Raw genomic sequence first — 54,140 nt, 5'->3', positions numbered from 1 at the left:
TCCACATTAGAAAAAGCACAAGTAACCCGTTACCACCTCTAATATACTCAACAGACTGTCATTAAAACTTCAATGTGTTGCATTGTATCTGTTGAACTGACCTTTTAATATTAAATTGTGTGTAAATCATTTCGGTGATGTTTTGTGCAATTATCAAGTACAATGCGGAGACTCATATTTTGCCCCTTCGGTGAAAGGGCAAACACGATTCCATCATTTATTTATAGGTGTTTTTGGTCTTATTGGATTTCAGACATGTACAATTAAATGTGGAGACTTGGACAAATGGTTTGTCTTACAGGGGGACTGAAATGTCAAATACTGTAATTGGTTTGCTGAGGTGCAACTGTGGAAAAAGATTCATAGTTTCAAATGAAAAGCATTTCAAGATGTTTAAAGTGCAGATTTGAATTGACTACACTGATGTACATTTATGAAAAAGACTTTATTTTATATTTTCTGGTCCTCAGCAGTAATGCACTTTTCAGATGTAAAAAGAACCAGAAGTATGAAAGTAGCATGAGCATTGGAAATGAATTGTAGATGCTGTAGCCAAAGGAGCAATATCAACAAAACAACCCCACTCACAGGACACCACACTGTTGAGGAGTACAATCTCAACATTTGCATTTGACTGTATCATTGACTAATGATATTTCTACTGTTTGTCACACTGGAGCCACAAATATGAAAACATAAAGCATGAAAAGGTGCACAGGTTGAGTATTGTGCATACAGTAAGTTTGATTGGAGAGAATACATGTCAACAAAAATATGACTCACCACTGTTGAAAGTCACCCCAGATAGCAAAAGAATGAAAGTTTATGGCACAAAGACACTTTATGTACAGTGTCAGAGATGCCTGTTAAAAACCTCCTCAGCACATGCAGCATCTCCTCTGCCACAAATAATACAACAGTGGATGAACTGGCAAATGACACAAACCACCTTTTAGGCAAATTATTTCCATTATGCTCATTGTTTCCATTCAAATGACACTTCACAGTACTGCACTGAATACATACATGAACTCTTTTAAAAACCCTTCGAACATAAATTCAGCTATCAGAGAATAAACTCAAACTGAAATGTCTTTGGCTTATTCATCACAACAATACTCACTGAATGTGTCTCAGAGTCAGTGCAGTGTTTGCACTGAATTTATTGTTCTTCAATTCACCAAAACTGAAATAATACTGTGAAAATTCTGTCTGTTTAGGCAACAAAAAGGTACCAAATCATAAATACACAGCTTTCTTTGAAATAGTTTTACATGACACATTAGCGACAGAAGTTTCATGTTACCCTTAGATGTCCCCCATCTGCATAAGTACTGCTCATCCTCAGCATAGATGACACGGTGCCCAGAGCTGGTTCGCTGGTCCAGTGTGGAGCCACACACTGGCCTGAAATCAAATCCCAGCCTGAATCCCTCCCTGTGTTTACCCCCTTTGCTTTCCCAGTGTCTAGAAAGATAACATTGAAAAATGTGGGCGGTCCACTTGGAGAAATGTGAAGAAAAATTGGCTGAAAATATGACAGGGAAGGTGGAAATTAGGCTTTTTAAACTTTAAATGACACACAGGAGCAGTGGGAATAGCTGATGGAAAATAAGTTGTTTCAATTAAAGAGGCACATTGACTAAATTTTTTCTATTTTTTTGTTATGTTCAATAAAATTTTAACTTTGTACATAATGGAAACCTTGAATATTCTAAGTAAATCCTGTGTGTGAAAAGTTAGACAACATTTCAGCTATGGACGACATGACAGCTCTGTGGAAGTGAAGCCAAAATATTTTGATCGCCCCCTGGTGGCTGGTTGCAGTATAGTTAATACACCCCTCCCCCTCCAAGTTGGAACATGAGCCAAACCAAAAAAATCAAAGTACAACAAAATTACGTTTTTCTCAAATATGGTTTATGTCATATGAACATAAGTTTAGTGCTGCGTGAGCACACTGGAACGCCACTGTGACACACTAGTGAAGAAATAAAATCAGTTCACTTGGTTTATTTAAACTTTTTTAAGTGCTTGAAGATACAATTATCTCTAAAGCATGTTATGCAAGGGGGCCAATAAAAACAAACGGATTATTCAAAGTTGTCATATGGACATTTAAGGCATATTGATTTATTCAACTCAAAGCTTTGTTTTGATCCGCTACCGTTTGCCCTCTTTGCGTAACTGTATTGTGCTTAAATACAAACAAAACTTCCTTTATCCATTTCCAAATAAAAGTCCTGAAGGTTTTTAGTAGGCAGAAACCCTGCAATTCTGAACGGGGCTTTTACTGTGAAACAATTTCAGGAACATGTTGTGACTGAAATTGGACAATGACGCTTTGGATAAGTAGTGCAGAATAAATGTTAAAAATAGCAGGATTTTATCGTTAACTTTCTTAAATTATAGCGGCCCAATTAACTAGCAAGCATCATGAGGTGCGGGCACAACACACCCACACAACAAAACAAGATGACCTATCAATATTTTGGCTTCACTTGGTGACATGTCGTCCATCTTTATATACAGTTCGGATATGATCTCTGTCCTTATGCCATGTGACATGAACCTATGTAAAGTAGTATGAATAGGATCTTATAGAAAATTTGATAATAAACTTCTAACTTCCAAAGACCATCCAGAGCCATGCTCACAATAACTGTTGACCTTTACTTAGTCTCATTGAGTTTAATGATGTAACTTCCTTTTGCCTGTCACTGCTGTGTGTTTTAGACATTATTGCCTGATAATACAGAGTGAGGTAAGTTTAGTGACAGTCAGTTTGATATATGAACAGTCAGGGCTCATTTGGCAGAATACAGACTTGGATGCATCCTGATGACTCAGCTAGTGAAGGTGAACCAGCCTGAGCTCCCCGTCATCTGCCCGCCTTCTTTCAGTCAGTTGTTACATACAAGCAAAAAGGCCCCCAAACAATTAGCAATGAGACATATACAGCATTAATAAATATTGTATATAGTCTGTATATATCTGTAATGCAGAAGTTATTGTAAAGTATAGCACCACTCAGAAAACTTTATTGCATCACCCTTCATTTGTCAGCAGAAGGGAGTCAGAACACTGTAACATCTGGGTAGTACAGACTAATGAGTCAACAAGCACTGAAATACAAACATAAGTGTGCAATAAAAGTATAGTCTTGAATTCACATTGTGGCCAAGAAAAAGCCACGTGGCAGTTTAACTTGTGTGGTTATTATAAAGTGTATTTATGAATATAAATGCAAAAAAAAAAAGAAACAAAACAGTCAGAAGAGCTGCTGTCAGTACTTGGTGTTTGTTGAGGAGATGAGGAAATGAGCGGGCACATGAACATGTGGCTGCACTCGTTTTCATTCAGCCTCATATTTGTCTATAGGCAGCAGCAGGCGGCCCCTTCACACCAGTGATGGCAAAGTTGACTGTTTTCCTGTTGGAAACAATGATTGTTTGCTTTCGCATCAGCTGCATATTGCCTAATGTGGACTCAGCCTCAACCCTCGTTTACTCGTTAAATACTCCACAATTCAAATGTCATTGTCATATATACTGTACATCTTTATTTTTCCAACATCTGGTGTCTACACACACTCACCATACTATACCGTATGTGCAGCATCAAAATCTATTAACATACTGCAACAAACGTATGGTAGTTGTCAGACTTGCCTGAAAACAAATGACAGGGCACATATGTGAAATTATTTGGCACATACATAGCAAAAAGAAAACAACTGAGAAGAAGGATACAAAAAGTTCAACTTTCTGCCCGAGGCAAAGAAGTAGCCTTTGCTGAAGTTATTTTCAGAGGTAAATATGTATTTCTGGTGTTCATCTCCGCTCTGGGTGGGCTACACTAAGGCAATTCAACGGTTGCTAATGCCATCTCTAAACAAAAGGGAAATCAAATTATGATACAAACAGTCCATATTAAAACTATAATTCTATCTCCGGACGTATCAACACCTTGTCAGGTGAATGGTCAGTTGTCTATTGCATGCAAACAAAAGTCAACGGCCAAACAAAGATGAGTGATCCTAAAAAGTGGGATTATTATATTTGTGGCTACGGTAATGTACAAATGACACCCTTTACATTTAATTTGGGATTTTTAAGATCTGACAACTAGGTTTTTAGTGAGTAGAGCTCTGGCAAGAAATAGACGCTGTTCAATGCCAGTACACAGTGTGATATGTGCAACTTCTAGAAAACTAACACTTGAATTATAAAATGTGGCTGCTTTTGCTCCCTGGGTGTTTCATCTCCAAGGTTCCAATCTGTGTCAATGCAGCTGGTAGACATAACAAACGGCTCTGCTGTGTCTGCTGGCTGCAATTATATTTAAACCAGGATTTATAACCCTTTAAGCCTCCACAGCTTAATGCCGATTTTAAGAAAAATGCACGTTCATATGACTCATATCAATCAACAAACCACTCACTGCGAAGGTTTCTTTTAAATGAACAGTTGGACATTTTGTGAAATACACTTAGTTGCTTTCTTTCCCAGAGTTAAATGAAAAACACCGATACTACTCTGGTTTGTGTGCTAAATATTAAGCTAAAGCCAGCTGCCAGTTATCTTAGATTAGCATGAAGCGTGGAAACAGGGGCAAACGGCTAGTGAAAGTTCAGGTAATACATGTGATTTGTAACAAGTCCGAGTAGTTCATGTTCGAGCCAGCTTGGCGAGCTGTTAGCCACTGCTTCTGGTGTTTATGGTAAGCTAAGCTAACGAGCAAGTGGTTCTGACTTCATATTGAGCAAACAGACGTATGAGGTATCAGTCTTCTCATTTAACTCTCAGCAAAAAAGCTAATAAGTGTATTTCCCCAAATATCAGTCAACTATTCCTTTAAAAGTCAGCTCATCAAGGAACTTCACCATAATAACTTCATAGGTGTCCACTAAGAAGAAATAACCCAAAGAAAGATTTGTCCCTGTATGAACACACACATAAATAAAACAAAACAAAACAAAAAACGTAAAAATTACTGACAAAAAAATATGCAAATAACACACAAACTATCATCTCAGCTGTGGTTAATTTGAACCATCCTCTTCCCAGGGAACCAGTTCATTCATTACCCCACATGGGTACCAAGTGTTGCAAGACAGAGGGATGATTCCTGCCTCATGGCTGAAAGTCATGATAAAGCACAATAATGATTCTTCATGTAGTTGTTTCTACAAATGGCTGTTTTAAAAACTTTAGTAACTTAAAAATTTTGAACGGGAGCAGCCATTATCAGTCAAAGCCAGGCTCTACTAGGTGTTGTTTTTTTATTCCTTAATAAATCTTTATTCCCTGATTATTATAGCAGATAGTAACTACCCCTCCAGAGGAAGGCACTATGAATGTTTTGAATGTCCTTCGATTTTCATCAACTGGATTTGACTGATGGCTGGATAATAACATTCCTTACGCCACACGCCTTCCTCCTGACTGAGAAGTCTGGGGTAGCAGTGCAAGCACATTTCCTTTCTTTGTCTTCAAATCACCATGAGTGCATAGTCCATCCTGACTTGCACAGCAGTGTACAGCATATGAAGGGAATCGGTATTGTGTTGTATTCTCATACCTGAAGTCACCGAGGCAGTAATCTCTGCCAGGCACAGGCTTGCGAAACACATCGTCCTCCAGACCGTGTTTTCATCTCCAGGTAACTGCTTCAGGTACCACAGGAAAGAGTTTATTTGGTGTTCCTTTTATCAATAGTGAATTTGCTCTTTTCACCTGTGCTGTCTTCCTTTTGAAACCCAACAGGCACCCGCATTGTGCTAAAGGTAGAGATAGCCTACCCAGTAGACGACGTTGAACAGCAGGAAGGAGGTGGGAAAAAAGACACGCGAGTATGTGTCCAGTTCAAGTAGATCTAAGTGGACGCGTCCTTTTCTCCATTCACCTTCTTTACACTCCTCAAAGCAACAGAAGAAGCTCTGGCAGTCTTTTCCATCCAGACACTCATAGACACATGCGTCTTCGAAGTCCTGCCAGTACATGGAGTTGTTTAGAGCGATGACGGTGTGCGGAGGAGGCCTCACGTCCAGGACCGAGAAGTTCTGAAAATACAAACAGGCAGTCCCACACTGACACACAGAACCTTTGGAGCAGCTCTTCGTCATCCAGGAAGTTTGAAAGTAATGTATCTATCGTCCCATTTGCAACTATTTATGTTCATAGTACACCGATTTAGAAAATTACATCTTTACATCCAGTTCATTACTTTAGTAATCATCTGTTCTTTTGTGTCCTTAGGGAAGGTCAGTCTAGACACACTCTAAGCATCCTATAAGACATGTGGACAGTGGACATAGTGAGGGAGGTTTTACAATTAGATTACTTGGTCCCCAACATGGCGAGGGCTCAGAAAGCCTTAAATTAAAACACTGTTCTATCGTTTTTTTTTTATCTTTACATTATCAGCACGAATTGCTTGTGTTGACTGCGTTGTGTTTGTATCACTTTTGGTTTAAAGCTAGTTAGAAAATGTTAACACGCTAAACTCAGGTGGTAACATGGTCAGCATGATAACCTTGTTAATGTGAGAGTGATGATTAAAAAGTCCTGTTCAGACTAAAGGTTCACAGCAAGGCAAAACTGTTTTAAAGTGTTGCAGTGAACAGTTGCTGCAGCGTGAAGTGGCCCGTCTTAGCAAGAGAAATTGATAGAACGGGGGAGATCTCCTGTCTTAAGATCACGGCATAAAATTGCAAAAACTCTCTGGTGATTACATTGAAGCACCCATTGGTGCATCCAAATTCTCTACATTCTTGTTTTTTTTTTTTTCACCATTTCATCACTACTACAACTGTTGTACTACAACTGTTGTTGCTTTGGTGAAAACTAACAGTTTGGAACAAAATGTTGCAGATTGGCAAATTTCATTGGTAAGTTTCAAATCATCTTGTTGCAAATCTTTGGTCTGAATAGTCCTTTAGACTTAAGCTCAAAGCACCCAAAGCTGCTAACCAGTCTGTAGACTCTGTGTTATTCAAACAGGCCACACTATCTTGTATTATCTGTTTTGTAACTGATATACATACAGGAAATAACTACAAGTACAGATGCAGCAGTCACATTTAAATGGAGCGTTTCAAAAGTGACATGTTGATGTCTCCAACTGATAAATCCTGCAGTGGGTCCACTTACAGTGAACAGGAGCCCAACTCTGTGAAACACTTCAGACTGTAAATGTCTCAGAGTATTTTCATTTGAAATAAAACCATAAGATTTTTTTTCTGAACAGGACATGAGGTAACAGTCTGCACTCTGTTCTGTCAGTTGTTTCCCGTCTGTCTCGTTCAGACTGATGAAGTGTCCCTTGAAATAGTAACAGTCAAATCAAAAGAGCTTCTAAAGGGCAGTGTCACATCACGTCAGCCCTGAATGCTTTTCTCCCTTCAGTCCAGTGGTACCAAAACAAGCACTATCAGAGAGAAAAATACTTATGTATCATGTGATAGTAATGTTGCACACAAGGGCAACACCTCAATCTATATTTCTATATCTAGCTATATCTGTTTAAAAAAAATAAAAGGTTTACTTACCGGTCTTTTAGGATGCAGGCAGCTGGGCCTTTGAACGCTATTTGAGTAATAATTTAATGTTGCATACTCCATCAGAGCAGCGAAGACAAACAGGAAGCAGACGGTGACGAAAAGGTCCATGGCGGTGATGTAAGACACTCTGGGTAGAGATGTCCTGGCTACCGTGCTGAGAGTGGTCATCGTGAGAACTGTAGTTATACCTGTAGGACAGAACAAAGGACAAACTCAATAAGGAGGTTTTTCTGGATCTGTTTGCAGTTTAATGGGGACATTAAACTGCACTGTGGGTTGTAGTTGTATAGTTTCCTCTTGTTAATACAAACAGCTTAAATTGTAACACCTTAAAATGACATTATTTCACTTTCTGTTTAATGCACCATCTGTCTCATTGACTTTAAATTCTCACAAAAGACCTGAGCCAACAACATGGGATTATGACAAAAACTGTGAGCAAACAACACAACAAATATAATCTCGCCATTGTTTGAGCCGGTTCAACAGGATGGGGATTGGACAAACTAAGCCTGAAACAGATCTGTGTAGTGTTTGTCCCGGAGATCCTTAAGTGATCACTTTAAACTCAGGAACACGAGAGGAGCTCATGGTTTTCAAACAGAGAAAGACAACTACTGAAAACCCTGCTGACTACAGGAAGAAGTAACAGTTGAATTTTAGGAGAAGAGATTAGTAACACCGTCACCAGAAACACGATCACTATAAGAGACTTAAACAGCTCCTTTACTGCATATAATACTGTCATGTAATCCATTTGTTAAGGTCCAGTCAGCGTAATATTTTAAATGTTCTGTCCCATCATAATATGCTCTTTGGATTGAACATGTGTTGGATGTCCAGGTCACACATACTGCTTTTCCAACAGAAAAGTTACAACACAATTTTTTCTGTCAGTTGCAATGGGAACCAAACAAGATGGTAGACCTTATATTGTTTACCTGCAACCTTAAAGCAGCTTAGTGTAAATATTTACTCCAGTCCAGTGGAGATAGATGAGCCATGAATACTGGGCATAGCAATGGAGTATGTTAATGGTTCCTGTTCATGTCCTTCTGGTTTGTGGGGATGGAAACCAACTATTTGGGTTCTGAAGAACTTTTTTTTTTCACATGGAGTGATTCAAAGAACCAAACTGGTTCTGTTGTAGGGGACATTCCCCCACAGTGGTAGTCACTTAGTCTTTACTCATATTGAAGAATGAGTAAAAACGCCAGTTACAGGTATGGAGCACGTTCCCTCATAGCTCAAGCTGGCGTACCTAATTTAACCATCTTATGATGCATAAAGTTTCAAATCTACCTAATTTTCCCAGTGAAAGGATTCGAGGACCAAATCTGCAGGCATGCTCTTTGCAAAAATATTTCTAAGCGATAGGATTTTATATTAACTGACCACCTTTAGAGGATACCTACTTGAGGTGACTCATTTCCGTTCTGGCTGAAAGAAACTTGCAATGAGCGGGTTGGACTGAAATAATCTGCTGTGTATAGTCCTTCCATCTTAGGCAGCTAAAAGCTCCAATATCAGCCAACCTACTTTGTCTCTGTTCATTGGTGCGGGGTACTGTTCATAAAATTGGTTTAACATTGATTACTAACCTATTTTTCCACAATAAAAATTAAACTCAAACTCAAACGAACAAACGAGTTGAAAGAAAATCGCCCTTGTTCAATATATTTAGCTGTTTACCAGTTGTATTCAGTGACGTTGTCTGGCGTTAACAGTCAGTAGAAATAGATTCATGGACTGAACCTATCTACAAAATACAATCAGAGGTGGCAACAGAACAGCTGAGACAAATTGTAAACATGGAAGCAGCATGCCAGCATTTATAAAGAGGTACGCTAATATAACATTGCTAATGTAACATAAGTGATGCAAATGTAATATTAATGTTACTTTCTCATAATGCTATCGAGGGAATGAGTAAATTCCTGGATGAATGACGGCACTCCATCTGCCTTTTTGCAAACAAAATATCATCATGTTAATGTCATCTGACGATTTAGCATTGCCTCTCAAGCTAAACCCAGCCAGTAAACAGCATTTTAAGAATGAATATCTTCTGAATGAGTTGCTACTCTGCAGAGCAGAGGCACGTGGACACTGTGCATGTGTAAACAAGTAACCTATGCCTGTTTCCATCAACCTTGTGGTAGATGAGAATAATACCTGTAACCATGGCAACCTAACTTGGAGACAACTGTAGCCCCAAAATACATAAAGGATAAAAAATGAAAAATTAAAAGATGGTGGTGCTTGGTAGGAAGCATACACATAGAAGTGTTAGCAGTGATGGAAGCTGTGAGACTGAACCTAAACAATAAAAATGGCAGGCCATAGAACCAAAACAATGAGCTGAAAAATGCTAAAAGACTATAGAGTTGACTGGAACCGAAGAATTGAGTGATCGATTTTTGTGGATTTATCACTTTATGGGTGACTCCATTCACACATTAACGCATTGTTAATATAAAAAATATTGACGAGGGCAGTTTTCCTGGAATCATTCCCAGAATTACAACACGCCTTTCTTTTATTATTTCATTTTGACACTGTCACTTAGCTGCTAAGTTGGAGGTTAACATTTTCATTTTGACCGCCATCATGTCATTGATGTGACAAACTGTGAAGTACTCAGGTTGACAGACATTAGAACGACTCTGTCCAACCAGCATCTCTTTATGATTTCATGCTTTCTCTCTCCTCCATAAGGTTTAAAGAGATGCCTAAAAAAAAAAGAAGGAAACATCTGTTACTGTTTCACAGAGGTTCCCATGGTAACAGGCTGGCCCCATCTATTTCAGGTGGACATCTCACACCTTTCCTTTAGCCTCTGCTTGCCACAGTGATTACCCTTACCGGCCTCCTCCTGATGCTATGGCACAGATTTGTGAGATTTTGCTCTAAACAATAAACTGAATATGTTTGAAGAGAAGAAAACTCTCAGGAGCATTTATTTTTACTGACAGCTTAAAGTGAGAGGTGCTGTATAGAGTGTGTTAGTAGTGTAACTATCTGATATTAAGGCTCAACCCTGAGCTGAAAGGTTTGCTGCCCTCGGCTGACTCACCAATCATTTTCTACATCCCACACTGCCTCTGCTTGCCCGATGCGTTTACAATCAGCCTACATCTAAGATCCATTCATTATCTTGATTCGTCCTTCTGATTTGAATGCAATTGATCCACATGCTTTGGAGCAAAGATGACAGATTAAAGGCACTCATTCATTCTCTACCTTTGTGTGAGCGTATAGTATTGAAGTGGTGGACGATACATTAACAGGGCAGCGTGTGACACGTGGCTGATGTAGCATTTTCTGTGTTTATGTTTGATAAGATCTGAGCAAAAATCATACATTATGATTTCATACAACACTGATAAACATAGGTAGCACACTTATATTTTTGTGAGTTTAAAAGTGAAAAATGCTGTGGCTAAACTTCATATTTTTGTCCATTTGGGTACAGTGACCCTGGGAGTCAAAACACAAAAAACATTTCACAGAATTCAAAAATGTATTTTGTGAAATGTTTTTGTGAAATTATTTTGTGATTTTTTTTTTTTTTTTTTTTAATTGTCTTTTTGCTTTGTCCCTCAGGGCCACTGCAAATTTAAGCCTGGGCAAACAGAAATTCTAATTTATGTCAATAATGGATAAAATGTAAACAGAGAAGAGGAAAATAAAAATGGAATGAAATCAATTACCTTCACAAAAACTCTCCACAGGACTGCACAACTACAGAGAGCATGCACAGAAGTGGGAGAAAGCATAACAAACAGAAGAGGCAGATGGAATGACTCAAGTGACAAACAAATATCCATGCAGTGTCAATAACAGCACATAAGGACAAAGCATATTCAAAGAAAAACATGAGAAAAATGTACAAATGGAAACCTCAAAAGTAGGATCTTGAGTTGATACCTGCATCCAATTATCTTGAAAGCTTTAGCTGAAAGGATATTTCCAGAAAAAAACCCTATATACAGTATAGTTTATAATATTACTACTTCTGAACTGTAGTTAGTCCCCAGTACCTAAAGCTGTTCTGGCTGGAGTGGCGTCCTTTTTGATCCAGAAGGAGACCCATGAGAGAACCACGGTGAGGATGCAGGGGATGTAGGTCTGGATGGTGAAGTAGCCCATTCTTCTGCTCAGGTCAAAGTACACCGTCATCACCACGTAGTCCCCTGTGTGGTAAAATAACCCAGCAGTGTTACAGAGAGACACGCCTGCTGTCAATGAACTCTGTTTCATTCGATCATTTGTACTGATAGGTGAAAACGAGGTGCTGCAAATCACATGAGTAAAACTACAGCAAGTCCACACCTTTACTGTAACACCACCACAGTATCAGCATTTATATGCACCACATAAACACTTCATAATGATCTGATTTAGATTGTTTTTCTCCTCACTGCACGCTGTATGAAGTTAACTAATACATAAAAACCATGCATGACTATTTAAAAAAAAATCTTCCATTTTTAGAGCCTAAAACTTTGAAACAGCACTCTATAGCACTTTTAAAAAATACAAAAGCGGAGTCAGCTCTATGCAGATCACATACAGCTTCCTGTATAAGATGGTCTCTAATAAATTATTTCTCCTGTCAGGTGATAGTTATTACTACTGATAGGAAAACTGAATTGCATTATAAACATGTCTGATTTAAATATCTGCAGAGAAGTCTTCTTACACACTGACAGTTGTGCTTCCTGTCAAGGAAAATCCATGTGTTCAGTTTCTTGACCAAAAGAAAAATTGATTTATTCTCACAATTTAATGTTTGTTTTGTTTGATTTTTTAACGTTATTACACCCTATTTTTGATGCAACATGGTGGTGTTTTTTTCAGCAATAGCCCCTTAGTGTATTTCCATTCAATAATGACCTCTCTATACTATAGTTTTCATTGTAAGGGAACAGAGTCAGTAATTCCACGCTGGATTCAAATGGCCTACTTTTGCATGAGGGATTCACAGAAAAAAGCAGTATTAAAGTCCCTAATATCACCCTCACTGTTCAGAATTCACTCTTCTACAGTCGGATTAACATCTGTATTAAATATTACGCATGTAATTCAATTTAGAAGCATTTGCAAGCAAAACAGGGGTTAGCTTCTGCCATCCCGGTAAGCCAGCATGGTTTCTAATAGGCTACACGTGTGAGTGATCTAGAGTTACTGTCATGTTTTGCCTCGTCTTGCAGTAAAAAGAGTCTGTGAGAAAGTCAACATGGATTTCTTGTCAGTGTTGTAAAGTAAGGCAACGCAATGCAACACAACGCAACGCAACGCAATGTTACGTAACGTAACGCAAAATACATCATGTTCCCTACGTAAACTTATTTATTTTAACCAAAGCCATGATCTTTTTTCTACCATAACCAAGTAGTTTTGATGCCTAACATGAACCAAATAGCGACTGTGTCAAATTAAACCAAACCATGATGCTGTCCTAAACCTAACCACGTGGTTCTTGGTGCCGACATTTCCCGCATAGCGAAGTCAAAACGTTGCACTGACGCGGTATTATCAAATGGACTGACGACTTAACTGCGCAAGGAGTCTTTGCTGTAGTGGCAAATGGTATTTAATGTTTCCATGGGGACCATGGGTGTAGCCAAATCAACAAAGCCTAAACTTTAAACTGAAATTATGTGAGCAATCTGAAAATGCACAATTATTCATTAATAAGAGAAAGGACATTTCTTAGGAACTTTCTGAAGCATTGACAGTAATAAGGACTGCTTACTCAGTGGAGAACTAGAAAAACAGGCGTGTGCAACAAATTCAAATGGTTTAAAAACAGACTCAACACAGTGGATGGCAACAACAGCTGGAGAAGAGGAGAAACACAGTTGTATTTTGGGGACTTATAATGTCTATTTTTGGCATGCTCAGTGTAAAAACAAGGGGGTGACATAAGTGATGAGATGACAGTAAGTGGTCTGACTAATGGATCTGTCCATTTATCTTAGCAGTGACTTTCCAGGAAAAACATGGTATTGACTTAGGAGTCTCTACAGGAGCTTTACAAAAAGGCAGAGTTATTTGTCAATGACAGACTGAATTAAATCATGTAGTAGGAGTGGGAACACCACGGATACTGTATCTACTCTGTTTGGAAAATGTATCACACTTCAGATTTTTTTTAATACTTTTTACATTTTTTTCTCTTGTTATATTCATCTTAAAGTCTAAACAGTTTTTCTCGACTTCCATTATATGAATTTCAACATTAGTAACAATCAGCAGTAGATGTGACTTTCAATCACAACTTTTTACACAATAAATAATTTAAAGGAGTGATAATGAAGTGTCTCATGCGTGCCGACACTGAATATCAGCATATTTCCAGCGTGTTAGCGTCATGTTTGCAGATGTTAAAAAGGCTGTTTGTGCTTCCTTACCTGCTGTAGTCTTTAGTATGTCTGAAGTGTTTCTCAGGCCCATAAAATCAAACTGGTACAGACGCCAGGACTTTTGGTCGGCCGCCTCCACAGAGTTCTTCCTCCACTTGTAAATCATCTCATCTCGTGGGTATCCATCTGCAATTACACAGAGCGTGTGTGTGTGTGTGACCCTTGGCGCTACATGGCACATCCTAATGATGGATACCCTGTGCAGACAGACCTAGGGCCACCCAGAGCAACATTTGTCTTGTGCTGGAGGCAGGCTAATGAAAAGACAGTCTGGAATGAAGACAAAGGCAGAAGGAAAGTAGATTAAATGAAGGCTTTGGTTCAATAGTGTACTGAATCCATCTTGATGTTGGGCCTGACCTTCACATGATGCGCACAGAGCCGGGTAGTGCTTTTACAATCGATGTGAGGTTAATGATGGGTTAATGATTCCAGTTCTGCTCTGGTGTCATGCGAATTTGAATCTCTTCCCGTTTTAAACATATAATCATTTCAAGTACAAAAGCTAACAAAATCACGATCCTGCTTGACAGCAATTTAATGCAAGCAGCTTTCAATGAACATAAACATTAACAGGCAGGGAGGATGTTACCCAAACTGCTAAAGGTTTTCAAACATGCCTGATGAATGAATTTCATTAACATTTACCACAGCGCTCCCATTCGCTATTAATGATGTCATTCAATATTCAGCAGTCCCTGCTGGAATTCAAAATGCTCCGAAAATAACAGCTTACTGTTGAGAGGAGCTCTTTAACTCAGTAAACTTCCATGAATGGCACGGCTGCATCGGATTGGCAAATTTCTGTGACATTTGCATAAAACAGTGTTGAGCTCCAGTGTTGGGAATGTTACTGACTAAATGTAATAAGTTACGGATTATTAACTACCCTTTTAAAACTGTCATAAATAATGCAACTATTTCATACTTCAAAGTAATGTCACTGATTATATTTGATTACTTTTCTAACAAATGTTTTAAACTGCGCAATAAAGCGAATAATTCCTACAAAATAAAAGTAAACTAGTCAGTGTAAACCTCCCAACAGAACGCAGCACTGATTCATGTTGAACTTGTGTTAAAAGTTCTTCAATATAAATGGAATTAAGATTGAAATGTTTAGATTTTAACCCTCCTGTTGTCCTTGGGTCAAAATGACCCGCAGCTGTGTTCAACCAAGTTCTATTTTATTTTCATATTTTTTGGGATCATTGGTGACAAGGAGGCTGTGAGGGTTTCTTTAAAGAATGATCACCAATGATCCCAAAAAAATATAAAAATATAGAAATAAAATAGAACTTGGTTGAACACAGCTGCGGGTCATTTTGACCCGAGGACAACAGGAGGGTTAAAGCACAACCATCAAAACAAATCAAAAGTATTATTATGTCGATCACAGCTGATGGCAGTAAAGGAAAAATGTTCCCATAACCTCAAACCAAGTCTACATTCAGGTCGACTCCATGCTGTGTGATGATGAACGATCAACAAGGCTGAGTACTGGTCAGTTTTTTAATACTGGGCCCTGAATGACTCTTTTTAAACACCTTTTTGACTTATCCAAACACATGGCTGGATTTAATACCCACCAGTCACTTTTAGTTTTGGCCAATACAACAATATATAACCAGAGATGAAAAAGGTAGTTGGCCAGGACAGTTTTCTTTACATAGCAAGGTCAAGACTTTACAATGTTATGGAAAGAAACCCAACAATTCTCCCATGAGAAAACATTTAACAGCAGTCAGGAGGAAAAACTCCCTTTTAACAGAACCAGACTCAGAGTGGGCGGCCACGGCTACACTGTCATGACTAACCTCAAGGGCTTGTTTGTCTTCCTGAAGAATGGTTCAGAGACCACCACTCAGCCTCTGAGAAAACGACTAGAAAAACCCTCTTGTGACAGGACTTTTGCTGATTGGAGTCTCTAAGTGAACAAAGCTGCATATATTGATCTTCTGGTGTGGTCACTTTTGGTCTCCCTGATTGTGCTTTGGATACAACTCACTTCCCTTCAGTCATGATTTGACGCTGAAAAAGCTCCACTTTTCTCAGAGAAACAATCTGACTTCTGAAACTTTCCCTTAGTTCTAATGCCATGTCTATCACAATGCTAAATAAACAATGGTCTGCTAGAAACTTAAGGCACAAGAATATTCCCAACTGGTGGGCAATGGCTGCAGCTCTATTTACTTGAACAAGCCTCTAATGAGTCAATGAAATCCACCTTAATGTGTTCTGAATGCAGCTTTTAATAGAAAGACAACTCAAGGAAATCTGAGCTTTTGCACAACAGAGTTAACATGGAGTTTAAGAAGCAATTTTTTTTTCGTTTGCTTGCTGACCTTCAATCCTAAATAATTCTCCTTCACTTTACATGTAAAAACTTCTTTTGTGCTGTTATGTCGTTTGTTTGTATGTTTCTGAATCTTTAAACTTTATATGAAAATATGATATGAATATTAATGTGCTCTCAGACTTCTGGACTCCACTGTATGTTAAAGTCACTGTGGGTTTTTGTAGTTTCATGGGATTTTGGTGGCAATAAGAAACAGAGACTCATCAGACTTATCCTTGAATACGAGGTAACAGCGGTCTGAATTGGTCAGAACAAGTATCAGTGTTTCCAACACAGAGACTAGTTTAATACTGAAAGGACAAACTAATGTACGACCTAATTTGGAGGGAGATTTCCTATAAGTGTCATGCGCCTTACTAAAAAAAAAACATTCTGCTTTTTAACTTTGTTGCATTATATATAACAGAGGCTTTTAGGAGAAGCAGAACTGGATCTCCAGTCTCTCCTAAAAATGGATTTTCCCAGCACTCTGGTGTAAAATTGCAGATCTGCAGATCTGTAAAGCTGATTAGTTGACACAGTCAAAGGAATTCATCATCTGTATTGTTTTTCTGTTAAATTCTGTTGTAGTGAAGCTGAAGTAGCTGCACCTAAATCATCTGGCTGTTTTACCAGTTAAACAAGAAAAGTGGGTCAGTGTCTCTGTGACCACATCAGCAGGAAATCCTGTAAAAAAGGGATTATTGGGTTTATACAATAAAACTCTTAATTTACAACAGGAGAAAATTGGATAGCTCTTAGTAATAACTTGGAAATGAAAAGGTCTGATCATCCCAAAACATGTAATACCCTCAGCCAGCAGTCTCATGTTACTGAGCGTTATACCATTCCTCTCTAAAAGTACATTTCACACAAAACAGGCAGGTTTTAGGCCCTGATAGGCTGCACAAAGGCACAAAGTATCATCACACTGAATCACTGTGTAATCTGAGAGGTCGCTGCAGATACACATCACCTGTACATCAAGCTGCATTTTCAAACACTGTAGAGCATAACTAGGTTCACAGGATGGCCATCCTGTGGAAGTCACCTCCAAACATGAACTAACAAGACTAAATTCCACAGTGCTGTTTGTACAGTGAAGCTTCTGTTGACTATGTAGATACATTTCAAAGTCAAAAGCCATTGTGAACGTGAACTTAAGGATAGTAAGACAGTACTTACTAGGGGTGCACGATTCTGAATAAAATGAGAAACTCAGGATATAACATGCTGCTTCTCAATAATGGCTTGCAAATTAATGCGTTTTGGTGCAGGTTTTGACAAATGAGCAGCAATCATGGTACATGACATGTAAATCTCCATAATGACAGGCAGCACAGCGATCAGTGTTAACATTAACACATTTTCTAGCAGGTGGGCGGATGCATCTGGTCTGCTGAAGTTTTAAAGAAGTGGGGCACAAATGTAAAGTTAGAAAAACATTTACAGCCAAGGATCATGACAAGAATATACTGTACGATTTAAAAGGTACTTTCAGAGTGATAAATTAATGCCAGCGGACCTTTTCGACTCCTTGTGTTAGTTTTTTTTTTTTAGCTCAATTTGCAACTGTGGGTATTTCTTTGCAGTTGTTATGCAACTGTGGTCCCTCTTTGTTTGTGGTTGTTGTTTGTGTCTTTGGTTGTTTGTGTAATTTAATTGACAGACAGTTTAAAATATTCCGATCCAGGGAAGCAGATTTTAGATTGTGCCTGTGCCATGTCTGGCCACCCCTGTGGCCCTGCTCAAGTAAGGACATTGTATCAATTATAACTCTTAGCGGCTGATTTACTAAGATCTCAAATAAAGGGTAATAAATTGCATGTTCCTTCCAAAAGTTTCCACATTTTTAGTGCACGCGCTTTGCGGGTGATTTACTGAGTAATTGCATCATTGAAATCAGGTGCAAATCGCTGTTTTTAAATGAGGGGTTTGTGTGTTAAAGTGATTCCAGCAATGGAAAACAGCGACCACAAAAGGAAAAGGAAATCTGATCCCATTGAAATTAAGAAATATAAATATAACGAGAACAAAACGCTAAAAGGAGATTATTAGCGAGAAAGTCAAAACTGTGGGGAAAACAAAAAGGCGGAAAAAAAAATGGCTTAATAATAAAATGTAAATAAAACTGGAGGGACGGTGAATGAGATCCTCCAACAAACAGCGATCAGCAGCAGATGAGCAGGTGACTTTTCATTCAGTGCCTCGATAGTGTTCGTGAACCTGATGAAGCTACCTGTGAATTCTGCGGGACACATTCAGGACCTGTGACAGCTCACCTGAATAACGGGACTGGGGGGGATATCCAAGCAGAGATACGCTGGAACGACCCAGAGGCAGGGAAATGCTGAGTCGTAAGAAGTTTTGACATTGCTGGTATTTCGTGGCTCCTCCTTGTTGTTGTTAATCATCATTCAGTTCATTCAATAACTCAAATGTCATCACTGGACAAACGATATGTCTGAATAATTTGTAAAACCACGTTCTCGTATTCTTTAGTTTCTCTGCGTCTCCTTCTCACCACAATAAGAGCAGCAGATTTGTGCATCTGATTAATACGTTCCTTTCAGTCGTAGTAAAATAAACACGCAATCACTTCTCCTGTTTCTACGTTCAGGTTTAGTAAATATCGTTGCGGGTGCTAAATTGTTCTAATTGCATTTCCCTTCCTAGTATTTGGCACCTTCAAACAGAAAATATGACATATGCATACAGGCAAATGCACAAAATGGACAACGTGTTAAATTGCACATTTGAAAGATGCAACCCTCACTGCACGTCGTTAGTAAATCTGCTTGGACGTGATTTTACCCATGCAAACCTTTAATAAATTAGGCCCTATGTGTTTAGATTGTCCCTGCAAGTATTAAAATCACATGAAAGAAAGGGCAACCCATTGTGACGTCACCCGTTGGTTGAGCGAGGGGAAGAACTGAGTTGATGTGACTGAAAACTTGAGGACACCACACTCACCAAGAGAAAAACATAACAGAAATAGACCAACGCTGCACTGAGGAAGGTGTACTCACAGCTGGAGAAGATGAGCGGACACGAGTGTTCGTCCATCGGAAAGTTGTGAAGCTGCAGCTGGCACTCTGCGTTTATCGTCAACCTGCAAAGAAAACAAGAGATTTGTGTATTGAACCTCTTCAGTTTTACTATTATAATAAGATATTTAATGTGTAACCAAAAGGTATAAAGTGATATTGTTTAAACTTTCAAAGTATGATATCTGTAACAGTTATTTGCAGTATTGTCATATTATAAATAAAAATGGAGGGACAACCATTTGGGCATCTGAGAAACTAGTCGGGATTCAAGGACCATAATCAGTTAGTGAGAGTCATCACTAAATCACAAAGTTGCACGCCTGTCACAGGCAGGAGTTGGAGAACAATCAGCTCTCTCAGCATCTTTTCTGTTTTGATATCAAATGTGTCTCAAGGCCATTTCTAGTCAACAAATATTACAAATAAACATAAACCCATCAAAAGAAAACATCAGTGCATGTTTTTATAACCCAATTTTAAAAATCTATTTTTCCAAGCCTCGATCTCAAATTGAAAAATCTGACTTTTGAGCCATTTTGCATCTGATTCCTGAAAGCAAATACATTTCTAGCTCAGTGTGATACACAGAAAATATGAAAGAACTCACCCATTAAGTGATAAGTTGATGGACCCTATTGAGTTTTGACCATAAGTAGAGCTATTAGCAAATGTTTCAGTGGGTCTGTGTTTTCTTTGTATTTCTATGCTCACACACATTCCTGCCTAATGTTTAAGGTCCTCTAAAGATGCTACAAAAGTTTTATAAGGAATGAAAGGTATTTAACACATTTGTTCGATGTCAAGAATGCAATCAAATGCCTGTTTTAGGTGAGAAATGCAAACTGCAAACATAACTAAGTTTAGAAGAATACTTATTTGGGTACCTTTTTCCTCTGCAACTAGAGTCAACCCTTTGAACCTTTAAAACACATTTTTTTCCTGACACAAATGAACTGATAGAGAAAACAATCCTTAGATGCAGCCCTACAATAAAATACTAAATAAAATAGTTGGTTGTCTTCTACTGTCTCTGAATCGGGGTCTGAATCTGGTTTAAATGAGTATGATTTAATAGTGGCGGCCATTGCTCCTCTGCTGATAATGTCATGTTTGCTGGTGAGTTTCACCTAACTACAGTGGCCTAAAGTCTTTCACCTGTGATTGGCCAGGTCAGGCGTCGCTCAGAAAATTGTCAGCAAATCGGACGGCATTAATAATGAGCCTCAGGAACAACCACAAAAAACAGCCTGTTGTTAGCGGAGCTCCAGTGAGAAGCTGAAGAGAGCAGGTGTAAAGTGGTATTGAGAAGGTTTTTGACACTGAAAACCACAAAAATATCTTCATAAGGACGTCAAGACTGAAAAACTGCTTTGTTGGATTGGTTCAACCATCGTGTTGTCCTCGGGTCAAAATGACCCCCAGCTGTGTTCAACCAAGTTCTATTTTATTTCTATATTTGTATATTTTTTGGGATCATTGGTCATCATTCTTTAAAGAAACCCTCACAGCCTCCTTGTCACCAATGATCCCAAAAAATATGAAAATAAAATAGAACTTGGTTGAACACAGCTGCGGGTCATTTTGACCCGAGGACAACAGGAGGGTTAAGTTATCTGGAACCTACAAATAAAATATGTAGAAGTAGGAAACATTTACTTTCCCAGCTAAATTATTGTATCATGTTAACACACTGTTTTCTCTCTGTACCATTGCATTACATGACAAGCAGTATATATGTGAGCAATAACCTTCCATTGGCAACCAAGGACCTGCAGTGTTGACTGGTCTTTGACAGCCTTTGATTCACAAAACTCATAAAAGACTGATTGACAAATGTCTGTGTGGGGAGACTATGGGACATTGTAGATCTTGATGTTTCACTCTGCTGCAGTTCCGTGTGAAGTTTAATGTCCACAAAACCTACACTCACTCCTCTTAGAAAACAGTCTGCTACAATTATCAGGCATAGATGCTAGAGGAAAGCTGTCTGTGATGTGATGCAATAATGAAGCCTGGATGTTGTTGACCTTCAATTATGAAGCAGTTAAAGAAAGCTAGTAACATTTCTTATCTCACCGGGAAAAGAGGCTACAGGAAGCGGGCGAAGATGCCCTGACCTCTGTACACACAATGAAACTGATGGACTCTATTCACACATCAAACCGTGTGGCGGAGAAATCAGCCGAGACACATGAAAGACAGTTTGTTCTTAAAGGATGAGCTGCCTTTTTTCTTGTCAGATGGACAGAGGTCAATAAAAAGGCAATAATTTAAAAAAAAATGTTGAGAGGAAGTGTGGGAAATATATATGTAATGTTTGGGAGTGGACACAAAAAATAACAAAAAAAGAAAAAAGAAAAAATTATACTGTAATTCTGGTGTGATCTTTCAGCCTCATTAAGGCATGGAAGTGGGACAATAGCATGCATGTGGGAGAGGCTTGGATATCACAAAATGTCATCTCTGTTTACTGCAGCCAAGCCAATGCACAATTAATACCAAATGACATTTCATTGTCTTTCTCTCATGCCATCAGCGGATATTACTCCTCAAAGTTTGCACGCATCTGAATAGTCAATAGAGCTCATGAGGGAGAATCTAGCAGGGCTTTGTTTGAGACTTGACTTGGGCATTCAAATGCTGCCACTTCTTTTTTCTTGTGACTCTGTGAACCGTAACATTTCCCCAGGTCCAACACCATCTTTTACAGGATGTCTTAAGTTCAAACATAAGGACGGCGTCAAAAAGACTGAGGACAGTCAAGAGATGCTTCTGACTGAAGGAGTCTTTTATATTAATGTGGAGTGCTTCAATTACAAAGAGTGCTTTAGGGTACGAGGGGGGGTGCTGTAGTAAATTGGTCTTAAAGCTCAAGCAGCCAATTTGCACTTACAACTGCTGATGACGGGGATAATTGCTTTTGCACTCCTCTGTTTGGGGAATGTTTGCATAAATTTCTGAGAACAAGAGCGGTGAAGGTAACTTCAATATGAACTGATTTTTTAGTTTTTTTTATAAATCGTATTGGTTTCCAAGAGGAAGTCTATTGGTTTGATTCCTGGTCAGCTCGTCCTTTACCGCATGTCATTCCCTGGCTGTATTTCCCCATATTTCCTGTCTGTCTAATAAAAGAAATCACCAACAATAAATAAATGAAAACTTACATAGAATATAATAATGGCCACTCTGCACAAAGAACCTCAAGATCCTAGGAATTCTTTGCAAGAATCATGTTGAAAAATGTAGCCAATTAATAAGCTGCATAATATCCCATAAATCTGACTGTATATTTACAAAATGTATGTTAATAGAGCCATTTTCAAGTAAAAAAAAAAAGCAACAACTGAATACTGATACTATAGAGTACAATTTGAGTATTTTATAATTTCTGATGCTTCAAGATGGTGATTGACTGTCTGGTGCAGTAGGGAGAAATGTTGGCATGCAAACAAACAGCCAGCTGTCACATCAAAGTGTGCAATATATCCGTCAGTCCACTACAGGATACCGTGTCTGTGTCACATTTTGCCTCACATAGGCGTGGAAAGTACACCCATCTATGACCACGGTCGAAAAGGGAGGTCATGACGAAATAAAAAGATTGATAGAGTCGATGTAAGGAGGAGGTCGGGGGTGACTAGACGGAACAAACACAGGACTCAAACCCAGAAGACTGATGTTTGAGTCCAGGAGAAAAGAGAAGTCAGAGTAGATTTCTTTTTACATAATGTAAGTAAATAACCTACATAACATATTTAACTTACATAGCGAAAGTTAATTATCTTATGTGTTTTTTTTATGTAAAATTACTTATTTCAAACCAAACCATCATCTTTACATAACTGGAATTGTTGTGTCTTACTCTTGTTTTGGTGCCTAACACAACCAAACTACAACTGTGTCACATTTAACCCAAACCATGAACTTTTTCTGAACCTAACATTTTATGGCTCTGGCCTTCTCAACCCTTTTCTGATTCCGACAAATGTGAAAAAAAAACCAGTTGACGTTTACCCGAGAAGACGTACAGATGAATCTGCTGCCAAAGGAGATTCTCCAAAGTACTCGATTGAGGGTGGAAATATTTTGTAAATGAGACATTTCAGGTTTTTTTTTAATTCTATAACATTTGCAAAAACTTCTAAAAATGTTTCACTTTGTCATTATTGCTTATCGAGTTGATGGGAAAAATGTTAATTATACGTTTTCAAAAATGAAGCTACATCAGTATAAAGTGTATAAAAAGTGAATGGGTTTGGATACTTTTTAGTTTGCTCGGGTATGTAAATAGAATATTCTGCAGACCTTTTGACTCCGTTGCATTTCAGTGACACATTTTAGAGAGACGTATTTCTTTCTTTACCTCAACGTGTAAAGGATCTTCCCATCGTTCCATATCCTGAGCAGCTGGTTGGGCATTGTAATCCAGTGGGAATCTGCATTCTTGGAGTTTCTGAAGATGGTGTCTGGTAGCCAAATTAGTCCGACCATATTGCTGTTCAGAGTCAGTATTTTCATGGTGCTGTTGTATCTGAGGCGGCTGTCTGTCCATGTCTGGGCAAAGATGATGTCAATTTCATACTCCTGAAAAAAATAACAATAACAAAAAAACATACAAGTTTCATTTGATGCCAAATCATTTAAAAAACAAAACAAACAACAACCTTACAAACACTGGTCTGTGGCTGCAGAGAGAAAAAGGGAGCAACTTTACCTGCTGCTCAAGAGTGTTGATTTTCTTTTTAAATCGCAGTGAAGTATGGAGTATGTGTTTCAGAAACACATCTCTGTTTCCATCTATCATTGATCACTCTCATGCTCCTGAAAGTGATGCCTTTATCATTTTACTTGTTTGCTGGCCTGTATGTCGAGAGCAGACTTCACCTGGCACCTCTCAGTAATCTGCTTTACTCACCACTGTGCTCAGTGGAACCTCCTAAAGGCTGCAGCTCCTTTTAGTGCTTCAAGTTCTTCATATTTGTGGACAGCAACGATTAAAGAGTGTGGAAATTATTACATTTTCAGTAAATTATGAAAACCTATCTCACACTAAATATTAAATGCTAAGTCTCCCTTCAGTCCCGGAGACCTTGAACTCAAAGTAAAGAGAGACTCAGACAGCTGATGGACTGACTGATGGCACACATGTTAACCAGTGCACCTGTGAAATTTCACAGTAAATTGATCAAATCGGTTCAATCACTGACTGCAGGCCAGACAGACACCGGTGCTCCTGAGGGAACTGATCCTAATCATTTTTATAAGACCTTGAGAGGATTTTCTTTTTTTTTAAGTTCTCCTCCTAGAATCAAACTACAGATGATGCTGTTATGACACTGAGCCACCATTCACCCCTCATTTATGGTTATTTTAGATCAATTCAGCTTAATTTAACTTCTAATATGTCATGTCTGGTAATTATTATATATAGCCTGTTCATTATTCGCCCAGCTTCACATGCACAGTGGTCCCTGTTATGAATCTCAGCTGGATTTAATCATAATTGGAATATGATAAGGAGCATATTAAATACATTTGGATATTCATATCCCTGTGCAAGTTGGATATCATCTAGGGAATCTCACTTATAGATGTGGATATGGACGTCCTGATTTTTATGATAGTTTTGATTATTTTTTCCAACATTAAAATAACATATCTTGCACACTATGTGTACATTAGGTCTGTATTAAAATGTGTTAAAGAATTTGATTATTTTCCAGCTGAAAAGATCTCCATTAAAACGTGCCTCTCAGCTTTCCATTAATGTTTTTTCTGTAATATTCAGTACCCTATAGTAGTTTGAGAGGATATCAATGTGAACCTTGGCTTCAGCAAAATATTAAAGTTTTCAAACAGCACCCGTAGGTTTGGTTTACCTACAAAAATGTTGCTGAAACTAACACAATGCAACCATTGTAGCAACCCAAAGCAGCTTCGCTCACAACGTTCATCAGTTGTCATTAACTAGATGAAGTTAGATGTAACTTCAATGGGGACAATTCAAGTTCAATCTAAGTTCCTACATTTTTAATCACCAGTTGTCCAACCACCTTTCTGCCTGTATTCTTTGAGCCAATCAGTCCCCCATTAAAACTTGTCCTCTTGGATGTCCACAGAGTCTCAGCCAAAGTTCCCATTATTAATCAGCCATCTCTTCACCACCAATGTCTTAAATTCTTGTCAGACATTATATGCAAAACTGCTATCTCCGACAAGATACCAGAAACTGTTTCAAAGGTCTTAATTATTCCCATCATACATCATTGGAAGTCACATTAAATCTGGTAGAAACGTGACAATTCAGATGTCTATTAGACTGATGTCGTGAAACTGATTATGCTTTTGGTGTACTCTGCAGTCTTTTCTTAAGATCTAAAACCAAATAAAAGCTTATTCTTTTTCTATTTTTCATCGTGATAAATTGTCTCCATAAAAACAGGGTCACTATATAACCCTGGTGCAGTATACCGATGTGACAGTTTGTGGTATTTGTGATGATTTTAGCATCTGTAGGTGTGAAGTAAAAAAAAGGGAAGAGTTGATTCATGTGACTCACACATTTCCAAAGAGAAAATATACATCCTCAACATACATCCAGATACTGTTATACATGCCTATACAGGCGCATGATTTGATTCCTGACTCTTAAATCATATCTGAAGCACGATGTGAGTTTGTCTGTTAGCCTTTGGCATTGCACAAGGTTCTGCTGTGTCTTCTTATGTGAAATTAAATCTAAAACTCTAATATTGTGGACTTTGAAACTACATTTGATCAACTGGTTGGTGTATTAACAGAACAGTAAGTCTTAAAAACATTAAAAGCTCTTATGGTAAAAAGATGGTCTGCACTCATCTAGTGCTTTACCATCTTAGCAGTCTTAAAACACTTCACAGTTTGCCTCCAATTCACCGACAAACACACACATTCACACACCAGTGGCTGCTAGGGAAGGTGCTTGCCTTCTTAGGGAGCAAATTGCTGTTCAGTGTCTTGCAGAAAGAACACGTTGGCATGTGAACAGGAGGACCCAGTGATGGAAGCAGCAGCCTTGTGATTAGTGGGCAACTCACTCTACCATCGGAGACACAGCAGCCCCATAAGGTTCATATTTGCACAACAAAAGATACAAATTGAGAATTTTGTATGTGTAATGCAAATGAGTATGACTAATAAACAATCTAACCTGCTTCATAAAGCTGCTGCTGTATTGAGTGGTGCACATACAGAGTCAGAAATCTGCTTAGCAACAGTTGACCTCTCAGGGTCTTCTTTGGCTACAATGCAGAAAAGATGTACAGCATAATGACATTAATGATAGTCTGCCCTCCTCCAGCTCTTCATACTGTCACCACCACCTCAAATGCATTTGACCTTTTACCCGGTCTCTGCACCAGTTTGTATGGCTCACCAATTAGAATGAGGTCTATAATTAAGGGAACCACTGGGCGCTCATGACCTTTAATTGTGTGGAGCTCAGAGGATTTGAAAAAAGCCCAAAACATTAGTGTTTAAAGACCAGGGAAAGAAAAGTGCTGCAGATCAAATATATAGAACTAACATTAGATGTGGCAAACACATCTGAATACTGAGCTGCAGATGGAGGGTGAGGGACAAATCAAACACAACACATCAAGATTTTCAGCTATTTAGACCTTTATAGGTAATTTAAACAATGCTGAAAGAGTATTGATCCCACTTTCCCTCCCAGCTTCCAGTCACTACAAGCGGTGTTGCTGTGAAGAAAATGGGTCTTTCACCTAAACTGCTTTGGAGGAGCTGCTACATGAAGAGGTCCCTCTGGGATTTTGCTGAAATATGCTATTTTTAGATTGTTGCGATAAAAATGGCTTGATTTTACGAATGCTTTTCTTAAAAAATAGCTCTTTTTTGATGAGGAAAAAAGTTGTGATTTTTTTTTTTTTTTCAACTACTGCCTGGTCTTGTGTAATCATTGCCTATGATAAAAAACACACATCTCAGATATTATTTATTTTTTTAACATAGAGATGGGCTCAAAGTTAAAAAACGAATTTAATTTTTTTTTTATTTTTATTTAATTCAACACATGAATAAATCATGTTTCAATAAAAACATGTGCAATCTCTTTTGTCTGGAAGTGTGTGGACATTTTTTTTCTCATTCCCATGATAGGACCACATTTCGCATAAACTTTCTGTTTTTCCGGTCATTCCAGTTTTTCTGGTCAGCCAGCATGTGGTTTGTTCTGATGGTGGAGAGGTTGCGGATCCTTAATGACTGTAAACAAGGAGTTATGTTTGTTTTGGTTGGAGAGACTTTGCTCGGTAATACCTTCAGCAGAGCTTCTTTTCTCTACCTATTTATGGTAAAACTGTGGGAAATTTACAAAATTGCCAGGTCTGGCAAATATTGCAGATTTCTTGGATACACAAGATCGCCATTTCCTGTAAGGACTGATTAAGGCTGCTGATGTAAAGGTACTGCACATAGTCATGTTCAATTCAGAGGTACTGCCGTAAAGTACAAATGGAGCTCACATGATAATTTTATTCAGACTAAAGCACAGAGCAAAGTTTCTCCTGGGACACAGAAACACCTTCTGTCACTGTAACAAGCATAAACGGGAGCTAAAGTTCTATATAAGGAAAAGCTTCATGTTACAATATACAATGACAGTGTTTCCAACATTTTGTTCACAGTTTGTGAAATGCTCTGTCCCATTCTAATATCACAATGCCCCTCTGCACAAAGCCAGGTCCATAAAGAAATGATGTTTCCAGTTTGGTGTGACCTTCATCACATCCACCACCTTTGGAATGAACAGCAATGTCACCTGCGAGCCAGGTGTTATCAACATCGCTGTTGGACCTCACTGACACTCTTGTGGCTGAACGGGAGCAAATCTGTGCAGCAAGGTTTCAGCATCTGGTGGAAAGTGATGTCCTCCCATTAAAAAAAAATGACCCCAGAAGTAATTTGTGAAAGTAGCATTTTAAGGCCCACATGTTTATTGTGACAGGGCTCTCGTGCCAATGAGGAGGAATTAAGGCTGCGTAGTTATAGCGCCACAACCTCTGCATAGGTAAGAGGTCGGGGTGGATCGATGGGTCAACAGAACAGTGGTCTTTAACATGGTAGACTGCTGTTTGTTTTCTTTTTCTGATAGTCATTGTGAACTTTAATCATAACCTTAAAGGAATATTTTCAAAGATCTGTTTTCGTTCTTTTAGGCGGCACCCTTGGCGATCAGCACTAATTGCAGCTGTGTTCTCCGGCTTCATTTCCCCGAGATACAAAGTGTCACCTTTGTCATGACAGTCAATTGGCACAACACACAAGAGAAGTTTGTCTTCAGGGCTCCTTGCTACAATGCTTTTCGAACAAAAATTCAACCATTTCCTCTTTCTTGAGCCCTTTCAGGTAGAAAACCGTAAAGGTAAACATCCCCCAAAGAAGTTTACAATTCGAACACTTGCTGTAACTTGTCAGACAATTATTTGAATAAAAATGTCAAGAGATAATTATTTTAACTGTCACCATAATGACAAATGTCCTCTGTTTTAACCAAGTGAAAACCAACCGTAACGTCACCCATTGGTTTGTGAATTACCGTTCTAATACCTCGAAATCTGCATTTCGGCCGTTTCCATCTATCTGTTTTAAAACCAGAAGTGACCATATTATTTGGCCGAGCTTGGGAGGAGCGATCGTTAGATGTGACTCAATGTGATTGGGAACCTAACTGACAGACATGCCCTTCCATTTTTGAAGCCTAAAATCTAAATAATGATGGAATTATTTACATATCGACCACCTGAAAACTAACAAGAAGGAATGACTTCAGCGAATGGCACATCATGACTTGCGGAAAAAATGTATTGACTCTTGAGAGACATTGAATGGGAGTCTGTGGAGTCGGAGGCTTTTTGAAACCAACCCTTAGTGGCTCTCGGTGGTATTGCACCACGATCTTTCTGTAAACCTAATCAAGCTGTTTTTGTGCCAAAATCTGACCAAATGGAGGTAAAAAATACCTTTGCTATACCTCTTTGAGTGATATTACACAGGTACTATTTCAGGAGACACTCAAATGATTCAGAGGGTAGGAACAAACATCTATATCGTTGTGGAAAGCCTGAAACCAATAGGCTGGAGGTCATGTTCAGGTGTCCTCATACCTTTGGCATGATTTGCATGCATAAATTTGAAGTTAAACAGCAAAACTGGAGGTTGCCTAAAAATACAGGAGGAACAGGAAAAACAGGAGTGTTAGTGGATATGGGTGAACGGCTGAAATAAGGAGATAGAGGCGGGGACTATTTGCACAAAGTTGCAGGCTACATATACAGTAAGTCACTTCAAAGGCCTTCTGGGAAAAATCTTTAAAATGTGGAATTTTGATAACTAGGGATGAGTTTTTAACGGTTTAATGGATGCCAGGAAGGGGACTTTAAACGTATGGCCACACCTTATCAATGTTTTCACAATTGTGTTTCTCTTCAACTACCAAGGCAAAACTGCTGCTTTTCTCTGCCCACTGTGATTCAGTGAGGATTTACTCTTTAAAGATACAGTGGGGCAAAGGGAAATGTTTAGTTCCATAATTCATCATTCTCTCCTGTCTAACAAATCAGGCCGGGTCACACTGAATAGATTTACTCTTATAATGGAATATTTCCCCATCAATTTTTAAATCATGTGGACAAATGGGAATACTAATCATTATTGAAAATATGCACGTGGCTTAATGTCGACTCTGATGTACGTGGAATTATCCTGCCACAGTTTACCCATTGTTTAATACAACCAGAATAGAAATGAGGCAGCTAGCGGGCTGACTAATGGCTCGGGATGGAATATACAGGTGAAATGTGAGGCAGCCTGGCAGAAGCCACCTACCAGGATAACACTGCTACCCTGAGCTGCCTGCAGTGGTGCAGCTTTCATTTCTGTGAGAAACAAGTGTAGACATATTCCACTGACCTTCCTGCCCTCTTATGCAAATAAAGCTTTATTAATGACTTTTTTGAGATGAAAAAAAAAATATATATATATATAGATGAACCTTGTTACACTGTATGATGCCTGGGTTGTGTAGTAGAGCCATAATCATCATGGCATAATGTATGCAGAGTGCAGGTGTCCTTGTAACATAACACACTCAGATTCCCTTCTATCGCCCTGCATGGAATTATGGGTCTATAAAATGGTACTGTAACTCATGTATTGTAACTGGTGCAAACATGCTATGAAGAATACATAATATACTGTATATTATATAGTTATACAATCAGTAGGTTCAGATTTTGTGTAGAAAAACTGCAAATGATGTTCGTATCTTAGGTTTTTAACAATAACATGCAACATTGCACAGTCAGTTAACATTAGAGCTCTTCATACTTTTCACTTTATTAACATCAAGCTAATGCACTGCTACAATACGTTATCATTCCAAGGACGTCAAATACTGCCTTTGTGTCACTGCTGTTGTCGTCAGAGAGATATGCACAAGGTATGTGTAAAGCCCCATGATGAGGTGGGTCAAAACAGTCAAATGATGAAGTACAAATGGAGTAAAACCTGCAGAGGGAGAAGGTTAGGGATGTTTGGATGGAACAAACCCAGGATTCTTACCGCTGCTTTTTTTTTTTTTTTAAGTAAGCCAAACCTTGATCTTTTTTAACCATGACCACTGGTGTCTATTGGTGTCTAAATGTAAAGCACCTTGAACTGAGGGGCTCATGCATCTTTGATAAAACATCATTATGTGACATCCTGTGAATTAAAACATGTTTACAACACACAGTTAGCTAGTTGCAGTGAGCTGTAAAGTTGTAGTTAACGCCAAACCTAACTGTGCACCACAGATCAACTCTAAACTCTGATCTATAAACTGTATCTGGCTGTGGAGGTCTGGGTCACATGACCTCATAGATGGGGACATGTGTTCCCGCTTTGAGAACTTTAAGACACGTTGTTTGAACCAATCCGGACTCAGACTTTTCATTGAAGTTCAACATGCCTGTAAACAGTGACCACACAACACTGAATATGGAACAAATTCCTTGTCTTTTGGTTGTGCCAATATGAACCTTCTGGTGGAGTGCCTGTGTGCTCGGCAGAATAAACTACATTTTAACCTTCTTTTGTTGCACTGATGTATTTGTTTTTTCACAAGAATTTGTGATTGCACCATTTTTGCCTGACATTACTGTGAACTGAAGAACTTCAAGGACTGTGACCTCCATGTTTCAGCTCTCCCACAAACTGAACAGAAGTACTTTTAGAACAAGTACCTCATTTTAAAACAAAACAGTCCTTTCCTCCCTCTTTTCAACTCCTTTTTTTTCACTGCAGTTCAAGGGAAGTATTATCTCTGATTCACGATATGAAAAAGCCTGTGGACATCCATATCTGAGCCAAATTAAAATTTTCGGAACTTTATATTTTGTATAGTTCATTCAGAAGTCCAGCTCCGGTCACTGCACCAGTTTTAAATTAGGCCAAACAAACAGCCCCGGCTCCGCAGTGTGAAGCTGGCACTTAATGACTATGCACACACAAAAAGGCACATACTGTATCTGTCCTGTGCTTTGAGACATCTTGTCATGTTCCTTTACTGCTTTAAAGTCTCACATTGTGTCCTCATTAGAGGCAGCAAAAGGTCATACGGAAGGTGGAAGCAAACTTTATCACCCACCTGGTGGGACCTCCTGCTTGGGGGCACAGATACAGTATGTTGCGGCTGGAAATCTCTATAATTCACAATTAGACTGCATTTTGATTCAGGGCACTTTGATGGAAGACAACCCAAGGAGCACTTCCTCTGTGATAAAACTTTATGACTCACACACATTGTGTCCGAACCTTCCCTTTGAATTAACGTGTAAACAAGGAAGGAACTGCACTAAAGACATGCAGGTCAAATGAACAGGAAACTCTGAACTGCCCATTGGGTATACCCCACCTCTCACCTGGTGCATGCTGGGAAAGGCTGAGTGGGTATGAAAAATAAATGGATGGATGAAGGCTGGAGTTTGTTAAGAAAAAGCTTCGCCACCCTCAAGGTACCTTAATACTACACAAAGAATGCTTGTTATTGTCGTGTATTATTTATGTTTCACAGTTCAATTAACTGAATCAACCCTGACTGAATTGTCCAGCTTAATCTGTTCTCTTAAACATTGTAGTTACTCTTTTATTTTACTCTGCATAGGCTATCACACAAACCATGGTAGCTACAGAGGCTCTCCCGAGTCTCATTTTTCGTTTTCTTTTTTTTTTTTGCATAAACTAAAGATTTTCTAGTTGAGTAACTGACGCACTCACAAAGAGAGATAAACCTACTTCCACATCTCACGGTGGGTACAGCCACAGTGCTGCTGGAGTGCACTGAAACAATGCTCTGACACTTTTTTCTCGGAAATAAAATGCTTTTAGTTTGACAGTTTGATTGATCTGCTTCCGTTTGCCCTTTTAAAGTTACTGCATTACTCTGACTCAACACTTCCCGTTTCTGTTTCAAAATAAAAGCCCTCTCGCGTTCCAGTAGACAGAAACTTTAACAAGAGTTTTATTCTGAAACATTTGCAGGAACGTGTTGTGACTAAAATTGCACAATAACACTATAGATGAGTGATCCAGAACAACTGTATGAAATAAATAATTCTATTTTTGACTTTATGAAATGAAGTGATTTAAATATACATTATTGACTGTTAACTTGCCACAATAGGAACAGTTATAATGAAACCTTAGGAACAAAGCCACAACTTAACTGACTTAACTTTGTTTTTTGAAGTAAATATAGCTTCTGAAGCAGTTATGTATTACACCTTACTACTACTGAATGTCTCCAGCAGCTTTTACAGTGGCTGGCATTGTAATGCTCATGTCTTCAAATCAACACAGTACAAAACCAGTTCTGCGGATGAGGTACTGTCTGTCTCTAACAACACACAGAGGACGCTTTGTGGTCACACAGGTATCGTGAAAGTTATGAACGATGGTAAAACAGGAAAGATATTTTCGCGAGTTCATTGCATGCTGGTTGAATCACGCTAACCCCATTATAATATTCCACTGAGACCTGTTCTGTTTGTGGCGTTACCAAGAGCCTCATTATATGATCCTTGTGCTGATGACTTCATTACCCAAATCTTCCAGCCAGAAAAATAAAAAAAATCAGATGCAAAAGCACACATTTTATTTTTGCATGAGTCATCCTGTCAACCAGTTGAACCACTTATTGTAAAATAATTTTTATGTTGTGGATGAAAAATTATCAAGGTCACGGTGTATTACAGCAGGCAAGAGCCAAACAATTAGAGTAGGCTACAAATTTCAGGAACGTTACAAATTGATATTGTGCTTGGAGCTAAAGAAAGACACAGAAGCAACGATGTTGCAGGGTTCTTGCCAGCAGCTCACTTATGCAGTAGGAAATGAACTGGCATGAATGTTGTATTTGTCTGGGCATCCAGTGTATGAGTGGGCAGCTCTCCCCACAGGGTGAGAATAGCATCAGCAACCCCACTGGCACCAGCTTTTGTTTTGGCAAAGTTTCTGTGATTACACAGGGTTGCTTTGGACACTGCATGACCCAAAAGTATAAAAATAACTTCTTTATAATTACACAGATGCTGTCTTCTCCAACTTAACATATTGTTTATTGATTATTAAAACATAGCTGAGAGATATTGTATCTTCCCAATAGGTCCTCCATAGTGGGTTTCATTGTCACTATTTTCAAATTAAACAGTTTCATAGAAATCACTTTTTCAAAGGTACATTTCTTTGTGATGGTTGTCCTCTAATCTTTAAAACTGCATAACTGATGCAGTGTCCTGGAAATGAAGGTGCCCGATGCAAAAATTATATCACCACACCACTTGGGACCATAAACTGTATAAAAAAAAGTGCAGTCAATTCAGAAGTGGATTAAAGTGCAATAGCACTGAGGGCCACTGGGGGTGGCTCCAAAGAAACCTGTGGCTTGATAAATCTGCAGTTAAACTTTGCTCATGAAATACAAAGTTAATATATTTGTGTGTGTGTGTGTGTGTGTGTGTGTGTGTGTGTGTGTGTGTGTGTGTGTGTGTGTGTGTGTGTGTGTGTGTGTGTGTGTGTGTGTGTGTGTGTGTGTGTGTGTGTGTGTGTGCGTGCATGTTGCTTAACTATTTCCATTGTCATTGAAGGTGGCCAAGAGGCGTGGCTGTGCAGGTTGGCCAGATTTCCCCAGCTCTCCCCTGGCTCTCTCTCCTCATCAGGACGCATCCCCGCCGGCGTTTGCATGCCTTTGTTTTCATTTATCTTTTGTTCTCTTTATTTACTTATCAAATACTTTTTCTCATCGCCATCATCCTATCCCTCCCATTTTTGTCAAAGCTTAAGAGCCGGGTTATGACACGTGTCATTCACTAAATTTGTCTCTTCTGATATGTTTCCTGTTGGTCCATCTGAAAATAATCCCATTGTAATGGTTATCCATGTTCCCGTTTTGCATTTACCATTACTTCACAGGTTGGTTTATTAGTTCTTAGGCAGACCATAAAACGAATACCAGATTTGGTCATTTTATTGAAGTTTATTGAAGTTTTGTAGTTGAACAGGATGAAGACAAACATACCAAGAAACTGTCGGGTTGTGTGGTTCTGTTCTGATGAATCCGATATGTGGTTTGGTGAGAACTGTGTGCTCTTCCTGTACCTGTGCCCACCCTGTCCTGTTTCCTGTGCCTTTTATATACAAAACTCACACACCCCTGTGTGTCCAATTACTGCCACCAGGTGTAAAAAAAAAATAACGTCGCAAAACATCTAACAAAATAATGCAACATGCCAACAATAACAGAATTAGCTCCTACACCCATAATTAATTAGATAATGGAGCTCAAAAAGCAGTAGGCTATATTTTGGAGTATGTCTGGTTTGATTGACAGGCCTGGGATGGAGGAAGGTTTTTGCTATTGGTGGGTGGTAGTCGTGTTCTCGGGTTACCAGTAAATCAAGACAGATTCAACGCTTGAAAAATATAGAGTTGAAAAATATTATCGCTGTGCACTTCACTGCTGTCCAATCACTTTCCAATCACTGCTGTCCAATCACAGCGTCCCGCCCCTCCTTCACTGTGATTGGACAGCAGTTACCCACCGACACTGGTCGCTGATTGGTCCGCCCTTCAGAGTGGCTGTGCTAACGCTAATACAAGCCGAGTTACCAAACGGTTATCACAGCGAAGAAAACTGAAGCTGTGAATGACAGTCGGCACAGCCAGGCTAGTTCTCTCCAGTGCTGCTGGGTGATATTTGTTTTATTTGAGAAAAATGTTATCATCTTTTGGTCAGGTCATATTTAATTGAATCGCTCATATTTATGGTTTTGGTTTGCTGAATGTTCAGCATAATGAGTATTTTTTTTTTTTTTTAATCTATTTCCTGCAGTGGTATGCAGTTAATAAAAATGGGTGAAAATGTCAGAATTTTATGAATATATTTACCGATATATTAAAGTGGTTCAACTTTTCACAGTTGTTCATAATGCATTTGCTAAATATCAAAACTCAAATTTAAAACATATAAATGAATTCATGCATTTTTAGCAGTTTAGTTGGAAACTTTAATATTGTAAAGTATGTTTATTTTTGGCTAATATGTGCAGTGTGTGTGTCTAAATGCAATTTTTTTTTTTTTTTTTAAAGAGGACAAGAATGTTTTTCTCTTAATCTTCTTGCGCAGCCAAACATGTCAGAGGAGTCTTTTTGTTTTCTAATATAGTTGTTGAAAATGGAACTTGTTGTTGTGTTGGTGGGACATGACGAACTTGAATTATTCTTACATGTAGAAGTCCTTGTCCTGTCCTCGATAAAAAAAATATATATATATAGAAATATACTTCCTTCTGACAGGCTTTAGAGACAATCAATTCATCAGGTCCAGCATAAGAGCTTTTTATATAAAAAACATGAACAAGCTTTGCTTTTCTGTGTTATTAATCAGTGTTACCTCGACAAGAGCATTTAAATGTTTCCAAATTGTTAGCATTAATTGTGATACCTTAAAGATTAAAGTTATTTTGGCTGATTAATCTTTTTTAGTCTCAGATGAATTTTTAACCTTAAAAGTAGATCTGATGAAAACTATTGGCCAACACTATTTTTACTGGTTCTTTCAACTTTTGCCAGAAAAATGCACAACTTTCTTTTAACAGTAAATGGGTCAATTGGTTGAAAGATGATTCAAATACACCAAATGTTTTATGTTTGAAGAGCTCAGACATCAGCTGCTCATTTGAATTTAATGAGGTCATTTTTGTTGTGCGGGCCGATAAATCCATTGAACACCTCTGTATGCAAATATTGTAGCAGCTGAAGATGGTCAACTGGATGACTGGCTGAATGAATGACTTTCAGACATGATATTGATGTCACCTTTAGTGAAAGAACAGTACAAATGCCAGTGATTCAGTGTGAATGAAAAGCTCAGTTATTGTCGTGCTCTCCTGCAGCCGGTTCACTCAACCCATTCAGGCACTGAACGTAGGCAGAGGCACACAGGTGCCTGTATTCTTTTAGTGGGCTAATGAACATTAATAAATCAATCTGTCTTAAATTCCAACACTGAATTTACTCCACAGGTGTGCAGAACAGTTTTCTCTTTGATTGTACTTTGTGTATGAAAATGGTCCGCTGAGTGGATTCAGAAAGGAATTAATCACCATGTGTCTGCTGGAGAAGTCGTGACACCCTGAATTATACACTGCTTTGTAATTACAAACAATACAAGTAGTGACAACTGATATGAGTTCTTCTGTGACAATGGGGCTTAAAATAAGCTCATCACACAGAGAAAAGAGAAAGTGCTCGACTGCTCGCTGTAGTATCAATGAATATGCACTAAATATGCAGTTGTGCTGATTCTAATTAAACCACATTACAGGCTCCCATGTACGCATGCTGAATATTCCACAATATAAACCCCAGGACTCCGCTAGGCTGACATAGATATAATGCTCCAGATATAATTAAACCTTTATAAGCACAGTATATTACAAGGTGTACAAATACAGGGACTGCACTGATTTATCTATAACACAAGTGAGCATGAACTTATTATTCTTTGTCATGAGAGATTTAAATACAACTATTATGTGACTATAAAATAAAAATGCAACAAATGATGCTCCCATCTTGTTGGCTGTTTATCATTTGGGCCAGACAGATCTGTGCAAACACAGCTCTTGCTATTTCCAGATCCTCTGACCAAAAGTGGCTCTCAGCTTGCACCACCAGCAGGTACGTCTGTGAGCTCGAGAGCTGGATCGTGTTCAAGTGAAAAAAGCTGATGTCTGTAGATAATAATACATTTTACATAAGTAAACCTTCCTTTACATAAGGAAGGGTTACTGAGAAATCCACATTTCAGTTAAAACCAAGAAACTCATAGGAACAAGTCATTTCATACAAATAAATGAGGTAAAAAGGTTTGACTTACCATATTTATTGACGACACAGGTCCAATGCTGTTCACAAAAATGTTGACGTCAATGACAGTTGGTTTAACTGAGGAAAAAAGAAGAGACAAAATAATTACTGATAAATACTTTGATTAAGGCACAGACGTACCTGCTTCTTTTGTAAATCAAAGAGAAGCAGAGTGAAGCTGGATTAATGAAACGTTATTGTTCAGACTCCTTTGAAGAGTGAAGCTTCCCTCTGGGAGTTAATAATGATCTCACATTAGTCTTCAACTGCTGTGATAAAACACCTCTTGTGTTCTTTTGAATGCAGCATTTATACATCCATGTATTCCCAAATGAACTCAGCAGCAGACTGCACTGTGACACACAATCGCACTTTAATGTCAGATGAAAAGATGTGACTGATAAATACCTCACCTCCGCTCCCCTTTAAAGCGTATAACAGAACCTACGGTGGGTGTGAAACTTCTCGGGAGCCAGTCCTTCATTTGTCCGTTCTGGGCTACTGTAGAAATGTGGCGGTGCAACATGGCGGTTTGTGTGGAAGACCAGCTCCCTTTTTCTAGATTTACACTCCGTTTAGTCTTTCTGCTTGTCACTACATAGTGTGCTGTAGATCAGACCGGCAGTGCAACATCCAGAATAGGCTCTCTTCACCACACCCCTTCCTGGGGGAAAAGCATCCCTCACACTATGTGGACAGCAGCAGTGAACCAGAGGAAGTTGAGACTTCTCTCCAAACTTCTGCTTTAAATTAACCAGTTTAAATAATAATGCTATGCTAAAGGGTTGCTGTGTAGTTAGATGCACCAACGATGATGAAAAAAACTCCAATCTCCAACTTTTTTTCTGTTGACATGTCCTAAAAATATCCTGATAGAAGGACTTTCTGGTGCCCGGCTATATGAAAGGAAGACAATGAGATGCTGTGGGTTTTAATGTAACTTGGTCAGTCAGGTAATTTATGAACTAATTTAACTCTGATAGATTTCTAATACTTGGGTTTTTTACAGCTATTTTACATTAAAGTCTACGGCAAAGGTTGCTTGTTTTTCCCCAAAAGGGTGCAGTGACGTCCTGCAAGCCAAAATTCTCAGACGTGCTTGCTGATCTATATAACGGACAAGTGGACAATCCGAACATGGGCACGAGGATGTCTTGGTAGCGACTAAACCTCTGTCAATATTGGCTAACTTGGCTTATGATATAAAACTAGCGAGTGGACAACTCTACTAACACAGCCAAACATTAAGCATGTGCCACAACACAAGACATAGCAAGCAAGCTAATATTACTATATCTATAATGTCCAACAGTAAGAAGGTGCATGGTGTTTGTCTAACACTCTTATTTTGCAAAGCCCTACACAACGACTAAAAGATTTACTGGAGCCCGGCTTCTTGTGCAGTCACCCTCTCTTTTTCTATGAATGACACTATTTTAGTGATACTACTGAAAATGTCATATGGATGTTAAAAGTTCAGACAATAAAAATAAGTCAGTAAAGTTAAAAAAAAAAAGCAACATCTGAAATCCGGACGATTGCAGGGAGCAGCAGGTGGGGTTAAGTCATGTAATTACAGATATGCCAAATTTGGCCAATAATTACTTCACCAGGAAGGTGCTGTGATTTCAAGAAGGAAGGTCTGACTTCCAGCTTCAATCATGGAGGAATCTCCCTGGCTTTCCCAACCTCCGCTGCTCGCAATGATTTCATGCTCAGGTGTAAAAGTGTCATTTAAATCTACAGCTTTTAAAACAGCTAAGTGACAGCGATGACACAGCATTTACGTTTGCTTAGCAAAGGACTCCTCCATCATTTCACATTACCTGTCTTTGTGTCTGAGCCAATTAAATCCACAGCCAGATTTATTCCACCTGCCAGTCTCCGCTGCAGCGTTCGACTAACATGTGCTAACAGATGGCACACTTCTGCAGCTTCCCTGCTGAGGCCACATTTCAAAAACTCTATATTCATAACTCTATAACACCTGGGGAACAAACTGAGTGGATCTACTATGAGATCAGACACATAACTTTAACGATTTGAATGTAGTATTTGACAGAATCATTCCAAACAACTTTATTAAAACCCTTTTATACCCGTTTCATGTTCATGTAACCACCACATGGGCTGCAAACACTTTAAACACACTTCTACAAGTACAACCCAGTTTCCAAAAAGTTGGGATGCTGTGTAAAATGCCATTATGCTCAAATGGAGTTAATTTGTACGAGTAGTTCATGTTGAGCAGGCAGTAGTCTAACATTCACACAATGAATTTTTAGCATGAGGAGCTCGGTGTATGTTTGTATGAGCACACAAAGATTTTGATAACGTGTTTCACTTGAAGGTGAACTGATGCTCCACTTTTCTTCACATTGTTTTTCTTCAAGGATTAGAAACCTATTTCTAAAATCATAAATGGCTCCTTTGAAGACATTCTCTCGATGACGTCATGTGCAGCTGTATAGCTATACAGAGATGACCAGCGGGAACGTGTTTCACTTGAAGGTGAACTGATGCTCCACTTTTCTTCACATTGTTTTTCTTCAAGGATTAGAAACCTATTTTAAAATCATAAATGGCTCCTTTGAAGACATTCTCTCGATGACGTCATGTGCAGCTGTATACAGAGATGACCAGCGGGAACATTTGCACTCACAAGATGCACATAAAACCAACGGAGAAAAGATCAGCAGGATTTCCACATTTAATTCTGCACTTTGGGCCTGATTTACTAAGATCTCAAATAAAGGCTACTAAATTGCGTGTTCCTTCCAAAAGTTTGCACTTTTTTTTTTTGCACCCGTTTTGCGGCTGATTTACTGAGTAATGCGTCATTAAAATCAGGTTCAAATCGCTGTTTATAAATGAGGGGTTTGCATGTTAAAGTGATTCCAGCAATGGAAAACAGAGCGACCGCAAAAGGAAAAGGAAATCTGATCCCATTGAAATTAAGAAATATAAATATAACGAGAACAAAACGCTTTATAGGAGATTATTAGCAAGAAAGTCAAAACTGTGGGAAAAACAAAAAGGCCAAAAAAAGGCTTAATATTTAAACGTCAGCAAATAAAACTGGAGGGACGGTGGATGAGATCCTCCAACAAACAGCGATCAGCAGGTCCAGATGTTTCTGTGATGAGCAGGTGACTTTTCATTCAGTGCCTCGATAGTGTTCGTGAACCTGATGAAGCTACCTGTGAATTCTGCGGGACACATTCAGGACCTGTGACAGCTCACCTGAATAACGGGACTGGGGGGGATATCCAAGCAGAGATACGCTGGAACGACCCAGAGGCAAAATGCTGAGAAGTTTTGACATTGCTGGTATTTCGTGGCTCCTCCTTGTTGATGGCTGTCAATCATCATTCAGTTCATTCAATAACTCAGAAATGTCATCGCTGGACAAACGATATGTCTGAATAATTTGTAAAACCATGTTCTCGTATTCTTTAGTTTCTCTGCGTCTCCTTCTCACCACAATAAGAGCAGCAGTCTCTCCAGATTTGTGCATCTGATTAATACGTTCCTTTCAGTCGTACTAAAATAAACACGCAATCACTTCTCCTGTTTCTACGTTCAGGTTCAGTAAATATCGTTGCGGGTGTTAAATGTACGTATTTGCAGGTTCCCTCCCAGGATTTTGCACCTTCAGGTAGAAACGCTCAATATGACATATGCATGCAGGCAAACACACAAAATGGACAACGTGTGTTAAATTGCACATTTGAAAGATGCAATCCTCACTGCACGTCATTAGTAGGTCTGCTTGGACATTTTTTGGTGGTGTGGCGTTTGCACGTGATTTTACACACGCAAATGTTTAGTAAATCAGGTCCCTTATGTAAATGCACATGCCGTTTTCATCCACATAGGTACAGTGTGTTGTACACAAAAGAGGGAAGGTGTGGTCCCTTCTCAGATACATTTTTCATGGAGTACCATAGCTATTTTGGGTACTCAAAAATGTGTGTTGCATTCAACACACAAATACGGTTGGATCAAAAGCAATTTGAACACAAGTGAACAAAACTATAAACACACAAATCACAACCTGAATAAATTGAATATTTTACATACTGATTTTTTTAAACTTCTTCAGGTGTAAACATAATGTAAGGAATTTTTAGAGAGCTATTTAAGGTATTTACATTTGTGAAGAACAGTCATGGTGTTGCAGTGCACCTGTGCAGCTGTGAAAACTTGTTGTTGTCAGAGATCGTCTGGTAGCTAAAACTAATTTAGCATTAGCATGAGTCAATCCCATAATATAAATATGTATTTTTCATGTCACAGTTAAAACCATGAAAACTTTATTATGATAAACTGGGTTTCAGCTACTAAAATTTTATTTGATCTAATGTATATTGCCCGGTGAAGCCTTGAAGTTGCACAGCTGTTGCCTCTTTTTGATTTGTTGCTTAGCAACTGTCAAGGCGACCGGATTGGTTCCTTCAGTCAGTCATGTGTGAAACCCTGAATGTCTGAATTAGTGTTTTTCAGACTGTCAGATTGTTGTTGGAGTTACAAAACAGAAATGCTCAGCCATCGCATTGACTGATTATTTCACTCTCGATATTTCTTCTACCATCTATAAAAACACACAACACACACACAAGATGTTAATACGTTAACACGGAGAAAAACTTGACTTTTACTGAAGGATGTCTTAATATTTTGCATTCATGATAGCCACAAGTGCATGCTGAAGAACTTGGTTTTAAAGACCTCTGATTGACTACCCGAACCGTAACCAATTCTCACTCCTCTCGTCAAAATCTAGAATCAGTTATCTGTTCCAGATCAGGCATTGACAGTCATCATTAATCACAATGAGGTAGCCAGTGAGAGCTACTAATGTCTGCTTGCGACAGACAGACAGGTGCCATTTCAGCCTCCACAAATGAAAAAAAAACTAGAAACCTTGTCTTTTGTAATCATAGAACCACTGTGGAACCAAATGAAAATTCATGTGGTCTGCCACTGCTGGAGTTATGAACACTGTAAACCATGCTCCGACAGAAATAGACCGTAAGGTGTGGGCAATAAAAGAATAAAAGAATAGGTATTTCACTTGATAATTATCTCCCTTTGAAAATTTGAACCTTTGGCAATCAAGATGCAGTAACATTACCTCATTCATACGGTACTAATTGTGTAGCAGCTTGTAATTCTGCACCTGCCTACAGTGCCACTTAACAACAGTTAGACTCTGACCAGTCACTCAGTAAATGGCGACAGCTCATTACCTTTAAGGGAAATAGAAAACATGAATTAGAAATGAATTAGCAGCGGTGTGTGCAGCCACCGGTGAAACATTAAGAATGGTCATACTAAATATACTGTATTCTTCAGAGGTGCTTTCTCCTCAGATACCAATACAATAACAGTGTGATGATGGGCAGGCGGTTTTAAATAACACAAATATAACGGAGGATGAAGTCTCTCAGAGGAGAGTATAATGTGCTCTGCAATGGTGAATGAGCACTTGGAGACTATTTCTAAAATCATCCAGTGAGGTGGGAGAGGGGAAGCTGTAACCTGGTGCAAGATTTATTTGTCATTAAGGTGGGCAGAGGATGATGAACAGGTCCACGGAGACATTAGCTAATCTCTCTCCAGGTTTGCACCGGAGCCTGGCCCTGTCTGATGAATGGATGTAAATGAGCTGCTCGTGAAGAGCGGAGACAAGCTGCAGCCTCGTCTCTCTGTTTGACACACTGACTGGGATATTTATGGCAGACAGCATCATGTGGCCATGGCTGGATATTTGCCTTTTCATGGTAAAATAGAATTAGAAATGTCTTTGTCAGACCACATTAGACTGTCATCCTGGGTTTGAAGAAAAATACAGGAAAGGAATGCATTGAAAGGGACAAGTCATGGAGTTTGAATCTATCCTATAAATCCATGTTACTTCTCACCTCTCTCTAGATTTTTCTACTTTTGTCTGTGATCTGTATAAACTGAAAAAGCAGCATTGCAGATAAAGTTTGATTGTCTGCTCCTTCACCAACTTTCCCAGGTTACAAAGGACTGAAATATTGAATGAGTTGATGAAACGTCCTCCGATGTGAGGAGTCAAACTGATCAATTCTTTTGACCTCTGCTGCTCATGTATGCTGTTATTCTGCGTACATTTGGCTCTTCCCACCCCATCCTTTCCTGGATGGGTCCTAAGTAAAGAAGATAATCCATCTTTGATTTTCAATAATTCCTTATTACCACTCGCAAAAAGGTGTAGAGCAGTGAGTGGGTGTCGCCCACACTGCATATCAGTGCTGGCTGGCCAGTGCTGGAATAAAGAGGATTAACGTGATTACCGACTAGGGTTACAAGACATGGTTTAATAAATGTCACAATATTAATGAGAATTGGCTGCATTTCTGATAGATTTATATATAAATACAAAAATGCATTTTAAAATAAACAGAATGTAAATTTTTTTTATTTTATTTTAGGTTTAATATGATAATATAGAATTTTGACTGACTGCTCAGATTTGACAATATACCTTCAAAGTCTAATTATATATGTTTATCTAAGTATGTCAACATTTACTATCTCAAAATTTTGCCTTACAATCTATTTACTTATACCATTTTCCCATTTCTTTTTTTTTCCTGACAGAAATTGGCTTACACATGAATTAAATACAAATTAATTGCATCATAACAAATAGTTTCTTTATTTCCATCGACTGCCCTTAACCTAAAGAAAAGTAGAGTTGTATCATTGCCTTCTTGTTTCTTGTCTATCCTCACAGCTGGAGTAACTGCTGCTGCACATTTTTGTCTACTCATTAATCACATAAGCTAGCAGGAACTCCCGATGACATAACTACATGCGGGAGAGTCGCAGCCTGGTCCTGGTTGGTGTCTACATCCTCTGAGTCACAGCATAATGACTGATGGCAGAAATACTTCTCTCACTGTCCGGGCTCATTACTAGAGGAATTGCCAAGGGCTCTGAAATATTCAAAAAGCAGAACAGATCACCCCCCTCAGGCTAACTGTAACACGGCCGATCATCTGTCACCTCGTGAGTAGACACCAAAGCTAGTTTAAGGAGGGCTCTTTAATAATGGTGTTGGAAAATGACTGCAATATGACTGCAGCGAAGTCTGAGTTAAATCTAGGATTCACATTGGAGTGTATTCATCACCTTTCAGCTGTTTATTCTAGCAAGTCTGAAGACAGAAATCTGTTATATTCTATAAATAAAATAGTTTGTCCCTGACTGTCATAATTAAATACATTTTGATAAAATGCAAATGCCAAATAAAATGTGATATATTACATCTTAATCATTTCCTTGATAACCAAGACATCACATTAATGATCAATTAAGTTTAAAGTTATTGGAAAATACTGTAAATACTGTGAAGCTCTTTATATGTGGCCAAATGTTTCACCCTATAAATAATGTATTGAGTGTCAAAGTTTATTCTTGATCTTGCAAAGAGTAGTTTGAAAAAAGTATCTTAACCCAAACCAGCCCAATTCTGTCACCAACCAACTGATAGAACATGAAACTTACTTCAATCAAATGCCAAAAACAATATTAACACTAACCAGTAAATACCAAACTAGATTGTGACAGACTGAGCTGCTCGTTTCTGACATTTCAAGAACAAAACTAAGATGGTTTTCTTCTTTTACTATTGTGACACACAGCTCTAAATAATTATAGAGAAGTGAACGTTCAATGTCCAAACCAGATCAATCAATCACTGTCATTTGCTGAGCAGAGTCCAACAGATCCTGACAGTAGCCAACTTAGTTACCAAAGTAACAGTCAAAACAAACATCTCAGTCACTTTTCTGCGTGAAAAAGGTCGTATTTGAACCAGCCCATTCCTTTTGTTGTTTTCTTTCTTTTCTTTTATGTCATTTGAAAGCCTGTTGTGTTACTGTGGTGGTGTCAGCTTTAAATTGTGTCTTGACATCATTCACAAAGGAGTAAAAAAAAGAACACAAAGAAAGGTGGTAATTATAAAGGGATTTTCTCTAAGTCCCTCAGAGTGCTGCATATGTGCCCATGTGTAGCTCCCCTTTCCTGGTGTTAGAGTCTGTTCGCTGTTCTTCTCATAATTATGTCAGACATGTATTAAGTTTGTGGTTAACGCTAACGCAACATTCATCTCTACTGTTTCACATTTAAAGGGAAAACATAACCGTGTGGATTTTATTGAGGGGACGTCACAGAAAACATCATTTATGTGACAGATGTTAAGATATAAATGATGGAGATTGTTTCAACATTTTGTTGTCAATTTGAGCTTTTTCATACAGTATAACTTTTTTTTTTTTTTTTTACAGGTTGCACTACTCCAACTGTTAAAAACCACTTGGGGATGGTTGGATGGAACAAACACAGGACTTTTAGTCAGGAGATTGGTGTTCGAGTTTGTGTGAAAGCAAAGATCAATGTGGATTTCTTTTAATTATTTACATTGCGCAACGTCTTAATTTACATAATGTAGTTTAAGTAACTTACGTGATGTACATAACGTTACGTACGTAAGATTTACTTATTTAAACGCAAAGCATTAGCTTTTCCTGATCACATAGTTTTTAGTGCCTAAAAATCAGAAGTACCGTAATTTTCCCACCAGTGGGGCAAAACAGGACTCTGACACAGCGTCCTCTGGTGGACAGACAGGTGTGTTAGACACTTTGGAACAAGTGAAAAAGACCAATAAAGACAGTAAAGTGACTCAATAGTATCAGTTACACAGCAATGGACTGTATATCTAACGTTTGCTGACGTTAGATAGCATTAGCCACCAGATGCTCCTGGTCAGACCAGACCAAGTACAGCTGTAGATACAAAACCCCTGAGTTTAATTGATTAAGAGTGTGTTTATTGCTTAAGAATTTAACTTTTCTTTATAAGTCACACTTCAAGATGCAACACTACGTGGAAAAAAAAAACCTCAAGCTAAACTGAAAGACACCTCAAATACCACCACAGACAGACATGAGAAAACTAGGACACCATTTAAACCTTTTCAGTTCAGTGTGGACCCTCTCTCAACATCCCCACCACAAGCATCACTTTAAATTCAAGCCATGCAATGCTTGGAAATGCCCCTTGTTGTTTAACCATGGGTTTAAAAAGTCACATTCATTAATGCCAAGAGGACAAGGTCAATTGACTTTAGCGCACCATCTGCCATCAAAGGGCCCGTATCACAACAAATGGCTTTCTAATTTACTTATCTGTGGTCTGTGGTCAGGGGCTAATTGCCCATATCCCATTTAACATTGCGTTTTTAAAATCATCCATACAAGTTCATTTAGTCTGCTTTGGCCAGGCAACCAGCGAGGAATACTGATTTCTGATACACTATAGAATAATAATTTTCCATGTCAATGACTTTGTATGTGTTTGTGTGCGTGTGTGTGTGGGTGGTGGAGGCACATCAAGAAAAATACCAGAAAAACAGAAGACCTAGCAGTCCCTAAAGTAGCTTAGTGAAAAGGTCACTGTGTTTTTATTAAGCTGACACACAGTTGCTACATCCTGTGGCTGACAGCTAAACACTGGAGCAGACATCATCCATAAAATGTGAATGTCCCACTCTGTTCATGACTTTTACTTGTTTACTGGATCACGACATTCATCACTCCTTCCTATTTCTGCCAAACAAATTCATTTCCATCGCATACGGTAGGAATGATGAAACACTGTGCAAATATAAGCACATTAAGCAGCTGCTAATATATGTTTTCTAGTATGTTTAAATTTAAAAATAACTCATTGTAAAGTTGTAAGTGGACACTGCAAATGCATTGCAGCTTCAACGTTTGTCATTTTGAAAATGGTTGGTATCACAAACTGGATGGACACTACTTCTACCACTTCTCCTGGCTAGAGAACTTAAATCATAAAATGACAATATTTTGGACTATATTGGTCTATGACAAACCTTTCAAGAGATTTTCCAAGAGCTCTATTAAATAAAAAATAATTTTTGGGGAGAGGAAAAATCTTTATTCTTGTCTTATTGGGAAAGTTTTGCTGAACTACAAATAATCTTAGAACATTGAAGCCATTCCATCGTAAAGGCAAGCAAAACATGAAATAAGACATTTAGACTACAATCAACCCAGAATTCAACACTCACTGCAGAAGGCTTTCTTACACTGTTAAAAAGAAATGTGTAATGTTATGAAAATGTTTTTGTCCAGTCCTCAATCGCAAGCCTAATTTGGCGAAAGCAGTGTTGTACTGTATATTGAAGCCAATATGGTTATTATAATTGAACTGAAGAACTGAATATTGAACATGAACACGTGGTCCTGACTTTACCGTTTTAGGTTTCACCTCATAGTGTCATTTTTAGTAGAAGCAAGCAGTTATGTCAGTGAAACACTGAAAACACATGGCCTGATACTTGCCTTGCACTAAAAGAGGGAGACAAAGAGCCACATATTACACTCGAGGTGGTGGAGACCAAAAAGGAGGCAACATTTTGTAAGTAAACGCAAACATTTTCCTGTCTCTGCTAGATGTGTTCGTAGCTGCTGTTTGGTAGCCAGTTGGCCATATGAATTAAAAAAAATGATAACGAATCAGTGTTTAAGGCACTTCCCAGTGTTGTGTTGGCCGAAATCCGTTATTGCAGGTTTAACGTCCTTGAAAAAAATTGAAACATCTACAATCCAATGACAACAGGCCCTCGGTGTACTGGTGAAGTCCATGTGACATGATTGAAAGACCCTTAAACATGTACCAAATTTATTTTCTCTAATGCATTATTCTATATATATATAGCCAATACAATAAAGAATAAAGTCCACAAGATGGAACCACTAAATTTCCATTTCATGAATGATCCTTTAAAAAGAAACATCGCAAGTTGGTGTCATTCGACTCTAAAGCATAACTGATATTTCAGGTAATGTAAAGGTCTTCAGTGAACCAGATGTTGCTGGAAAATCTGACTGCTCACTCTGACTTATGATTGTATGTCCTACCAGAGAGGATTTACAGTCGTGAGTGAGGCGGCGCCTGAAATTGGACAAAAAGGCTGAGTGGACGCTCAAGAAACACCAGATGTGTGACGCCAGATGAGGAGAGTGAGAAGTGAGGGTTATTTATGAGACTCAAAGTGACACTTGTGTCGTGAGAGTGGGATCAGCTCTCACAGGGCCTCAGCGATGTGTGAGGTCATCCACACCTGCCCCTCAGTGACATCCTGTGTACCAGTCAAAGCTGTTCTTTTCTGTCCCCACTCTGTCGGGTCAAAACACAGCGGCTTACATGACTTGGTATCCATAGTAACAGATATACCCACTCAAGATTCAAGTTATATAGATGCTTAAGTTTGCTAAATCAAGATGGATAGAAGAATCAGGATATAGCGATAGTGTTGCAGCTGTTTCCTAGCCAACTTTGTTGGTGACTGACAATCAGTCACTTTATTTAGCCCCTTTTCCACTGCTGGTACTGACTCCGCTAGACTCTACTCACTTTTTCTGGTTTTCCACTGGACAAAAGTTGTGGCTGGTACCTGGTGCTATTTTTGGTATCATCTTCATTGAGGTCTAAAGCGAACTGAGCCGATCCTGAAAGGTGACGTGAAAGCAATGCAGACCACCTATTGGTCAGGAAGAATCACTACAATCACTGCATCACTGTGTGCGAGACACGGAGCATCCTGTTAACAGTTGTTAACTCGCCAAACTATACTGGCCACAATTTTTCTCTTTCACTGGACTACTCGAACAGCAACTGGCCAAACCATGCCGTTGTTAATTGTGTGGGTGCAGATGCTCCTCTGTTTGTTTTCCAGTGAAAGGATCCAGTAAGTGTGTGTCGCTATAGTAACAATGCAATATTGAAGGGTATCAGCTGCAACAGAAATAAAAACATCCAGAGAAGAACCTGATACCAGGAGCAAGTACAGTCGAGTAAAGTAGATCCGGTACCAGCAGTGGAAAAGCATCTTTTGAAAACTATTTCAAACAGATATTTTATACATCTTGCCTATTTGCTCTGATGCTTGTATACAGTATTTACAGCGACTGTCTGCGACCCAATTTGCGAAACCAAGGCAATGAGCTGAAAGAAGCTAAAACTCTTAACAGCATAGTTTGGTGAAATCATCTGTAGTTTTCATGGTTGTTTGATCTTCTGTTGTGTAAATATTCACGACAGCAGCTTTAAAGGTACGACGCGATCAAGTCTACTGGTCTCTTGAGAAAAACAAGCACACCAGCCTCAGTCAGATCGCTGTTGGTTAGAGTCCGTTAGCCAGACAAAATGAAAACCATGACTACAAATACAAAGAAGCTCCAACAGCAAAGAAGGAATCGTGATCACGAGCCGAAGCTGAGGTAACAGCCATGACTGAGGCAGTGCGCACTGTGTAAAACAACAGGCTGTTGAAGTGCTACGTGTCAGCTGGATGCCTCCTGCTAAAGCGTGTGCTGTTACAATTTCGTTTCTCAGATGGATGAAAACTGACCTCCATCTCTACTGGGGTGACTGTGGCCCGTGAACAATTCATGCTTGTAATTTCTACCAAGATAAAAGCTGCATTTTGCTTGAAAGTAATACCTCACAAACAAAAAGTCGCAGAAGTATTTTGTCTGAAACCCCTGTTTGTTATGCATAGATTGTAACACCATCCTGCCACCAGAGGCCTCTTTTCAAATCCTAAAACTCCAGAAGCACAGCCTTGTTGAAAGAAGTGATTGGGAGCATCAGCTCATCAGACCTGACAAACACATTCACTGTATACAAGGATTAAATGAGTCAGTGAATTAAATAACTCCTAATGTCTCTTTCATCCACTCCAAGTTTCGACCTTCAAACGTAATTTATATTCATGAGGACATACTGATGAGTTACATCTTGACCCTTTGTTACACTGTAGATCAGCAGGTGAGAGACAGCCAGATGAAAAGTGTACAAATTTTCACTTTACTTGAAGAAAATCTTAAACACACTAAAAATATAACGCCTACGTATTAAATCTTAGATGCATATGTTGGTAAAAACGGACTCAAAACAATTAATCATTTGACACATAAAAGTATGATTATTTATTTAGTATATTTTTTTTATTGAACAATTATACTATGATCCCAATGATGTGGGTTGTGTGAGTATTTTCATATTAAAATCTCCCTCCTTAAACAGATATCTTATCGTAGTAGTTAAGAAGTACCTTATTTTAGAGGATTAGAGTATAATTAGCTTGCTTGATAAATTGAACATAGGTTTATCTTTTATGAACCTACTCATTGGTTGGTAGATAGTTTGAGTACAATCTATCATGATTCTGCCTTTTGGTTATTCCTGTTGTATTTTGTAGTCACTCAACCCGTGTCTTGGTTTGCTTTACTTCCTGTCCTTGTGTTTTCTCACTTGTCTGCCCTGGCCCGATTAATTTCATCTGTCCTTCATTGTCCTCCTCTCTCCACTGTATTTAGTCTGTGTGTTCCCCTGTCTCAGTGTCAGGTTGTTCTTTTCTGCTGCCATGTTTGTGGATCCTCGAGTCGAGCTTGCTGTCCATGTTCAGCCCCATCGTTGTGTTTCAATATTTGTGTCTTGCGTGCCAACTTTTGTTTTCTAAATTTTGTTTTTGGGATTCACCCCAGTTTAGACTTGCTTTACTTGTGTTATATTTCAACTTTAGTTTAATAAAGCTTTTTTTTGTATTTACCTGGAGCCTTCTGGTTGTCGTGAATTTGGTTCCTTTTATTGTTTTGAAAAATCGTAACGCAACAAGGCAGAAAAAAGGTGACCACAACATCAGAAGAGCCACACGTCAAGCTTTGTACATGGAGAGATGAAAAACAAACATCACATATCCAGAATTTGCTAAATAGAGAATGCAAGACTCCAATCAGCAAAAGTCCTGTCAGAAGAAGACTGTCCTTTAGTGGTCTCAGAGGACGAGAATCTAAACCACTTTTCAGGTGGGGAAACGAGGCCAAACGCTTGGGGTGGGTGAATGCCAGTGTTTCACAGTGCATGATGCAAAATAGTCCTATTTACTGGGCAATCTAAATTAGAGTTTTTTGTCAGTAACAGATGGGTTGATGTGTGAGACATAAAGACGAGGGAATCATACCCAAGTGTATCAAACCTACAGAATGGTGGGAATATTCAGTCTGCACTGACTCCACCCACCCTGACCAAGGAGAAGCAGCGCTCCTTCAGAGACATGCTCCACCCTCTGGTTTGTATCTTTGTGGAGGATTCACACTGCAGCAGGATAATGAGCCCAAACCCACCTCACAGCTTTGAAGAACAACTGAAGACCAAAGAGAGCTGACTGTTGACTTTCCTCCACGGTCACATGACCTCAACAACACTCAATATTTCTGGGAGACCTGAAGACTGAGAAGGTCAAACAGTCCTGACATCACAAAGACGATTTCAGAGTATTGTCCAATCATGCAGGGATAACATCAGCTTTTGGAACTCTCATTAAAGCAAATACTCAGATGCTGAAATTCACTGACATTGTTACACATTCACATTTTCACTTAAATTGTTAAGCAGATATTTTCATTTGCAATTAAACACTTTGCATTAAATTTAAAACAATTGCAAAAATAAAAGTGGTTTCAGACACTTGGCCCACTGTAAATGTGCCATGCAAAACATTCTTGTGTTTTTGGTGTTTTCTTACAGTATCAGTTTTACTTCAGAGCTTTCTTGTACAGTGTTTTCAATTTGCTGTAATTGCAAAAATATGCTGCTCACAGATGGAATCACCTTCCTGATGATCTCAGATGTGCCTACACTTGCAAGTCCAAACTAAAAACTCTGCTTTTCTCCTTTGCCTTCGGTTGATTGGTGCATTTACTGCACTCCCATGTCCTTTGATTCATTTGGGGTTCCTTAACCTTTCAGGTCAAAATCTGATGGTGTCCAATTGGATTTAATTTCCATGCATCTTATTTCATTTACCACATTTTTTTAAATCCCAGTTTGATTTCATTTTGGCTTCACTTGCTTTTATTTTGGAATGTCGTTATAATGTGTTTCTTTGTAAAGTACTTCTTCAATCTATAAAGGAATCTGAATGCTTTATGAACACTGGAATAAACTATTCTAATGTTGTGCAAGTCGTGGTTTACATTGTATCATAAAATGAGCCTTTTCAGGAAGTGTGACCCATTTAATTATTCGATATTAGATTGAAGGACACCACTAATCTGCACATTATTCAGATTATAATAGGCTACCATCTGAATCTGCAGCTATCTCACAGCTCCGTTAGAAAAGATTAGTTGAACTCCGTGTACATACATGAGAAAGCTGATTTACATTTACAGTCTGCGAAAACAGTTCAGAAGTGACCCTCACCTCCAATATCCGGTCGCAGTTTCTTATCATATTCTTTCAGTAAATTATTGAGTATTTCCGTGGCGTCGGTTTCCTGGGATTTGGGAGCCAGCATCTGGTTCACAGTGACATCCTCGTAGTCCTCTTCGTACTCCATTGTTAGAGAGCTGAAGGTAAAAACGAAAGAAGGTGATTGGAAACAGCAGGAGCCCCGACGGTGCATTAAAACACGCGGCGCGGTCTGCAGAGTGCATACATGTAAGCACCGTGTCAGTGTCCCAGAGGGTCCCTCACATCAACTTCGACCCACGCAGGCATAAAGTTTTCTTAATCACCACAGTGAGCATTTAGAGCGTCGCCAAAACGCAGCATTTTCTTTTACTTTATGAAGGTTTCAACTAAAGTGCGCCACTTACCAGGTGTGAAGGACTGACAGAAGTAAGACATGAGCCAGTAATTTGGATGACATGTTTCACGCGGGAGGACAACAAGTAGAGATGTGTCAGCGGACGGTGCTTATCGGTGTCTGGACGCGACGGTCACAGCTGCGCAGAGAAGAGAGCAACGCTACGGCGCTTCTTAGTTTGTAATCCAGTAGGAATCTCTCTCATTGTTAAAACCAGGCGGGGGTTTTTTTTTTGTTTTTTTTTTTAAAGATGCTTCCCTGCTTGGTTTTAAATACGAAGTAGCCGCTTGTCACACGTAAAGGGCAGTTTGCAGTTCCTCGGTTGCGGACACGGCTGTTCTTTTACGCAGGTGCGCACACTCTGTATGCGTCCTCTGAAGGCGCCTAATTCATCAAAAACTCCTCTGTGGCCAAGTCTGTGGCCAAGTCTGCGTCAGACTAGTTTGCAGTTCTCATTAAAGCTGCTATACCTGCACAAGACACTTTTTTTTTCTCTAATTCCTCCCAATTTATTATTTGTAGGCTGGTTAGTGCCAAATAAAAACCAAGCGCACCTGTTAAGATT

The 54,140-nt window shown here is 38.8% G+C and overlaps 1 protein-coding gene across 1 annotated transcript; it reads right to left on the bottom strand.

The window, feature by feature from the left end:
- Positions 1-449: 449 nt before the first annotated feature.
- On the bottom strand, positions 450-53,866 carry LOC138624128 (gamma-aminobutyric acid receptor subunit gamma-3). Its single transcript, XM_069704075.1, has 9 exons — positions 53,586-53,866; positions 53,191-53,336; positions 37,862-37,929; positions 23,750-23,970; positions 19,366-19,448; positions 13,984-14,121; positions 11,608-11,760; positions 7,553-7,752; positions 450-6,064 (listed from the first exon to the last, which is right to left on the bottom strand). Exons 1-9 carry the CDS (start codon positions 53,636-53,638, stop codon positions 5,783-5,785), a joined length of 1,344 nt encoding a protein of 447 aa, XP_069560176.1. The 5' UTR covers positions 53,639-53,866; the 3' UTR covers positions 450-5,782.
- Between the last annotated feature and the right edge of the window lie 274 nt (positions 53,867-54,140).

This window comes from Brachyistius frenatus, unplaced genomic scaffold, assembly GCF_029030835.1.
Source record: "Brachyistius frenatus isolate BFR_SWC_R1_liver_20210118 unplaced genomic scaffold, ASM2903083v1 Contig_49, whole genome shotgun sequence".
NCBI lineage: Eukaryota > Metazoa > Chordata > Actinopteri > Embiotocidae > Brachyistius > Brachyistius frenatus.
The sequence above is the reverse complement of the archived record's forward strand: the minus strand, read 5'-3'. Positions and strand labels throughout refer to the sequence as shown.

Excerpts from the sequence above, each read along its gene's own strand:
- LOC138624128 (XM_069704075.1), bottom strand. The coding sequence starts at position 53,638 with ATGTCATCCAAATTACTGGCTCATGTCTTACTTCTGTCAGTCCTTCAC. Across the intron at positions 23,971-37,861 it reads CTGTGTCGTCAATAAATATG|GAGTATGAAATTGACATCAT; the intron begins GTAAGTCAAACC and ends TATTTTTTTCAG. Across the intron at positions 14,122-19,365 it reads TCCGCTCATCTTCTCCAGCT|ATGGATACCCACGAGATGAG; the intron begins GTGAGTACACCT and ends GTGTAATTGCAG.